The sequence below is a fragment of the Sciurus carolinensis genome, chromosome 7, assembly GCF_902686445.1.
Source record: "Sciurus carolinensis chromosome 7, mSciCar1.2, whole genome shotgun sequence".
Taxonomy (NCBI): Eukaryota; Metazoa; Chordata; class Mammalia; order Rodentia; family Sciuridae; genus Sciurus; species Sciurus carolinensis.
In genome coordinates, this window is record NC_062219.1 from 124,780,844 (window position 1) to 124,852,229 (window position 71,386).

Genomic DNA, 71,386 nt, shown 5'->3' on the forward strand with positions numbered 1-71,386 from the left:
GGAGGTGCACAGATAGGCAGAGATGAATCACAGGGCCTTGGGAACCATGCTGAAGAGTTTGGATTTTATTTCTTAGTGCAGTGGGAAGCAACCAAAGCATAAACAGAGACTTAACAATTCAATTCATATAGCAAGTAGTGTGTACCTATTATGTGCCAGGCACTGTTCTTGGCACTTGGGGCACATCCCTTTCCTCAAGAAGCTTGCATTCTAGAAGGGAGTGACAGAAAACAAAAGTAAGCAAAATTAATACCAGATTTATAGCATGTTATAAAATAGGTGCAGTGGGCAAGGAAAAATCTATTTGAAGAAATCAGTAAATTTGAAGGGAGAGAGGACTTAGGGAATCTAAAGATGAAGCTTTTGTAAGATGGTGGTTTTTGACTTGAGTGATAGAAGAAATGGAGAGGTGAACATGTTTGGAATATGGTTGTAGGGTAAGGTCAAGAGAACTTGCTTGGAAGCGATCAGGAAAAATATGGACCAAGGTTTTGGAGAGGGAGACAGATGGAAGTTAAGTATGTTTAGGAACAGTGGTGATAAAAGTCTACAGTTCTGTTTTGCTTATGTTACATTTGAGATAATCCTCTGGACATCTAAGTGGAGAAGTCAAGCAGTTAATTGACTGTAAGAGGTCAGGGCTGGAGCAACTTAATTGGGAGGGTAGATAGACAGGTGCCACTTAAAATCATGGGGTGAGCGTGAAGATCATAACCAGAATGGGTCCATACTGATCCCTGGGCTTCAATATGTCGATTTGCCAGGCAGAAAAGCTGGTAGAAGGAACAGAAACATCACCAGTTGAGTAGAAAGAGGCCAATAGTAAGGGAGTGACACCCAACAGAATATGTTTAAAGGAGGGTGTGGTCAACTGTGTCTAGTGCTGCTGAGAAGTCATGGAGGTGACAGCAGGGAAGTGATGGCTTTGGAGAAGATGGAAGATGAAGTGGAAAGAACAATTGTAACATTCAAAAAGTTTAGCAGAAAAGGAATGCTAATAATTGGAACCCTAGGTGGAGGGCCTGTGGCCCGTGTCAGATATGGTGCATTTGCCACACCAGGTGCCCTGTCCACCCTGCTCTGTCCCCGGCAAGGATGATCTCTGTGGAATGTATTAACAGAGTCTGTTGCCCTCTGTCTTCTACTTGGGCTTAGCTAATGCATGGTACCTGCAGGAGATCCAAGGGTAGGAGCAGAGAAGCTGGTGTTTGTTCCCCTCCCTGTCCTTTGCCAGGAATTGGCTAATGCCACTCTCCCCTACCGTAGGCCACAGCTCCTGTTGGAACCACAGGTCTCTCCAAGTTCCAGTGCTGTTCCTACTTCACCCATTCAGAGCTGGGATCAGTAAATGCACCTGCCCACCCAGGAATGCTTCACTGTTCCTTGACTTGGAACATGCGTCTTTTTAAATTGTTCCTCCATTAAACTCTCCTTAGTAACTCCTTTTGAGTAGTGGCCATGACAACAAATTAACTTTTGGATTGAGTGTTTGTGGAACTAAGGAGACTGCTTGTGCTATACATTTTTTTTTTTTTTTTTTATTTTAGGAGAATGGGCAAAGAAGGTCTCTTAAAGCCTGGCTTGTGTTTACATTATATTTAAAGGGTATGAGAATAAACATAAGATGTGATTATTCAGGTGATCTTCTCTGGGGTGTGATGAAGAGAATGGAGTAGAAAGCCAGTCTGGAGAGCATGCTTGGTTTGTAGAAGTGTTGGGCTGGTCCCCAATCTAGTTCATGAACTTGAGAGACAGACAGTTCTTGAAGAATCTTCCTGATGGAGTCAGGAACCCTTCTGAATAAAAGAAGATTGAATGATGAAATGATGACAAAAGTTGTGATAAACTTGTTCCTTCATCTCAACATTTATACCTCTTATTTCTCTTTCTTTTGTTTAATTACCTAGGACCTTCAATGCAAGGTTGAACAGAAGTCATGATGTCATCCTCATCTTGGTTTTTAAGGGGATGCTTCTGTTTTTTAGTTGGAATTATTAAGTATGTTCAATTTGATGTTTGATATATAATTTTATAATATATTCTTTATAGTGTAAGAAAGTTTAATTTAAACATTTTCATTAAGAATGAATATTGAGTTATATCAAATGCCTTTCTGTTCAAATGATCATTTTTTCCCTTTATTAATGAATGGCATTAATGAGTATGTTAAATCAATTTTCATTCCTGGGACAACAATCATTTAATTATTTTCTGCTTGATTCTATTTATTAATTTTATTTAGAATTTTTATATTCATAACTAAAATAAGCCTAAAGGTTTCTTTTCTCTACATAATTTTAGCATCACTTATATTAGGTTCATAAAACGATTTGGTAAGTATTTCCTGAGTTTTCTGTAATACTTCATTTCAGGCAGAAGTTATCTTTTTTTCCCCAAAGTTTTCATAAAACTTGCTTACAAATGGACGTACATGGACCTGGTGTTTATTTTTGTTGGGGGTTGGGTTCAGGGAAGGAGGTCTTAAATGTTTTATTTCTAATTTTACTTAATGAATGATTATAGATCTGTTCGGGTTTTCAATGTCATCAGGAGTGAGTTTGGATATGTTATATTTTATATGAAGTTGTCTGTTAAGTCTTTAGGTTCAAAGTCATTAATATAAGTTTCTTAACAGTGTAGTTTAGTCCTGTTTTTTTTTTTTTTTTATTTCTAGTACTGGTTTTTTGTGTCTTTTTACTTTATCTCTGTCAGTTTTGCTAGAGATTTGCTATGTTAGTAATCTTTTCAAAAAACAAGCTTTCATTGTTGTTGAATGTTTGGATCATTTCCTTTATTTCTATTTCACTTGTTTTTGTTCATCTGTCCCTTCCTCACCTTTTTTTAGGCTTATTCTATTCTTTTTAACTTACTGAGCTAGACACAGTTTAATTTCACGATTCCTTTTTTCTCCAACATGTGCATCTAAGACTGAATTCCTATCTAAGTAATGCTGTGGTGGACTTAAAGCTATGTCCACAAAATTCTTTGATTCTCTTTCTTCCTCCTTTGGTATTCCTTCCACCTGTACTCAAGAGGGAGAGGAGCTGGAGGATAAGAATTTTATATTCTTTCTTTTCTCCCTCATACTTCACTCCTACGACTTTTACTTCTTCACTAATATATTTTCCAATTTCCCATTCTATCAATGTAGCTGTATTTTAATTTTTGTATCAATATTAGATGAATACTGTGTAAATTGAGAGATCCATGTACCAAATTTTCCTTTTCTGAATAATTTTCCCTTTTCCTCTGCCCCCTAAATAATTTTTGTCATTTTGTTCATCTTTGTACTCAGTTAATTGAAATAAATGTGTAAAAGTTGTGCAAAACAACAACAAACAAAAAACAAAGAGATAGAGGGGCTGAGGACATAGGCGAGTGGAAGAGCCTGCACTTAGCATGTGCAAGGCCCTGGGTTCAAGCTTCAGCACCAAAACAAACAAACAACAAAGTATAGAGCTTAGTTCTGCCTTCCTTGAGTTTTAGTTGGAGTTAGTGACTTACTCCTGACACATGGAATACTAATAGCAGTGATAGCATGTGAACTTGAAATTGGAAGGTCTAGCTTCAGATCACTTCAGATCAAACTGGTATGTTGACTGCAGCCTTCTGGCAGAACCAGAACGAAGACCACCTAGCTAAGTTGCTTTCTGATTCATGACCCACAGAAACTGTGAGATAATACTTAAATTTTTCTTGACATAGATGCTAAAATTGGGGGTAATTTGTTACTATGTAGTAATAAGTAAATAATGCAACCATTTTATCTACATTAAACTTGGTAAAGTTTCATTGTCTTTCAATTTAATATTTTGAAATTTTCATTAAGATTCTTTGGTCCATGAATAATATAGAAATTTTTAAAGTTTTATAAGTGTGTAAGCTTTTAAATCATCTTTGACTTTTAATTTTATTACATTATGGTCAGAGAATTATCTACATTATTGACAAGATGAAAATCATATAGACATTGTTTTATTTTTAAAAAGAGACCTGTCAGTCATGACTTTATATGATACTTTCCAAAGCTCTAAGCAAGAAGTTTTGCAAGCATTTACATTGTTAGAAAATATGTTTATTCAAATATTATGACAAGAGCAATTATTATCAAACAAGAAAGTTGTTTAATGAAGCAGACATTTTAGATGAAAAATTTTACCTGATTCTATAGACCAAAATTGGTGTGTGGAATTGAGGAATCTGTAAATAATCTTTTGTTACAAATTAACATTTGCAAGAACAGTTTTAAGATAATGGGAAACAGAATTGAGTGGATTATAGTTAACAAATTGCCACACAACTCTCTACCCAGAACTGTGATGCTCTGTTAATACCTTTGGCTGGATACCTTATCAGAACATGCAGGAGGAGAGAACATCACTCCTCATTTCCTTCTGATACTCCTTTCAGCAGCAGCTGCTATTTAGGAGAGTCAACATTCCCAACACTAAGCATAGAAATTCTACTGGGTAATGACTGGAGAAAAAGACAGGCTAGAAGCTTAAAAATGTAATACATGATAGAAAAAAGTGGGGGGAAATTAGACAATATGGAGCATGTAATGTTTTACTTTGACTGTTTTGCTTCTACATCTAGGCATTGATCATTTTCTTCCCTAAATGTTCCACGAGACTCAAAAAGACTGTATTTCCACTATTAAGTTCAGGGTTCTATATATGCCCATTAGATACATCTTTTTATGCAAATATGCCACATCATTATTAGAATTATATTCAAATATTTTAGATCTTTAGTGATTTTTTTGTCTTTAAGTATCAGTTGTCAAGAAAGATTTGTTCAAAATCTGCTACTGTGATTGTTGATGTATCCAGTTCCCTTTGTGGTATTCTCTCAATCATTACATTCATTAGAGCTTAGAAGTGTTAGTTTCCAGATAAGTTGCTTCTTTTATCAGAATGTTGTATCCTCCTTCCTCTAACCTAATAATACTTCTTTCATTTTTTTTCTCTGATACCGATTTTATTACATCAGCTTTCCTTTGATTATTACAGGCTGATGTATCATTTTTAATCTTTCAGTGTCATTTTTTTGTTTACTTAAAAATAACATAACTGGTTTTTGTTTATTTTTTTGCTTTTTGTTTGTCTCTGAAGCTTGGAGTCAGTCTTCTGGCAGATGTGAGTTTATTCTGTTTACATTTACTATGATTACTGACAGAGCAATTGTTTTATGATTTCACATTGTTTTTGATTTCTATTTATTTTCCTCTCCCCACCTCTTTCTCCTACTTGGTGGATTGATTGAGGCTTCTTTATCCCACTATTTCTCTTCTACTGGTCTGGAATTTATATATTCTCTTTCCATTTACCCATAAAATTTTACATGCATACTTGAATTTAAAAAATAAAGTTTATCTGTGTTGCTTCCTCTGAAACAATACACAACCTTGGAACGTTTTAACTTGAACCACCTCCTCATCTGATATGACATTATTACCACAGCAACTTGGTTCCACACTTGTGTTGCTTCCATTTTCTGTGACAACAATGCTGCTAAGACAGGTTTGTCTTTCCTCTGAGTATGCCTGTGCCAGAGTTCCTCTAGGATGAAACTATGGATCACAGGGTGACAACTTTACCAGGTAACACCAAATAATTTTTTAAAGTAGTCACACCAATTCACACTTCCCCTGTGGTGTCGAACCATCTTGTTCTTCATTTTTGGTAATGTCTGTCATGTGAACATCTGCCTGTCTGGTAGATAAGTATTAGAACACTGGTTAAAATTTTCATTGCCTGGGTTGGGGTTTAGCAGCTAGGCAAGTGGTAGAGCGCTTGCCTAGTGCATGTAATGTGCTGGGTTTGATCCTCAGCACCCCATAAAAAATAAATAAAGGTAATGTGTTCATCTACACCTAAAATTTTTTTTTTAAATTTGCATTTTTTGCTAAGGAGAGTTATGTAGGGTCACTTTTTGGGTTGCCTCTCATGGTAATGCCTGTGCAGATGTTTTATCCTTTTTCTCTCAGACTATCTTTTATATACTCATCTGCAGTCCTTGATGTACTCTTGATTCAACCCTTTTGTCAGTTGTGTTTATTACCAGTATCTTCCCCATTTGTGACTTGTCTTTTCACTCTCCTTAGTGTCTTGGTCATCAGAATTTCTTAACTTTAATGCTGGAGACTTTATTAATCTATACCTTTGTGGGAAGTGCTTTTTTATCTTACTTAAGAGATCCTTCTCTACTCCAAATATCCTCCTGTGTTATCTGTTAGAAGAGAATATTTTACAGATTTATGGTTTATGTTACAACATAAAATTTAAACAAAGTTACAGTTAAAGTTACAGTTGCACAGATAAAATTTTATTGGTTTTCCTTCAAATGTTGGTTTAACCTTTCTTAAGATGACCCTAGCACACCAGGTTTTAGTGTTCCAAGACTCCAGTTAGCCACTGCTGCCACTGTTATTCCATAGAGTTAATGCTTCTTCATATCGACTCACATATTTACCAGCTTTTTTGTTCAATAATTAAGGTTCTTGGGGTTGTATTCTCCAGTTTTTGTCTCCTGATGGGAAAGGGGGCCATTTCTTCACGTGCGTGTGTGTGTGTGTGTGTGTGTGTGTGTGTGTGTGTGTTGTATGTGTGTTCTATTGTTTGGTTGCATTTTGGAGGGAGGAAGCTAAGCAAGTGCTCTGCCACAGAGCTACAACCCCAGGCCCACTTGTTTTAAATTAAATTGTGAGCTTATCTTTAGGGGGGCTGTCCTGAGGACATTCCATGTGGTGCTTCTGCCAATCAACCCACATGCAGTACCAGTTAGTACCAATTTTATGTTTATTTTTTGGCTTCGGGGGATCCTGTATCACAAACCAAAAATCTGTCTGTGTACCAGGCCAGGGTTTCTGTTTCTCTCTGCACAGGGTGATCTTTCTTCAACCTGACCTTTCTCTGAATGTGTGGTCTACACAGGGTCTAGGCCCAATGCCAGCCTCAGTTGTGACCCCGTGCTTGTTGCTGAATCAACATTTCATATGCTGGATTGTCCAGGATGAGGCAGAGAGTCTGGTGCAAGGGAGGTGTCACGCCCCTGCCACTTATGCCGTCTGGATTTTCACAGCTACTCAGGACTTTAAGGCTGAAATTCCTTCAGCAAGGCAGTGGTGCTCCCCTATGTTCTTGTAAAACCGAAAAATAATCAACCACTTAACTCTGCCACTGGCAAAACACTTTTAACATTGGCTTCTAATGTGGTGAAGCTCAGGGTAAGTTATGTTCTTCAGCTGTAGAGTTGGTTCAAGATACAAGTTTCAAAATCCCCCAAAGCAAATCCAAAGTGACTCTGAACTTGACCAAGAAAAGCTTAACAAGGAAGATCATGTGATCCTGGTACATGCTATGGTATGAGAGAGTGAGGCCTATGTGGAACAGTAGCTCCTTAAAAAATGAGATTGCCATTTCTCCCTAGGTTTACTGGAAGAAATAACCCATTTTCCTCATTACTTAAACTTTTTTATGTTGGTCGCCTTGTCCCTAAAACAGTCATTAGATGTCTGCCTAAAGGGAGAAACCTGAATCTAAGCATTTTGGGGGAGATTAAGTAAATAACCTAAGGCTACATGACTAAAACGTGAATTAGGATTAGAGCCAGGGTCTTCCTTGCTTCCAAAGCCCATGCTTTTCACCACTGACACTAAGGTATGAAACCATTGCTTTTCCAAGAGGCCCAGAAGAAAATATATGAAATTGTCTCCCAGTCCTATGAGAAACAAAAAGAGGCTTAGAGTATGTATAGGGTACAAGCAGCACTCTCCCTCCTTTGAATGAACCACTCCTTCAGGGAAGAAGTCAAGTCACAGGTTCCCAGAGTTAGAAGGGATCCTAGATGCTCTTTAGGCCCTAGGCAGTTTGATTGATTTTTTCCTAAAGCCAAAATCATTGGCAGAGCCAAGACTAGAAGAGGCCTACACTTCTCCAAGTGAGGCATCTTTGTATTTACTGCTAATTCTGCAAGTTCTTAGGGTTACTTGCCCAGTCTCGAAATTTCTCTTTATTATAACGAGACCCCTGTAAAGGGTTGATACTGGTGGCAATGGTTTATTGTCATCATGAGAATAAATAGCTATTGCATCTTCTAATGAGTATAGGAGGGAGGAAATTTACAGATAAGACTCACTATTCAAAGCCCCATACTCCTAGGTTACAGATATTTTGTCGAACAATCCTCATTAGTTTCAATTTTTCTTTTTCTATGTATTGGAATACTGAACTTCTCTTTGAATTCAGATGACACCAACACTAGAGGTGCAGAAAAAGCTGATGACCAGAGGCCTTCCCTGTCTCCCTTCCTTCCTCTGTATAAGTTCTCCTCAGTTATTATTAGAGTGCTGGACTGGGCTTAATTCCAGATTTAGACTTTGACCATACACTTTTTGATCACACATGAGAAATAATGGATGAGTAAAGATTGTCTTACTCCTAAATAATTTCTTTGGATACACATTCATGTGGTTCACACCACTTTCTTTCTGTGTCTGCAAACCAGTCATGGGAGACATCAATCACTGAGCCTCCTGCCATGATCTCAAGGAAATTTGCCCCAACTCCATCACCTTGGCAAACAACAGCATTAACCTAAAGATCAAGCACCGTGGCAAGCCCATTTCATGTATTAATCCATTTAAGTCTCACAATAATGCCATAGAAAAGGTACTTTTATCTCTTTTTCACACAAGAAGACCAAGATTCAGAGGCATTAAGCAACTTGCATGTGGTAGGACTAGAGGTCAGACTCTGTTACTAAGGAAGTTAAAGGACAACCACCTTTGTGCCAAGTACCACTGGCCTCACTGATTGACCCTGAGGTAGATCTTACAAGGGTCATCCAGGTATAGGCCACACTTGCCCAAGACTTGCAGTCTGGCACACACACACACACACAAAGGAATTGAACCAATAAAAAGCCTTTCCCAGGAAATTGGACTTTGGAGATCTAGAGTAGAAGAAGAGTGTGAGAGCTGTGATACAGAGTCTTACTCAAAGTGTGGTCCAGTCTCAACAGCACCAACATCATCCAAGAGCTTTTTAGAAAAGTAAAATCTCAGGTTCCTCTTTATACCTTCTCAATCAGAAACTGTATTTTAATAACACTCCCAGATGATTTTTAAACACTGAAATTTGAGAAGGACTGATACAATGAAAGCATGGCCAAGAAGGTCCTAGGTAAGTGGAAGGATCTATGTATATTTACACAACACTTCAACAGCGAATTACTAAGAAATACTACCTTATGTATAGCTTATCTCAGAAAGTAATAGTTTAATATCAGAAGATCTGCTAATGGATGACCACATCCATGGACAAATAGAGAAAAATTGCATAACTATCTTAAAACATTAAAAGAAGGTGGAGGGTATTAAAGTCTAAAACCTAGGGGTTATTTGAAATACTCTAAGAAAATTAGGAATAGAAAAACACTACTAGAGACTGATGTTTGTGTCCCTGAAATTCATGTTGAAACCCAATCCCCAAAGTGATGGTATTTGTAGATGGAGCTTTTGAGAAGTGATTAGGTCATGAGTGCAGAGCCTTTGTGGCTAGATTAGTGCTTTTAGAGAGAACCCCTTCCACCATATAAGGTTATAGTGAAAAGACAGTTAAGAACCAAGAAATAGGTCCTTGCCAGGCACAGGATCTGCTTTAATCTTGGACTTCCCTACCTCCAGAAGTGAAGGAACTTTTTGTTGTTTATAAGCCACCCAGTTTATGGTATTCTATTATAGCAGCTCAAAAAGACTTAAGATTCACTTTTTTGCCAGATAAAGGCTTACAAAAATCCACAATTATCAACCCTAATGAACTTACTTTCATGTTCATAAGAGACAGGGTGCCCTCAATCACAGCTACTGCTCAATACAATGTTGGAGGTCTTGGCCCACACTTAAAAAGGATGAGAAAAATTAGAATTATACAAATTTGAAGGAAGAGTCAAAACTATTTTTCAGATGATAAAATAGTAAGTTTTCTATATAAGTGACCTACAGAATGAACAAACTATCAGAATTAATAAGAATATGGTAAAAATCCATAACTATAGAATAACTTAAAAGAATCATTGCTTCTTTATATCAGCTTAATTGACTACAGGTTATAATTTTAAAAGATAATTTTGCATAATGGTACCGTGTGCTTTTGAAATCCTTGTAGATACATGTAGCTGTGATTCATTCAAGTGTTGTAGACACTCCAGCCCTTTTTTATTTTTATTTTCAGACAGGGTCTTACTCAGTTGCTGAGGGCCTCACTAAATTGCTGAGGCTGGCCTTAAACTTGCCAACCTCCTGCCTCAGCCTCCTCAGTCACTGGGATTTCAGGTATGCACCACCACACCAAGCCCAAACTATTTTAAATGCACCTCATTGTACACATGTGTGACTATTTCTCCAGAGGGAGAATTACTAGGTCAAAGGATATGCATATTATCAAATATTGCTAAATTGGTTCATAAGGCAAATTTCAAATTGCCATATTTTCAAAATTTTAAGTTCTTCATAATCAAGTTTCAAAATTAGAGGATACAAAGCACATCTAAACATCCAGAGAAAACATTTTTATGAATAGGATAACAATGTCAAAATTTTCCAAACTAATTTCCTCCAATTCTTCTCAAATTCAACAAAATTTCTATTAATGTCAATGTAACTTCAGTTAAAAGAGCAACATGATTTCTAAAAAAGAAACTGACAAATTGCTTATAAATTTACATGGAAGGATGAAGGCCTATAAATAGCCAAGATATATTTTTTAAAAAAGTAAAAAGAGCATTCTATTAGATATTAAGGTGGACTACAAAGTCACAACAATACAAAACAAGACATCCTCATTCAGTAAGGAAAAATAGATCAATAGAATAGAAAGCTTAGAAATAAATGTATTCATGAGAAATTGTTATATCAGAAGTGATCCCACCTGTCAATAGGAATAAGTTCTATTGTTTAAGGAGATGTAGTTGGAAGAACTAGCTTAATAAAGTTTTCTTCTTCATATCAGATATAGACATTAATGTGGGCAATTGATTTATAAAACTAGTGGGAACACAGAAACATGTATGTGAATATATCATCTTATGGTGAACAGACCCTAAAAACCAAACTACAAAGTGAAAAACTATGAAATTATTTGCCAAAATTTGTGATTTCGGTCTAATGAATAACATCATAGTCAATGTTAATAACTGGGAGGTATTTTCAAGTCTAAAACAATGAAGAGATTAACATCTATAATATGCAAGAAATTCTTGGAAATCAATGAAAGAAAGACAGGAAACTGAAAATGGGTAAAAGATATAAATAGAAAATTCCAAAAGAGATGCTTAATCCCACAGGTAATCTGAAAAAAAGAAGCAAAACTAAAATAACAGCATGATATCACTTGGTTATCAGATTTTTAGAAATCAAGTTTGATAGTATCAATTGGTATGTGTAGGGAAGCAGGAATCTCCATGCCCCTTTCTGGGGAGCAAACTGGTAGAATCTTAGGAAATTCCTGTACAAGTACAGTTACATATTCATGGGATTTATCTTAGGCTTTTACATAAGGGAAAGGTATGAGGTTGTTCATCACTGCATTGCTTACTGTCATTGGCAGATGGTGGCAACCTAAATGTTCTTTACCAAAAGAAGACAATAACTGTGATGGATATGTACAATAGACTCTGTTAAACAACTGGAAGCTATAAACTAACTGTATTTATGGCAACATGACTAGATCTTAAAATCATGGTATAGGGTTTAAAAAAAGCACAAGATACAAAACTAGTACTGTTATATATTCAAGGATCCCTAGATATTCAAGGACATATGAAATGCATTAAAGAAGTAGCTGTCTATGGGGGTGAGAAAAATAGAAATGAAAAATAGGAAAACTATAACTAAAACAAGACCTCACATGGACTAATGATGACTATATACCAAGAAGCGAGTGTAAACTCTCTACACTGGAAGTCCAAGAAAAGAAAAGACTGAAAAAGAGATGGAAAACGAAGGACATGAGTAAAGTCAGTGAGCCTGTTTCTAAACAGAAGACTGGTCCCACATGCAGAGCAAAGCAAGTGGAGCTGAGAGACAACCCATCTGCTGCAACTCTAGTCCTCATTACATCCAACCCATGGTAATTGCTGTTCTTGGGCTCTGCAGAGGTTCCTTTATGGATCTACCTTACATTAACCTTTCTGGTTCTCTGACACAGCTCAAATGTGTGACTGCTCCTCACATAATCTATCATCCTGGCAGTTCTTTTGTGGGATTTCTTTTTGCCTCCTTCCTAGTAGCAGCTAAAACTCAGAGTTCTCTTGTTCTTCAGAAATCAGCTGCTCTTGTAAAAGCACTGGGAGCACCTTATATTGTGCTGAGGATTCTAAAGGGAAGAAAGAGGATGGTTTTATAACAACACAGATATCCTGAGATTCTCCAGCTTAGGGGTAGGAAGGTGGGATATTTGTGCTCAGTTTGAGAAATAGCTAGAACCAGGAAGCCGGGGTGCTGAGGGACTTACCACCCTTACCAGGGTTTTTATCTTGCTATTATGGTTTAGAAATGAGATGTCCCCCAAAAGCTCATGTATGAGAAAATGCAAGAATTTTCAGAAGCAAATGACTGGATTGTGAGGGCATTAACCTAATCAATGAATTAATCCACTGATACGGATTAACTCGGCATAACAATGGGCAGGTAGTTTGTGGCTAGAGGAGGTAGATCACTGGGGGTGTGATTTTGGGGTTTATATTTGTCTCTAGTGAGCAGAGCTTTCATTCTGTTTCCTGTTGACATGTCCTGCATGCTTTCCTCCACCATGACTTTCTGCCATGATGTTCTGCCTCATCTTGGACCCAGAGCTATGGAGTCAGCCATCTGTAGTCTGAGTCCTCTGAAACCATGAGCCCCAAATTGACTTTTCTTCTTCTAAGGTTTTCTTGTGGGTCTTTTAGTCATAGCAACACACAACACTGACTAAAACGCTTGATTTACAAAGTTGTTTTAATGTGTGGTCTGTTTCAATGTCCAAATAATAGTAACAGGAATAATAATAAATATTTGGACGGTTGGTAAGATCTGAACAAAAGCCTCGTTTTATTAGGGTCTGGTGATTGTCCCATTGTCAACAGTAAGGTTTTGAGTAAAAGAAGAGACAGGATACTGTCTTGATCATAGAAGGATCAGGCCCTCTGCACCTTCCCTTCCTCCCTTTATTTGTCAGCTTTTTTGAGATAATTAACTTAGAGAAAAAGTTCATTCAGTTCATGATTCTGAAGTTTCAGTCCATGATTTAGTGACTCCATTTTGACTTCTGGCAAGGCAACACATCACGTGGAAGCATTTGGTGGAGCAAAACCATTCACCTCATGAGCCAAGAAACAAAATGAAAGAGGAAGAGACCAGAGTCCTAAAGTCCCCTTCCAGAGTACAGTTCAAATGACCTAAAGGCATTCCACTAGACCCACCTCCTAAAGGCTCTACCGCCTCCCAACAGTGCCATGCTGAGGATCAAGTCTTTAATACATAGGTCTTTGGGGAACACTCACTATCCAAACTATGACACCCCCCACCTCAGCCCCAAGTCACCATACACAGATTAGACACATGAAATACAAAAGTCTGTGGGCCACATACTTTATTAGAATCTTCTCTACAAGTCTAAAGAAATGATCCTGTCTCCACATAGGTGGAGGCATCTCCTAGTGTGTATCAAAATAAAGTCAATGGTAAAAGCAAGCCCAATGAAATCCTGCCCATGATGATTATTTTGAACCTTTTAAACTTTTGCTTAAGTCTGGCCAGATGCAGGGGTGCACACCTGTAATCCCAGTGACTGGGAAGGCTGAGTCAGGAGGATCCAAGTTTGAGGCCAGCCTCAGCAACTTAGGAAGGCCCTAAGAAACTTAGTGAGACCCTGTCTCAAAATAAAACACAAAAATGGGGGCTGGGGATGTGGTTCAGTCCTTAAGCATCCCTGGATTCAGTCACTGGAAAAGCAAAAAAAAAAAAAAAAAAAAGGCCGTTTCCCCCCTCCCCCAAAACCCACTAGGCTCCCAGCTTCCCCTGGCATGTGCCTCTGGTTCTCTACTCCAAGGAGTACTGTGGGAGTAGGGGCCGGGGGTATCTGGTCAGGACGGGAGGGAGCTGCACGTCATATAAATAAAATAAAAACAATCACTGTTCTAGACTCCAAGATCTCATGTTCACCTGCCTCACTTGAGTACTGGCCAGCCAGGGACAGGGACAGAGCTGGGTCCTAGGACATTCCCGTCTCTGCTACATGGTACATTCTATGCTCCACCTCATCCTTTCAAAGTCAGGCAGGAACCTTTCTTCCAGACGGCAAAGAAAGGAAAGACTCTGCCAGAGAAAGAGGCAGTGAAGGTGAAGATGGGCACCTGGGTGTCTGCGTCTAGGAGGGTCACGCGCCCCGCCTCATAGTCCAGGGTGACGTCCACGCAGTGAGGGATGTCGCTCAGCGGCAGGTCGGTCCCCGGGGAAGTGCTGGCCCAGCACTGCTGGTGCGAGATGATCACGGCCCAGACGCCCTCCTGGGCGCTCAGACCCATCTCCCCTTTTCTTCTCACTTCTTCGGCGGCCACCCCCACTGTGCAGCCGCCTCCGTCGCCCAGCTGCACTTCCACCTGCCAGTGGTGGAGTCCCGAGCAGAAGCCGGGACAGCCCAGCACCACCGGCAAACCATCGAAGCGCAGGGGGCTATCCGGCAGGTTCCGCTTCTTCCGCGTATACCTCACTGACTTTCTGTCCTCTGAGAGGACCAGGCTTGCACTGGCGGTCTGAGGGTCCAGAGTGACGTCCACTAGAGAAAGGAGAGCGCACACATCAACAGAAATGGCAGCAACCAGAAAGGTCCCAAGAGCAGGAAACTGGCCTTGTGCAACGTGACATCGGCCTGCTTCTCTGAATCTCAGTTTCTGCTTCTGTTCCATAAGGACAGACGATTGCAACTTCTCTACCTAAATGGCAAGCAGTGCTGGCTTCTCCAAGAGCAGAGGCTGTACGGGCAGCAGCAGCATAGCCTGGAATTTGTCAGACACAGAATCTTGGGCTTAATTCCAGACCAACTAAGCCAGAATCTGTTTTAACAAGATCCTTACCTGATTTTTCTACACATTAGAAAAACCACTGATATATTTCAGAATGACACAATGTTTGTGGAAATAATTTTTAAATTAAGCACCAACTTAAAAGTAAATGCTATAGCCAGGCATGGCGGTGCATGCCTGTAATCCCAGCAACATGGGAAGCTGGGGCAGAAGGATCACAAATTGGGGGCCAGCCTCAGCATCTCAGGGAGACCCTGTCTCAATAAATAAAACCAGGGGGCTGGGTATGTGACTCAGTAGAAGAGCACCCCTGGATTCAATCCTATTGCTCCCCCCACCCACACCCACACAAAAGGAAGTGCTATCTTTTGAAAATTTGTACAATATTGTTCAAACCTATGGAGAATCTAGCACAATGCCAGGCAAAAATCAAGGACTTGTTAGGAATTTTGAATAAATAATATCCAAACAAGTAACTAACATTAATTGAACACTTATTATGTACCACGGATTATATTTAGCTCTTTGACTGTATTAATTCATTTAATCCTCACAGCTCTTTATGGGGTAGACATTTTATAGAAGAACTGTGGGATGAAGAGGCTTGATAATCTGCCCAGCACCTTACAGCTTGCAAGAGTCAGAATAGAGAACCCAAGCAATCAGGCTCCAGAATGCATGCATTTAATTGTTCTCTTTGCTGCCCAGGATGAAAGGATAAAAGAAGAATGGCTTCCCAACCCCTTAGTTGTTTACCTGAATCTGTCTCCAGATGATGCACCAAGTTTTCTGAGGGAAGCAGAAATAGAAAGATCTGTGACTTAATGTTTCTTAAAGGCACTCCCAGAGCAGGCTGTCCTGGCCACAATGTCAGCATAGGGACCAGAGAAGGCTCTGCTTCTGCTGTGGTCTAATAAAAGAGAAGCAGCCTCACCTTCCTTGACTCCCAGCCCAGTGCCTGTCCTCAAGGAGAGGAGGAGATACTCTAGGGGATGACTCCCATGAATAAAGTGGGGTCACTATGGGAAACTTTGGGAGGGAAAACACTTAAGACAGGTTTTAAAGGTAGGAAAAAATAGAGATGGGTGGAAGGCAGAAGGGTAACTAATAGGAGTGGGGGAAGCTTCCCAATTTCCCTTTACCTGAAAATTTCTTCATCATCTCTGGGAGGGCAAGTATTTTCCTGTGAATGTCACGAATCTTCTTGACAAGATCAGAAGAAATGGCCTCTGGACTCACAAAAGTCTTCATCTCACACCTGCAGACAACTTGGTAACTGATTGGGTCCACATTCCAAAAATTGGATGACACTAACCAAATGGGACTACAATTGGACTAAAAAATGGTCTTAGTGACTGTAGTGGATAATTAGATTGAGTATAATTTCCTCTACTTTGCTACAAAGGTACAGTTACTAATGCAACAGGCCCTTCAGGTAGACTTTAAAGAAACTAATGGTTACTATGCTTTAAGAATTGGAGGGTTGGTCCTCTAGGAGACTATTTGGAACAATCGGCCTCTAGAGGGCAGTGCAGTGCCTCTTGAAAAACAGCCTTCAATTATTCTTTTTTTTTTTTTGGTACTTCGGATTGAACCCAGGCGCACTTAACCACTGAGCGACATCCCCAGCCCTTTTTCTTTTTTTATAATGAGACAGAGTCTCATTAGGTTGTTTAGGGCCTTGCAAAGTTGCTGAATCTGGCTTCAAACGTGATCCTCCTACTTCAGCCTCCCAAGCCACTGGGATTATAGGCATGCACCACCATGCCTGGTGTAAATTATTCTTTCTAGTTTGTATGCTGATCTTTAAAACAGTGAAAGGGACTAGGAAGGAAAAATAAAGGAGATGAGGGCTGGGACTGTAGCTCAGCGGTAGAGCACTATACCTAGTATGCACTGAGGCCCTGGGATCAATTCCTAGTACCTAAAAATAAATAAATAAAAAAGAAAAGAAATAAAGGAAATGAAAGAAACTACATATTGCAGTAGAAAACCCTTGATTCTAGTCCTAGTGCAGCCCTTATTAGTCACTGACTGTGCGACCTTGTTAGTCACTGACTGTGTGACCTTGCACAAACATTTTAACTGCCGTGAGCCTCAGCTTCTGCATCAGACTAGAAGATCAATAGTGACCTTCGAGATCTGACTCTGACATTCTTTGAAAGCATGTTTAGAGACACTTCCAGATTCATGGACATGTGGATTTATCCCTGTCCCCCTGCCTGCCAAAGAATGGGCGCACATCATATGACAAGTGTTCCCTCGTCTTTGAGTCTTAGTGAGGATTGTTGATGCAGCAGCAGACTGGAAAGGAAGGAGCAAGCATTTACAATGCCTTTCAGCACCTGGTGGTCGTCCCATTTTGGTAGCACTGAAACACTGAAGGAAGCAGGAGAAAATGGATCTGGGAAAATTAAGGAATGAACAGGCTAGTCTCCCCAGGTTCCATGCTATCGTAGCCTACAGAAAACACCTTCTCTTTGAGTACTACTAAAAGTGTGGATTAAAGATGATCCCAGATCAATCTAAAAACATGATTAGTATTTATAACTCCACTTCTAGGAGAAAAAATAGGTTCCCAATACTGGCCCATCAGTTCAAAAGTGAACCTTTAGAAAACAATAAAAACTTCAGGGAGTTTGAACTTGGTGTGTGAGTGAGTGGCCCTTCTGTCTGTCAGTGCTTTTGCCTTTCTGGGTGGCTATCCAGAGGGAGGATGTGGGTGGCAGTGTCTCAGGGATGCATATGAAGGAGCTGGGACTGGGGAGTGTACCCTACCTGCTCTGGTTGACTCTGACATCCTACAAAAAAAAAAAAAAAAAAAAAGACAAGAACATGCATTTAGTTTCCACATATCATTCCTGTCGGGGACTCTGTACCTCCTTTCTTCCTTAAACTATCAGCTCAAAACACTTTTCCCCCCATTAGTTGTGTCTACTTATTACCTACTCATTAAACTGTCCTGTTACCTCATGTTCCCTTGCTAATGTGGACTCTGCAGCCAGTTTTTTTGTGCTAATTTCTCTGTTTCAGTCTTACAGGGTAAGTTCTGCCTCCAAAGATAAGAGCTGGTGGAGAGCAGGGACCAGCCTTGAGTTCTCATCTGGACCTGATAGGAGACAGGATCATGATAACCACAACAGGCCCCATTTTTGGAATTCTCCCTGTGTGTCAGGGCCTATGTGGAGTGTTTTACATGAAATTTTTTATAATGTTTGCAACAGTCCTACAAAGGAGGTGCTATTATTATTCCCATGCATAGAGGTTAAGAGACTCCTCTAGTGATACAACTAGAAGAGCCAACATTCAAACCCAGGCCTGTCTGAACCCATAGCTCTTAACAAGACCACAGTATATGCCTTGGGCAAGTTGCTAGACTCTCTGGGCTAGAGGAACTAGATAAGCGTGTGTCCCTACCATTAGAGAAAATCTCCACTTCCCTTTCTGCCTCTCTCCACATGTTCCAGCTCACAACATGGTGCTCCCTTCCTGTGGAATCCCTCTGCTCTCCCAAGAGGTGGTGGGGTGTCTCTCACTTGTAGAAGCTCACTTGCTGGCTGCTGACACTTCTCCTCCAGCTCCTTGACCTGGACTCCAAGCCGGGTGACCTCCTCAGAGACCTTTGTGACGTACTCATCTCTCTCCTTCCAGACCTGCTGCTCTAGCTCCCTCAACCTGGCCAGCAGGAGATGCCGCTGGTCCTCCAGCTCCTGCTGTAGTCTCTTGAAAGTTGTTTCTACTTGTTGTTTCTTGTTTTCAATCTGAGTCTGTCAGGGAGAGAAAGATGGACATGGTTAGGGAGGGGTTCACAGAGCCAGCTTCCAGAAGGATTATTGATGTACTTATTACTGAGAGAAAAAGGGAGTAAGGAGATCTAAGATTCAGTACTCCAAATAAAACTAAGGTAAGTTCATAGGTGTCAGGATAAACTTACCAATGATGAGAGCTATGCTGTCGTCGTAGCTAGAGATTCTAATAATGATGCCACATTGTGCTCTCAGAGCCACATGGAGCTTTTCAAAGGGCCTTCCACATCTACAATGCCATCTTAACTCTACTGCACTTTCTTTAGAATTAGGTGAAGAAGATTATGGTAATTTCTTAGAGAATAATTGAGGCAAAAGGAAGTTGTGATTAGAGTCAACACAGGTTGGTGGAGGAGTATGTGACCCCTGGTTTTAGCCACTGAATTCACCATCTACAGGGCATGCTTTGATGGGAGTCAAGATCTAGAGACATCTTTCTTGGTCCATTTTCCTTGGTCAAGGGACTAGTAATTCCCACACGGTGGATTTTCTCCTTACTAACTTTGTAGCATGGATGAAGAGGTATGAGGAAGCCAGATAGAGCCCCACCATTAGCTGACGGTCATCAGGGTCATTCTTGTGTCAGAACTAGAATCCAGACACTTACATACATCTTTGGATCCCAAGTCTCCCATCTGAGGTTAGTGTTTTCAACCAGACACACTTCAGTCAAAGAGTAAAGGACTAAGAGTTAAGAGACCCAGGTTTTTGTCATTTCATCATGAACCTGGGCTTTGCCATGTAGCCTTGTGAGCATCACTTTTCTGGAACTTAGTTTTTCACTCTGAAAGCAATGGATAAAAATGGATCTTGGAGCTGGGTGCTGCCACATGCCTGGAATCCCAGCAATTCATGAGGCAGGAGGATTGCAAGTTCAAGATCAGCCCTGGCAACTTAGTTCTCACTAAGTCAAAATAAAAAATATTCATATTTAAAAAATATTTTTATATGTATATAATATATATATTCTATATACATATTATATTTATATATATATTCACCTGTTTCAAAATAAAATGGTCTGGGGATGTAGCTGAGTGGTAGAGCACCTCTGGGTTCAATTCCAGTACCACACATATACATATAAAAAGGACTGTAAAGTTAGAGGATATGGGAACCACATCCAGCTCTGATGTTCTGAGATGTTCTGAGATCCCAAGTGCCTTTGTGTATAGCAGCAGAAATGTAAATAAGAACAGTTTACCAGGTTCTTTCCGGCCAGGCAACAGATACCAGACAACAAACTTCCCAAGTCAGTTAAGAAAAGTCCCAGATGAAAAGGTGGCAAGTGGCTTAGGCTTTACCAGAAGCATGTGGAGCTTCTGATCTTCTCTACACTTTATGTCTTCAATCTTGTCCCTTTCTGTGCTCAGAGATTCCAGACGACTTTTGAGACGATCCTGTGGGAAGAAGAAAGGGCAGAGAGAGGTGGTTCCATTAATAATTCAACTCACAAATATTAATTGTCTATCACATTCTGGGCACAATGCAGAGTGCTGAGGGATATGAAGGTGATAAAGGTCCAGTTTTGTCTCTGAAAGGATCACCACCTAAGGCAGGATTTGGTTGCAAGTAATATGTAGATAGACAAATGTAGTAGTCAGGCGTACACACGGTGGGATGGGAACACAGAGGACAAGCTCTGCCTGTAGGGCTAAGGAAGGCTTTAGAAAGCAGACCCCCACCCCATTCCCTTCACCCACAACAGGACACCCTCCTACCCAAACTGGCCAAGGCGAAGCCAGGCTTCTTACCCTGTAGGGCTGAATGGCCTCCTCGAGGACCCCCACAGTGTGGGCCTGGTGGGAGGGACCCTCCCGGCAGAACACACAGAGGAACTCTGAATCGTTCTTGCAGAAGAAGTAGATCTTCTCACCATGCTCCTGGCAGTATGTCTCCCCCACAGGGCCCAGAGGCACAGGGTCCATGAAGGTCTCTGTCTGCTCCTCCTCCTCCTGGCACAGCGGGCAGAGCAGGACTCTGCCGGAGGGCTGGGCCCCCATTTGGGCACACGCAGAGAGGCAGAGGCTGCAGAAGGTGTGTCCACAGGCGGCGGTCACTGCATCCTGAAGGGGCCCGGCACAGGCGGGACAGGTAGCCCCCTCATGGACCACCTGCAGGGAGGGGTTGGAAGGCATCACGGTGCCTTCCCCAGCCCGTCCACACTGGCCTCTGTCTCGATTCACATAAATTTCCTTTACCTGAAATTGAGTCACTTTTAAATGCGTCACCAAAGGAAAGGAACACAAAGCTGACCAAGAAAGGCAGGAATGTCAGCACCGAGAAACCACCTGACCCCGCCTCTGTGCTCCTCAAAACCCTTGGCCACCAGCCATCAGCTAAATGGGTCCAAACTCCAGGGCATCTTGAACTACCGAGAGGTGGCCAGGTGAGTTGGAGAGTTCTCCACACCTCTGTCACGTTCTAGTTCCTAACTGGGGAGAAGATCTCCCCATGGTGTCAGATCTGGGGTTTCCTGGAATCCCTTGATCACAGTGGGGTGGAACCCACAGTGGGGTGGAGAGAACTGGGGAGGAGCCACTTCCTGTCTGATTGGCAGGTGGAAGCCATAAACTTCTGACTTCGAGGTGTGTCTGCAGCATCAAAGTCCAGGTTGGAGTGGGAGATGACTGACTTCTGGAGACTCTGGGGGACTCTGTTTAGAGGTTCTCCTCCTCTGCTCTTCTTTCTTCACCTCACCTCATTTGCCATGCTGGTTTTTCCTATACTTATAAATCACCCACTGCTGTGGACCACCATCTCCATTGGAGTTTGGTTAACCCTGGATTTTATATTATGTTTTAACTGCAGGTAGAAAAAGACAAGAAACCATAAAGCAAATGATTTGTTGATAAAAAAAGAAAACATAGAAAACTCAATTAAGTCAAAGAGATAAACAGATTCAACTCTATTTATCTAGGGTTTACTATTTTCACATTATTAGACCCAATTCTAATAACCGCCCTTTGGGGCAGGTGTCATTACTTTCATTTTCAGAGAAGATGTTAACAGAAAGGTAAACTCACCTCTGAAGCTCACAGAACTTGACAGCCACTGGCTGGGGATAATCTAAGTCTCCAGGCCTCAAGTCCTGTGCTTTTCCTGCACTTTAAGCCAAGACAAAGATCAAGAAGCCAGGAGTCTTTTTCTGCTCACCTGCATCTACAGATTAACCAGGCCCCCTTCCATTCTCACCTGAATGAGCAGCCCAGCACCTCGTTTCCCCCTTCTCCCTCCAGCTATTTTGTATATCACCCCAACCCTCCACCCCTATTAAGAGTGCAGTCCTGGAGCTACATTGTCAAATATGTGAGCTACAGGCCACACATAGCCACTGAGCATTGAAATGTGTGCATAAAATGCATGCTGAATTTAAAAGACTTAGCATAAATAAAAGAAAATTAAAATATCTCATTAATAATGTTTTATGTAGCTGAGCATGGTGGTGCACACCTGTAATCCAGTAGCTCAGGGAGCTGAGGTAGGAAGATCAAAGCCAGCTTCAGCAACTTGATGAGACCGTAAGCAATTTAGAGAGACCCTGTCTCTAAATAAAACATTTAAAAAAGGGTTAGGGATGTGGCTCAGTGGTTAAGTGCCCTGGGTTCAATCCCTAGAACTACTATTACTACTACTGCTACTACTACTAATCATCATCATCATCATCATGTTTCATACAGATTACAAGTTGAAGTCATAATATTTTGGAAATATTGGGTCAAATAAAATATATCATTAAAATTATTTTTTTTCTGTTTACCCTTTAAAAGGCTACTAGAACATTTTAAGTTGCATACGTGAACAAATTTAAAAAATCATCTTTCATTATAGTAAATAAATAAATAAATAAATTGCATATGTGGCTTGTACTGTATTTTTATTGGATAATATTGCTCAGAAGACACACAGCTCTGCCTTCAAATCTTGGTCACTTCCTACTTGTTGACCTATGGCAAGCTGAGGGAACCTGGCTAAGCCTTGGTTTTCTGATTTACAAAAAGGAAAGCCTAATGGCACCAGCGTTATAGAGCAGATAGGTGGACTAAATAAATGATGTGTTTAAAGTCCTTTTATCAGTGTAAGGTGTGTAGTCATGGTAAAGAAATGCTGGTCATGACTATTTTTCTTTCTCCTCTCCCATGCAGGATGTATTTTGAACTCATTTGAAACCTCTGGAAACCAGTTGGGACACCACCAAGTACACCCCCGCACAGGCCCTTATCTGAGTCCGCACACTTCCCTCCCTGCTGACTGTCAAGCCCTGGGATGGCCGATACCGCCAATCTCCCTGGAGACAGTCGGTCATATTGCAGGGAGGCAGGGGTGGCATCATCACTCTGGTACCCAGTCTCCCTCTTGTCCCCAAAAGAAGACTGATTTCTTTCCGTAACTGACAGCTGAGATGCCAACATGCTCCTTCTACTGCGAGGGTCTCTGGATGGACAGAAAGCAACGGCAAGCCCCAGGTCATGATCATTGGTCCAGACAGTAACTGAGGCCATCTCTGGAATGCTGTGAGCCCCTCTTCCTCCCCTCCTCTGCCATTTCTCCATTTCTTCTATTGGCAGGTGTGTGTCTTTTCCCAAGCAGGGAAAGGAACCCTGGCACCAGAGCTGCAAGTGGGTGCCTTGTCTGAGTGTGCATGACTATGTGTGTCTGCTGTGTGCACATGTGACTGTGTGAGTGTGCACCCTGTGACCTTGCTGCTCTCCCAGTCCCTCCAACCTAAACCAAGCAGAGAGAGTGACCTTGAGGAGTGCACAGGGCCAGCAGCACCAGCATGGCCTCAGCTGCCTCTGTGACCAGCCTGGTAGATGAGGTCAACTGCCCCATCTGCCAAGGCACTCTGAGGGAGCCTGTCACCATCGACTGTGGCCACAACTTCTGCCGGGGCTGCCTCACTCGCTACTGTGAGATCCCAGGCTCAGAATCCGAGGAGTCCCTCACCTGCCCACTCTGCAAAGAGCCTTTCCGTCCGGGGAGCTTCCGGCCTAACTGGCAGCTGGCCAATGTGGTGGAGAACATCGAGCGCCTCAAGCTGGTGGCCACGCTGGGCCCAGAGGAGGAGGACGTCTGCCAGGAGCACGGAGAGAAGGTCTACTTCTTCTGCGAGGATGATGAGGCGCAGTTGTGCGTGGTGTGCCGTGAAGCCGGGGAGCACGGGGCCCACACTGTACGCTTCTTGGAGGACGCTGCTGGTCCTTACCGGGTAGGAAAGGGGACCCAGAGTGGGCTCAAGTTGGACTGGATCACGAGAAGCAGAGCAGAGTTGTAGATTATTTGGACCAAATTCTTTCTCCCTTCTTATATGGTCACCCAGGCAGTAAAACCAGGCACAGAACATCACAGGTGTATCATTTAGAGAGTATCTTATATTGTTTATTTGTGGTCCACAGACCATAGGACCTCAGTAAGTTCTTATTGAATGAATGAGTGACCAAAATGTGAGTGTATGTGTCTCATGCTTGTATTTGAGGAAATGATCACACAGTGTGTGTGTGTGTACTAATGTTCACAAGGGGGAACAGTGTGTTTGGGTGTGGGTCTGAGTATGTATTTGAGTATGTAAGTGTAACTTTTTGTGTTTGTGAATAAATTAGTTTGTATATGTAGTTTGGATAGATATATGTGGTATATGATTTTATCTCTTAAATGAGTGTATGCCGGTTTTCGTTGTTTATATAGTGTCTTAGTACAAGCGAGTATATGTGTGGCTACCTTAATTAGTTAATTAGCACTTGATGGTGAGAAATATGTATGTATTTTTGAACATACATTATGGGCATTTATGTGTGTGTACCTGTTCTTAAGTCCATCCTAGAATAAGCAGTTTTAAAACAATTCATCAGATACTTCTGCATTTACACGTTTCTTCTCCCTTCTGAAATCATACCTAGATAATTGATTCTAGTAAAAGAGAGTGTTGTTATTTGCACATGTTCCCTTTGGGATACGTCAGAAAGTTGGGACAATTTCAGTAAATATCAGGCTTCAAGTATATCAGAACAGATCCTAGAAACCACTTACCAAGCTAAGCATGGTGGCACATGTCTGTAATCCCAGTGACTGGGGCGACTGTAGCAGGAAAATTACAAGTTTGAGGCCAGTGTGGGCAACTTAGCAAGACCCTATCTCAAGTAAAAAATAAAAAGGGCTTGGAATGGCTGGGAGTATAGCTCAGTGGTAGACTGCCCCAGGGTTCAATCTTCAGTACAGAGGAAGGGGGAGAAAGAAAGAAAGGGAGAAAGAGAGAGAGAGAGAGACCACTTACCAGATGCAAAAGAAAGTGGATGTTTAACCAGAAGAAAAGGGATAACCAAGTCATAGCCTTTAATGGCACAGGAGGAAAGGGAAAAGCCCAAATCAAAATTCTTGGAACACAAAGCAAGAGGAACAAGACCCAAAGAGTCTAAGCTGTCAAGGTGATGAAGACTCAGGCATTGTCAACCAAGAGACACACTCCTGGTGCACTTCATTCCCAGAGGCAGAGGATTGGATGAGATGACACCCTTTAATAAATCATTTTTTCCATATTAGCATTTTATGCTCCTTCTCCCCCAGGAACAAATACAAAAGTGTCTTATGAATCTAAGAAAAGAGAGAGAGGAGATTCAAGAAATACAATCAAGAGAAAATAAAAGGATACAAGTCCTCCTGGTAAGTGATCACCCTTTCCCAGGTCCCTCCCCTTCCTCAGTGTCCAGTGTTTCCCTGAAATCAAGTATAGGGCTTTAAGGTCATTCTGAGTCTGAATCCTGGCACTGACAATTAACTGTATGAGTTCAAGCAACTCTCTAACTTCAGTTCACTTACCTGTAAAATAGAGATTTAAAATACCACCTCATTGAATTGCTGCAAGGATAAGTGAGATCATGACTGTAAAATAGCTTGATGCTATGCACATAGTGTGTGCTTCCTACAAGACAGGAGGTCAGGTGTCCCCTCCACCTCCTCTGAGCCCCATCCCTTTTAGAAGCTCCTACAGATGGTGCTGAGGCAGTGCTGGACTGTCCAGCTCCCAGAAATGGAACGGCAGGTGGAAAGGAAACCATGCTGCAGCTCTCTCCAGATCTGTCTAGGGATCAGGGAGATGGCAGGGATGCTGAGGGCTATGATTTTACCACCAAACCTTGGAGGGCATGGATCTGGGCCAAGAGGGAGGTAGGACCAAGTAAGAAAAAGAAGAAAACAGATGAGGAGGAAAGGGAGGAGATGATGGAAGAGGTGATGTGAAGAAGAAAATGTCCAGTTTGGCTCTTGTCCTGCCTCCTCAGACTCAGGTGGCCACCAAGAGACAACAGGTGATTTCTGAGTTTGCACATCTGAGCCAGTTCCTGGAGGAACAGCGGAGCATCCTCTTAGAGCAACTGGAGAGGCTAGATGGGGACATCTTGAAGCAACAGGAAGAGTTTGATTCTCTGGTTGCTGGAGAGATCTGCCGGTTTAGTGCCCTGATTGAAGAGCTGGAGGAGAAGAGCGAGAGACCTGCAAGGGAGCTCCTGACGGTGAGGCCTGGGCCCCACCCACTGTGCTCTCTGTGACCCTGGTTTGCCTTGTCTCAGCCAGACTTCCTTCACTCAGGCATCTCTGCATCCCAGGTGGGAAATGAGTCACAGGACTAGAGGTTCTAATTATAGACTGTGCTTCACCAAATGCTCCCTGGTCTCTGTGCTCTCTGGTCTCTATCTCTCCATCCCATCATTCCTCAAATAGCAAAGATACTACCTTTACCATATCACAGGGCTTCTGTGAGGATCCAACAGTAAAATGGAAGTGGAAATGGCACTTCAAAAAGTTCCAAATACTATGCAAACAAATGTCTGTTGTTATTTCTTTAAAACTTGAATGCCCCTTCCACCTGCCAGAAAATTCTTACTGGTTATTTCACCGTCTCAAACTGGAGGACAGATATTGGGGACCCAACAAGGAATCATAAAGGTAGCATGATTTAGGGGGTTGCACTGAGAAACAGAAGACCTGGGAACGGAATTTATTCACCTTTGCCTCTAAATATCAGGGACAGGTTCCCTCACCATCTGAGTCTATATAATACAGGGGTTGGGCTCTGAGCCTCAAAGCCTGGTGAATCCTAAAGTTCTGGAACTCTTTGGATCTGGTGTTCTTTTTCCTAATAGGTCTAGAAAAGGGTATTTTGTCTTTTGTAGTCATCAGAAAAGTATTAGAGAAAAGCTGGAAACTAAATCCTTCTCCCCAACCCCCACCTTTCTCTTTCCCCTAGGATATCAGAAGTACTCTAATAAGGTAAGCAATAGTTTCTCTTTTCTTTTTCCACATAAATACATACATATAACTGGGTGTAGTGGTGCACACCTGTAATCCCGGCAACTCAGGAGCCTGAGGCAAGAGGATGGAAAATTCGAGGTCAGTCTGGGCAACTTTGCAACACCTTGTCTCAAAATAATAGAGCACTTGCCTGGCAGGTATGTGGCCCTCTGTTCAACACCCAGCACTGCAAATTAATTAATTAATTAAAGGACTGGAAATGTAACTCAGTGGTCAGGCAACCCTGGGTTAAATCCTCAGTGCCATAAATAAATAAATACACACACATACACCACACACCAGTTGTTGCCATACAAAGATACAAAATTCTCACATTAAGGGTGTACATTCACATGTAGGCTTCCACATGTCAAAATACGTTCACATTTACAGTTGTAGAGGCACACCCTTGGATAGCAGTGCTGTCTGTCCTAGAGAATGTCTGTGGGAACTGGTGTCTCCAAGCCATGTTAGAAGATGCCCATCTGACTCTGGAGGCATCATTAAGGAAGATAATTCCCAGACCCTGTCATTTCTGTGTCCTAGATGTGAAACCAGAAAGTGCCGGAAACCAGAGGCTGTGTCTCCTGAGCTAGGCCAGAGGATTCGGAACTTCCCTCAGCAGGCCCTCCCACTGCAGAAGGAGATGAAGATGTTCCTGGGTAAGAGGGCCCCAGGCCCCCATACAGGTGGGCATGAAGCCTGGGTTTGGAATTGGTCTTCATGTTCCAGTGCCAAATGGTTGTGAATTTTGGTGAGGTTTATTCCCTTTCAGTGCCTTTATTTCCTTATTTGCAGATTTTTGATAAAATCTGCCTCTTGGGATGATGTAACAAGAAAGAGAGATAACAAAGGTGAAGATTTCTGGGAAAAAGCTTCAACTGATTTGAAAAATACTTTAACGAAACGAATCAGTTGGCATCAAGTAACATAAAAGAGAATGACAATCATCTATCATTCCCAATCATTTAAAAATTCACAGCAGCATTTGTAATAACATAAGTGTTGGATGATGAACATTGTTAATTTTTCATAACCTGTGACAGTGGTTATCTTTATTCTGTAGTTGCTGACTCACCCCTCCCTCCCTTTCACTTTCCTTCTGTTAATATAGTTCTCAGAGCTGGGCTGCCCCTAGGGCAACTGTGCCCCACCCTTTTCTGGAACAGGGAGTGGTGGTGAGAAAGGGTGAGGAGAGTTTGAGAGTCGGAAGGAAATGTAGCTATCTGCACCACCCCCCATTATGACATCATAAATGATGACCCATCCACAAAAATGTCATCCTGGAAGAACTTTCCCTATAAATCTACTTCCTACAAGCATTCCCAGTGACCTGGCAGTAAAGGAAATTTTACTCTAACCAAGGCGGACCTTTCACTATTCCCAAAATTATTTCTAAACAGGACAGAAAATAAATCTACCTACTTATCTAGCAGATGTTTTTTGAGCATTTTTTATGTGCTAGGCTCTGTGGATAAAAAGTGAGCAAAGCAGATATAGCCCTTGCCCACTCAGACCTAGGGCAGTGGGTCTCAAAGTGGGGCTCCTGGTCAACAGCCACAGTATCATTATCCCCTTGGGAACTTGTTAGAAATACAATTTTGTAGCCTACACCAGAGCATGGGAATCTGAATCAGGTGTGTGTTAGCAAGTGCTCCAGGTAATTCCAATGCAAGCTCAAATTTAGAACCACTGGCCTCGAGGATTCTAAATTCTATTCTTCTCTTTGTCCCTTCCCCCTTTTGGACCTGTTTCCTCATCACTGGGTGTTCTGTGGTTTCAAAAATAATGAAATCTCATTTTGTTTTATTTCTTCTTTACAGAAAAACTCTGCTTTGAGTTGGATTATGAGCCAGGTAAGCAGTCTGCATCAGGCTGGAGATCCTGAAAAGGATGAAAAATCTTGCAGGGTTCTATACTGAGCACTACAATAATCATATATGTAATCACACACATCATATATATACACATGCTTATGTATTCCTTATACATATTTGTGTGTACACATACACAGGGTCAGCCCTGCATATCCATGGGTTCTATATCCATTGATTCAACCAACCTCAGATGGAAATATTCAGAAAAAAATTACATTTGTACTAAATTTGGCCAGATTTTTCTTGTCATTATTCCCTAAAAATACAGTATAACATATTTACATAGCATTTACATCTTTTTGTGTATTATAAGTAATCTAGAGATGATTTAAAGCATGTAGGAAGATATGTGTATGTAAACACTATACCATTCTATATAAGGAACTTAAGCATCTGAAGATTGGGGTCCCCATGGGGAGTTCTAGAACCAATATGTATATATATAATGGAAAGGATAGGGGCACATGTATTATTCATGAAGCTCACATTCCGATCTGCATATGTTGAGTGGATATAAAGATTAAATTGGAATGGGATAGGCCTATTAGGGAAGCCTTTTTGCATGAGGAGAACTTTGGTCTGGGTTTATAATCACGTTCTCAGAGAGCTGCTCCCTCTCAGGTGTCATTTCATTGATGACAGTTTGAAGGAGGGCAGGGTTGTTCCCCATCTATCAGCTAAAGACACTGTAGAGGAGGAGTCATGGAGTTGTTGGGATAGCTCCCTAACCCGTGGATAGATCTGAATCTATGGGATTTCCTCAATGTATGGATACTAAAAATAAAATTTGAAGGGTTCTGCCAAAGTTTTTGATGTTAAAAAGTGGCCATCAGAGTCTGGCAGTTTGGAACAACTGAGGCAGGTGAATAACCCAAGGCTGACTCAGAGAGCCTGCTGGCAGCAAAAGCATGCAAAGGAGTCACCATGCCCTGGAGAGAGAGCAGGGGAGAAATCATGAAGCTGGGACCCAGGGGAGAAAAGTCTCTGCCTCTGAGATGGAGACAGGAGGAGGGGCAGCTGTGTGTATCAGCAGCAAAAGGTCCAGCAGCAGGCCCTTCTTGCAGCCCAGCAGGGCAGGAACCAAACAAGGCCTATAGCACCCTCTGAGGCTCCTCAGAGGAATCCCCTGGGCATGGTGTTAAGATGCAGACTCCCAGAGTCTATTTTTAACAAGTTCCCAGGTGATGTGCATGCTGCTGGTCCCTGGAGGTGTTATAACACTATAAGGTGGGTGCAAAGAGGAGTTTTCAGGCTGTCCTTGAAGGTCATAGCATGTTTTCTGATACCTTTTTCTTTTTTGGTTTTCCCCATAGCTCATATCTCTCTAGACCCCCAGACTTCCCACCCTAAGCTCCTCTTATCTGAAGACTACAAACGGGCTCGGTTCTCCTACAAATGGCAGAATTCACCAGAAAGCCCCCAGTGTTTTGACCGGGCCACCTGTGTCCTGGCCCACAGTGGCTTCACAGGTGGGAGACACACGTGGGTGGTGAACGTGGACTTGGCCCATGGGGGCAGCTGCACCGTGGGTGTGGTGAGTGAGGACGTTCGGCGAAAGGGGGAGCTGCGGCTGCGTCCAGAAGAAGGTGTGTGGGCTCTGAGGCTGGCCTGGGGCTTTGTCTCTGCTCTGGCCTCCTTCCCCACAAGACTGGCCCTGGAGGAGCAGCTCCGGCAGGTGCGGGTATCTCTTGACTATGAGGTGGGCTGGGTGACCTTTGCCAATGCTGTCACCCATGAGCACATCTACACATTCACTGCCTCCTTCACTGGGAAGGTCTTTCCCTTCTTTGGGCTCTGGGGCCGAGGGTCCAGTTTCTCTCTGAGCTACTGAGAGAGTGAAGTTACCTTCCTCCAAAGACAAGACTCAAATCAAGCACCATGTGAACTCGATCCCTGACTGGGACATCTGGAAGAATTAGAATAGAAATGGCTTCTTTAGATGTGATGGAAAGAGACAAGGTGAGATGAACTTTAATCCAGTGATCAAGGTTTTCCCCAAATGCCCAGCAGATGGTCTGGGTGTCTGGGAACTCCATTGCTACCAGCTCTCCTCACCACCATCAATCACAGAAATAGAGAAACAGCACTGGATTTGGAGTCAGAAGACCTCGATTCATGACCAAGCCTAGTAACCAACCAATTGTATAATTTCAAGCAGGACCCTCACCTCTCTCCATCTTGTCTTCTTAACAAAAAATGTTAGAGTTCATTTATTCATATTCTCAAGGAACATTTATTGTGTGCTATCTATGAACCAAACAGTGTAGGTAGCCCTGGCTATTCGAAGATAAAAATTAAAAACAACAAAAACAAACAAACAAAAAAACCTCATCCTGGATCTGAAGGATCTCTGGGAAGACACAGAGACATAAAGAGTATATTTTGGCACAGTGTGGTGGCTTCTGTGACAGGGGTCCAATTTGGACATTATGGAAGCTCAAAGGAGAATCAGGGATAGCTTTCTGAAAGGAGTGGGTGTAAAGGAGGCGTGTGTTGAGTGAGGAACAAAGGGGAAGGAGCACCTTAGGAAATGGGGACAGCAGAGAACTGGGCGGGTGGGATGTGACCCAGGGGGTGCTGGTCATCTCCATGTCCTCATGAGCAGACGTGCACAACCCCGACCCAACACCACTCACCACCCCCTTCCCCTGGTAGTGTCACTTTGAGATGAAGGTACAGGGCCTTAGGGAAAAGATGACAGGGAGGCTTCACCATAAGCCGTAACCCGAAGACCACACTCATCCCCTGGGAGAAACCATGTTCCTAATCAAGGTGAGGTCAAGAAATGAGATGATGGAAGAGAAAGAGTCACAAAGAGCTCAGCTGTGGGAGCAGAAATGGCACCATCTGCAAGCCCGTGCTAGGTAAAAGAATCCCAGGCGAAGGTCAGGGGATGAGCTGAGGATCTAAGCCCCTTATCCAAGAGAGCTGAGGCTGCTCTAGGGATAGACAAAAAGTTACATATGAAGGATGGAGTGAAAGAGGGGAGATCAGGGATGTGAAGATGAGCCGATTTGGAGTAGAGAGTTCTGTGGGAGACAGGAAGACAGGTGGAGGGGCTGTGATCATGCTGGGTCTGGTAAGTCCAAATTGCCCCTTTCTAGTACAGATATGGGCACCAACAAATGTCTGCCTAGAATTTGGAAAGTGATATCTGTCATCCCAAGGTGGGATTGATCCTATGCATCGTGAAAATATTTTCTTAACTGCACTGAGCAATGGTCATTTATTTTCTGATTCTTGGTGTGGCATTTTATTCTGCTCACACATGCCCTGTACTGACAGTCTCTTTAACATTATGTCTGTTTACTCTGCCCTTACATAAACTTTAGTTCCTTTCATCTTCCGATTTGGTCCTCCATGAGAAGGTGAACCACCAGGGTGCCACTGCAAAGGAAGAGGGCACCACGGAGTTAGGCCCAGTCTTAAAATTCCCCTGAGAAGTTCCATTGTTCATCCTCAGAGGAGCAGGTAGAAAAGTCATGGTGGTCAGGAGGCAGGGGTCTGAGGGGATCAAATGACTTTTTCTGAGAGTGTTCAGTATTTCACACCAAATGTTGTATATTCCCAAAATAACGACGTACCTATATAATGATAAAACATATCCACACCCCCAAGCCTGGCATTCCACTAGAAAGTGGATTGTATTTTTTTGTTTGTTTCTATTGGTTATTGCTGGGTCTTTAAAAATGATAATGAAGCTGGGCGAAGTGGTACACGCCTGTAATCCCAGAGGCTTGGGAGGCTGAGGCAGGAGGATCACCTCAAAGCCAGCCTCAGCAACTCAGCAAGACCCTGTCTCTAAACAAAATATAAAAAAGGTCTGGGGATGTGACTCAATGGTTAAGAGTGCCCCTGGGTTCAATCCCTGTTACCAAAAATAAATAAATAAATAAAAATAAGATGAGCCTACTTTAGTATGTGTAAATGAAGATCCAAGCCTGCCAGAGGGCTTCACAACTATGTCACTTAATCTTGGTAACTCGGTGAGTTACCCCTTTTGAAGTTAAGAAACCAAGGCCTAGTGAGTTTTGGTTATTTGCTCGGCCAACATCATACAGCCAGGATTTTAACCCATATCTGATTCAAGAGCTCTTAACTACTAGGCTGCACTGCCTCATTCAAAAATAGATGCCTGGGGATCCTGGTGAATATTTTAAAGTTGGTTATGCTCCTGGGTAACTTGGATGCAGGGGGGGGAAAAAGGTTTTTATTTCTTAAACTGGGGAATAAAACTGCTGGTAAGTGCTAATACTCATGCTGACCTGTCAGTACCTGCTCCTCCTCTAGGGTAATTATTTACTTGAAATGTACTTGCTTTTGGAGGAAGTAGATATATCCTAAAACACAATAACCTCACAATAAAGCAGTTCAATGAACTTCCATGCTCTTCTTGCTGGATTCAGATGCTGGGTTCCCTCCCCAGGACTCCAGTGTCGAACACTTGACATTCACAGGTTTATCCCTGATTTTTTTTCACATTTTGCAACACAGAAGATCTTTCTATTGCAAAGAAAGAAGACCCACTCCAATTAGTTCAGATAACAGGAAAGTTTATTATAAGAACAGACATCAAAATAAGGAAAATGAGATTTTCCACCATTACTCAGGCCTCAAGAGAAACTACGGCAGGGGTCCGGGTATGGAGGACACTGCCAATTCTCATAGGAAAAAATAGAAATGTGAAAAATACTGATAAATAACAACAAACACAGCTCATTTTGGCCAGACGCCATAATAAATATTTTATATATTAACTCGTTTAATCCTCACATCAACTCTATGAGGTAGGTATTATTAGTAAGATCCTATTTTGTACAAGAGAGAACTGAGAGGTGGAGGCTGAGTATGGTCCCAAATCAACTGACAGTGAGCAGCAACCCAAGCACTAGAAATCAGGGGGTTTGGCTCCCAGGCCTGTGCTCCTGGCCATCATGTGATTATGTGTTATATGCCCAAGAAATGGTAGGAAAGAGGGTTCAGGTCCAAGGAAGTATAGAGACAGGACCATCCTGTGGTCACTCAGCAACATGGGTTGTGCTCTCAGTATCTGCTGTGTGGTAGCTCTGCTGCTGTCTGCAGTGGTCTCCCTGCCAACTAACAATGCTGTTATCACAGATCCCTTTTGAATTTCCAGGAGAACCTGATGGTTTCAGTTAATCACCTTGGTCCCTCTTTGACAAATTTTTTCTCAACAGGCCACCCCATAGACTCAATTGGTCAACCACCTGCTGGACAGATACCCTTTCCCGGCCCAATCATCTGTGGTCCCATTGGAACAGGGCAGAGGTCCTGGCAGGCATCTGCACATGCCGACCTCTCTCTCTAGTTTCAGTCTCCTCCCACTCCTGGTGGGATACTTCTAGACAGGTTCTCTCTGTGACGTTAACCCAATGGAGGATTCAGGGATTGTTAGCTATCCCTTCAGGGGTCTTCTTTCCTTGACTGACATCTTGTTCTTAGATGTGGGGTTTCATGCTTCTCGAGGTCTACACCTTCCTGCCAAGTAACTACAATCTGGTTTTCCTGAACACCTACGCTAGGCTCTTCCTCTCCACTCCCTGTAACCCCCAACTCGCTACCCAATTTATCTTGCACGAAGGATCCAGACTAGTTACTGCAAACACCACTTTCCTTTTCACTCCCAACTCAAAAACCATTGATGGCCCACTATGTCTTGCTCTCATCCATCTCACACCTGTTTGACTTCCGGCCTCCCCAATTCCTGAACATTCCAGATGAACAGTCAGTTTCCTCCTGTGTCTACAGTTGTGTTATGGCTTTTTTCTACCTCCATACTTTCATTCAAGCAGTATCCTGACCTGGAATATTTTCACCTTTCTCTCCAACCTGTCCAGTCCCCATCTCCTCCATGAAACACCCTGACTTGCCCAGCCTCACTTGTTTCTCTCTTCCAATTCTCAAAGCATTTAACATCTGTGACACTTAACCCAGTTACACACTCTCTTGAAGCTTCTGGAGGAGGAAGTAGAATTTTTAAAAAGAGGTGGAATTAATATACTTGATACTTTACAATGTGTGAGGCACTACAGCAGACACTGAGCATGTACAATGACATTTAATTCTTACAACCATTGCAGGCCACGGGTACCATTACCCACATTTTAAATGGGGTACTCTTGATGTTCAGAGAGGCTAAGTGACAAGTCCATGATTACAGAGGTATTAGGTGTCAGCGTTGGGATTTAAACTCAAGTCTGATACCTGAGGCTTCACTCTCGGCAGGACAACATGGCACCCCTTGGTGGCCATGACTTTTTCTCTATCCCACAGGGCCTAGTACAGCATTTACTATCACAGCAAGGGCTTAATAATACTAGTGAAAGGGCAATTGATGTCGGGTTGGTAGTGCACACTTGTAATCCCAGCAATTTGGGAGTCTGAGGCAGAAAGAGCACAAGTTCCAGGCCAGCCTCAGCAACTAGTGAGATCCTGCCTCTGAAAAAAAATAAAAAGGGCTGGGGAAATAGCTCAGTGGTAGAGAGTTATTGGGTTCAATCCCCAATACAAATAAAGAAGCAATTGATGACTCCCTTCATATATGGAGGATCAAGTTATACTTTCTATTAATTCACTCATACCTCCATTTAAAGTTTTATTACATACCAACTATGAGCCAGGTACCAACTATTGAAGGCATAGAGTATTTTTGCTCACCCTAAGAAGGGAGATACATGAACAAGTAATTAATATGCAATTATATTAGTTATCCATTTTCCATTAATATTACCATAAGTTTACTGCCTTAAACAACTCATATTTATTTTCTTAGTTTTTTGTAGGTCAAAAATTTGGGCATAACTTAACAGGATGTTCTGCTTAGGGTCTCACAAGGCTGTCATCAAGGTGTCAACTGAATCAGGTTCTTATCTGGGGGCTCAACTGGAAAAGAATCTACTTCCGATCTTACTCAGGTATTGGCAGAATTCACATTCTTATAACTGGGAGACTAAGGGTCCTTGATTCCTAATGACTAGAAGGTGGAGGCTGCTCTCAGATCCTCCCACTTCACAAGCCAGCAAGCAGAGTCTCTAGAGTGAGTCTGCTAGGAAGGAGGAGTCCTATGCAAAGTAACACAGTCACTAGAGTGACACTCCATCTGCCTTGCCATTTTTCATTGTTAAGAGTCACGATTCCCAATCATACTCAGGGGAAGGAAGTCACACAAGGGCATGAGCCCCACAAGATGAGGATTATGGGGCCCAACCTGGAGTCTGTCTACCATGACAATAATGAATAAGTGCCAGCTGGAGAGAGCAGGTCCTACTGAAGCTCAGAAGAAATATTCTTCCCACAGACCTGATGGGGTTCATGTACTGAAGTAGAATCATCAACTATAAGCTCGTGCCACCCAGAGGCCTGGGTACTTATTTTAATACCACTGGGTTTGCAGGTAAAATTGTGGTCATTCAAGTTGTCCTGGATCTGACCTCCACAGTGGGAGCCATAGCATAAGCCTAATTCAGGAAGGAGTCCAAGTGTCAGAGATCCAGGCATCAGATCATGGCTTTAGGGATGACAGAATAGGACATGTTCAAGAGGTGGCAGACCTGACGAGGCACCAGGCAGATTAACCGGGCACTGGGCCAGCTGGAACAAGGAGAGAGAGGAGTCTAGGAGTATTCTTCTTTGGAGTACTCCTAGAAACAAAGAAATTCTTGATAAATTCATATATTCTGTAGAATCTTCCACTGACCATGTAGCATGAAAGTAAAAATGTTAACAGAGCAGTGAGTCTCCTTGAACTTGATGAAGTCCATGTGCACTTCTATGTCATGGGTCTGCCCATGTGGGGAGAGAGAGAGGATGGCTCATGCCTTTCCAGCAAGTCACTGGCATTCTAAGAGAGAGAGAAAGAGAGTGAGAATCTCAATCAGTTCTCGGGTTCCTGTCACCTTCAAATTCCCTTCCAAATTTGCTCATGAAGGTCACTCTGGGGGCCACCTTGGGAACCTGTAGGGGATCACACCTTCCTTCCACACCTCACTGTGCTGCAGCAGCATGGTGAGACCTTGGACAAGTACCATCACTACTTGTCCCTATGTATCACATGAGTACCTTGTTTACAGTTCCCAGAGGGGTGCTGCAGGTGGGTTGCATGCTATTCAAAGAGAATCCCAGTGTTGGGGAGGTGCCTCAGGGTACACACCACCAGTGTGTTGGCGTCCAGCTCCTTGGCTGTACTCTCCAGATCAGCGACCAGGAGGCTGATCTGTGTTATTGCCTTGGAGAGGTCAAGGATTCTAGCCTCCTCTGCTGATGTGTCCTCCAGCTGGTCCAGATGCTGCTGAGGGAGAACATCCAGGTGTCCCTTGTCTTGATGCTGACTCACCAGCTCAGCCTCCAATTTGTGGTTTCCACAGTTTACCTGAAACTACAGAAAAGGGACTCCCTGAACCTTAATGTCAGATGGCTCCCTCCTGGCCCTCCACCATCCGAATACCTGACTAGGAATGCTGATTACTCAGTCCTCTTCCCCTGGTGGGAATGCCTCCCTATGTCACAGGAATCACAGAGGCAGCTGTGTTTCTCATAAAGGAAGACTAAACTTCCCTTCCCACCTAACACTCTTGGGAACATCTACAGATGTCAAGTCACAGCCAAGGAGAGAGGTCACCAAAATGAGCAAGAGAAATAAAGAGGTGAACTGTCAGGGACAGAAATGCAGCCCTCTGGTTTGTGTAGTAATTTTCATTTGCTGTAACTCAGGTCTCCTTTGATTGTCACCATGATCTAGAGAGAGTAGGGTTGGTTTTCAGTTAATATGTCACATGAAGGTCAGTGGGCTAACATGCCCCAGGTCACTCCACTAGCCAGCCCTGAAGTCAAGCCCAACACCCAAGCATTCAGCCTCAGCGACCTTCCCACCCCATCAGGCTGCTCTGGGAACAGACAGAATCCAGAACAGGAAGAAACCCACCTGCAGAGCCTGCAGCTTCTCCTCCTCCTGAGCCTTGAGCCGCTGGAGTTCTCCAATGTCCTTTCTGAGCCTCCTGCATCTGCGGTTGAGTCGTTCCTGAAGAGACAGGCACAGCTGCTGATCAGACCAGTGGTGAGGGCGGCACCCACTGGGGGAACCCCGCAGAGCAAGGTGAGGTCCTGATCCCAGCATGAGGCTAATGTAAAATTCTGCCCCCCAAAAGTAGGTACCTTTAAAGTAAGGAACTTGAGAGTTTAATTAATAGAAAATGATGGGAGAAAAATAATTAGTAATTTTTTTAGTCTTAGATCCACACAGAAAGATAGTGACAGAACCATTTCCACTTGACTTTAGGGTGCTCCTCTCTCCACATATAAAAGTCATACTATATATATATATATATATATATATATATATGTATATATATATATATATACACACACACTATATATATATGTATATAGTATATGTTTACATATACACATATATTCACTTTAAATTGATGCCTAAAATTATATATATTTATGGGATGCCATGCAATATTTCAATAAATATATTCATTGTGTAATGTTTAAATCTGGATAAGTATATTATATACTTAGAGATTTATCATTTTTGTGTGATAATAACACTAAAAATCCTTTCTTCTAGTTTTTTTTTTTTTTTTTTTTTTTAGTACTGGGGATTGAACCCAGAGGCACTTAACCACTGAGCCATATCCCCCATCCTTTTTATTTTTTATTTGAGACAGGGTCTCACTAAGTTACTGAGGCTGGTCTTGAACTTGCAATTCTCCTGTTTAGCTTCCCCAGTTGCTGGGATTACAGGCATATGCCACCCCACCTGACTACTTCTAGCATTTTTTTGGAAGCATACTGTATATTATCACTATCTACAGTCACCCTACAGTATAACACCAGAACTTCTATCTCCTCCCTAACTCTAACTTAGTACTCATTGACCAACTTTTCCCATAGTGGGTCTTCCAGTGCTTCTTACCACTTCACAGTAACAAGGGAACCAGCCTGGAGAGAACTACCTTAAAGAGAAGATGGAGAGCTCTGGTGCCACTTCTTATTCCCACCACATCCTGTCCCAGGATGGACAGTAGAAGTCCTTTATTAGGTGCAAACCCATACCCTAGGCAGGCATGTGCTTCCTCTCTCAATCTTAAATCAGAATCTAGATGGGTCACTGCATCCCTGAAATTATGGATATAATAAATGATTTGAATTTTCTTTCCCTTTATTTCTTTCTTTCTTTCTTTTTTTTTTTTTTTTTTTTTAATTTTCAGTACTGGGGATTGAACCCAAGGGCACTCTACTGCTGAGCTACATCCTCAGTCCTTTAATTTTTTATTTTGAGACTGTGTCTCTCTAAATTGCCCAGGCAAGCCTTGAACTTGAGATCTTCCAGCCTCAATCTCCTGAGTTGCCAGGATGATGTACCACCACACCCAGATATGTTTTAGGTCTCTACAAAAAAAAAAAAAAAAAAAAAAATGCTTTTAGGTTTTTCATAACCCATGGGGGGGGGAACAAAAAACAAAACTGGTTCAGATATCAATAGAGGCTGGTATTGAATTAAACAGAAGAAAGCAGGGGATTGTCAACTGAAGATTCTGGAAACATTCTTCTTGTAATCCCTTGTTCAAGTAGTATAGAATGCATTTGCCCTACCAAATTAAAAAAATATTCACAACCATAGTAATAAAAACAGTACTGGTGCAAAAAGAAATTTAAAAATGAAAGAGAAGAGAGAGCTCAGGGACAGCCTAGTCATAGAGAAATTTTAAAAGAAAAAGCAGTGCACATATCAACAGGAGTAGATATGTGCACTGCTTTAGAAGCTATAGAAGATGGTCCAGGGAAAACTGGCTTATGATAATGGAGAAATAAAACCAAGTCCCTATCTAAAAGACCTCAGTATGAAAAGTGAAAGTATAAAGTTAATAGAAAATAATATTATATATAAAGTGGTGACCTGAGGGATAGGGAAATAATGCCATCAACAAACACCCCAAAGCATAAGCCATCCGGAAAATGCTTGATTTGATCACATCAAAATTAATTATTTCTCTTTAATAACAGCACATGGACAAAATTAATAGAGAAATGACAGATTAGAGCAAGGTTTGGTGGCACACACCTGTAATCACATTGACTCAGGAGGTTTGGGCAGGAGGATTGCAAGTTCAAGACCAGCCTCAGCAATTTAGCAAGGCACTGTCTCAAAAAGGACTGGGCTGTAGTTTAGTGATAAAGCACTCCTGGGTTCAATCCCTAGTACTGAGAAAATGAAATGAAATACGATACGATACAATAGACACGATATGATACAATACAGACTATTCTAGCAACATTTACAAGTGCACACAGGGCCCACCATCATATTTGTTAACTTGACCTAGACTGGCCTAGTTTCTCTCTCTGCCATCCTTCAAGACTAAAAGACATTTACCAGCCTCCAGGACTGGAAACTCCAAACAATCCGAAGAGTGAAATGAAGTGGCACAGAGAACCAGGAAGATCTCCACCTATCGCCAGAAAACACATGACTAGTCCTCTCCTTTACTAGCCTATCCCGCTCCCTCATTATTCCTGTCCTATATCTGTAACTCCTCAGCTTCCTGCAGTTGAGCAACTGATTCAGCTAAGCTCCCTCTTGGCCATTCTTTGATCAGTGAACAAAGCCTTCCTTTCTCCCCAACACCGTCTCTTAGACATTAGTTTTTCTGTGAGATAAGCCTCTGAACCTGGGTTCTGTAACCCAGGGACAGTTGCCTGGTGAGAGGTCAGCTAGGGTATTCAGGCAAATCTGTCACTGGGTACTTCCTGTAGGCATTTCCCAACAGAGACAAAATTTTAAAACTTAAAGTAATAACTGAGTGGCACTGTCACTCACTGGCCTTGCAGGGGAAGGTGACAAGATGAGAAGGGCTGTGGAATTTTCAGTGTGAGCACAAACGTTCAGGTCTTAAAATTCGCAAACAGCCTTTGCCCTTCAATCTGCTCACTTTTGCCCCACAGTCAAATGTCTATGAGCAGTCTATCCTCGCCACTGTCCATCCTGATGGCCCTACACTCCTTGGCCATCTGCCTTGGTTTCTCATCCCACTCTTGAAACTCCTCTCTCCAGGGTGACCTGTGGTCTCCAGTGATGAAGTGAGGGGCCTTCTTCTCAGCCCTTCTCTTCCTGGATGCAGTTCTCCCCTCATGTCCCACCCTGTCCTTCCCAGCCTTGTCCTTCCAACGGCTGCTTCTCTGTTTCTATGTTTCAAAATCCTGTAAAAAGAACCCCGATGAGAGGTTGGTTCCTTAACCCTTCCCATCTTAGACTATGTCCTTAATTTTCCCTTCCAGAGGCTTCAGATATTATCATAACTCTGAAACTAAATCTTTTTCCTAAAAGTTCATCTCATGTTTCCAATTGAGGTAAGTATCTCCTGTCCTGCTAATTACTCAAAAAATCATTTGGAGAAATCAAGACTCCTCACCGGCTTCCCTGACCTCTTCCACAACCCATTCCTCTTCACCTTCGTATTTCTGTCATTGTACCCACTGTTCTGGCTGCCATTCTGTCATATTTCACTTTTTATCTGTGCTTCTCTTTCCTTCAAACTGGCTTCTCTTTGACAAAAACAAGCCCAAACTCCATCTGTCACCTGAGGCTCTTCTTTCTGTGACTTGAGTCCAGTTTACATTTCCAGGGCTCTCCCTCAGCTCCCTGCACACACTCTGCACTGGCCAACAGGATTGCTTGGGGTTTCCTGAACACACCCGTGAAGCCACACCTCCTTATGGCTTATCTTTTACTTCCTCTTGACAGAAATACTGTCTTTTTCTGTGGGTCAGAACCCATTTTTCAAATCCAGTTTAAAAATTCAGAGTCTTATCTTCTGGCAGTTTAAAATTTAATAAAGGGTTTAAAGTCAACTTACTGACACTGTGTAAATGAGAAAAGAAAGCAGAGATAACAGCAATAAAGATAAATGCATGAAATGATGTAAGATTGCAGGTTATACAGATGTATCATTTACAATATTCAAAATGGGCAAGGTAGAGTTCTCTAAAAAAATGTTTTCATCCACTTTTGCATTAAAATAATATCGTGTGGGAGTATGTCATGTAAATCAGTCACTTGTTTGAGTTTAAAAAGTAAAATTCTACGAACATTTACCTACCAAAAATACTCTTTAGGGAGGAAAAAGACAAATTGGAATATAGTGAATAGTTTAATGCCTGTCTTGTCTTAAATGAATACTTTTCAAAGTTGGTGATTCTATAAGCTATCAGATAAAATGATTTCACAGTTAAAATTGGCAAACAAGGGTGTTAAGCAGTGATGGAACATGAAAAACTAGCAACACTGAAATTTGTTCTCAAATAACTCACTAATAACATGTATAAAAGAAAATGCAGTTAACAGACAAAAAGCACCTGATATGCTAAAAAAAAAAAACTATCTTTCAAAATGCATGTTTATACAGAATGATATCATCCACATGATCATGCTTTAGAAAAGTTCAGGAGATTAACATGAAAGGTTTATGAGTAAATATAGGAGCTCGACAAAGGCTCTCATTTGAATCTGCAAGTATCAATGCCAAAAAATAAACCAACAACCAACATTATAAAATATAGATATAGCTAACTTCAATAGAGTCAGGGCACCTCAAGTTAAAGACAATTTAACTTCCAATTCAGAAACAGATAAAAACACATGGTGATACTTCCTGCTACTTGTCAAGACAACTAAATACACCCTCAAAAGTCATGATTCTTGAAGTAATCAAGAAATTTAATGCAATGACCTTTAAAATTCCAGGGCACACTCTAAAAAGATTAGACACTGCCAGATATGGTGGCAAGCACCTGTAGTCTCAGCTACTGAGGAGGTGAAGCAGAAGGAATACTTGAGTGCCAAGTTCAAGATCAGCCTGGACAGCATAGTGAGACCCCATCTCAAACAAAACAAAAGCAAAAACTGAGAAAAAACATTCTTCTGACAGGACAGTCAAGTCACAAAAAATTTTCAATAGCAAAGATACTGCTAGATTTAAAAGTATACCATGAGACCAAAAGTATCAAAACTATGTAATAACATTAGAACTGAAACAATAATCAATGGAAAAGAGTGAAAGAAAAATCCATTCCATCATTATAAGAACTTATGTCAAATCAGAAATAACACATAAATGTGGAAAGGATTCCCTATTATAGAAATGTTTGCAGATGACTGGATACCAGAATAAAAAAAATTAACATGGATTTATCCTTCACAGCACACAATATATTAAATAAGCCTGAAATTAATAAATCTTTAAAAAAAGAGCAGCATAATCATATTAGACAAATTTCCCAGTATTTGAGACAAGCAGATTTTATTTCTATAAGGAATATAAATGATTTTAAATATAAAATTTCTTAAGTTTTTGACCACAAAATACAAGAAAAAAGAAAGGCAACAACAAAGTGAAAAATATAGGCTAAACATAACTAATATAGTTTACTGTCCAAAAGTACTGTGAGGTGATGATATAGATCTTAAGTTCTGATTCTGTGGGGAAATATAGGCAGTGACTCTTCATAGACAAAATAATCTCACCACCTGCTACATGAAGAATCAAAGTAAAACAACTGAAGTGACTGTGACACACTTATTAAACCAACAAAATACATGAAAGTGCTGTACACCATCATTGGTCGGTAAGGAAACAGGTATACAAAGAAGACTTGGTGGCATTACAAACCCTTCAGTCTTTCTGGAATACTGCATGATTCTTTTTCAAAGGATATAATTTATGTCAGGCAAGGTGATACATACCTGTAGTTCCAGAGAGTCTGGAGGAGGATGAGGCAGGAGGATGGCAAGTTTAAGGCCAGCCTCAGCAACTTAGTGAGACACTGTCTCAAAAATTAAAAATGGACTGGGATGTAGCTCAGTGGTAAGCTGCTGCTGAGTTCAATCCCTAGTACTGACAAAACAAAACAAAACCTGTTCTTTCAACGTTAACAGGTGCACACAGGGCCCACCATCATAATCTTCTACAGAAATAGCCTTAACTCTCTTGCCTCTTTCTCTACTTTTCAAGCAACTCCTTATCCTTTGGTAAACAGTTGTTTGTCCTCAAGCAGCCTCTTGGAACATCTCAGATCCCTGGTTTCAATCTGCAGATGGGTGCTCCCTCCTGCCTGCCAACTCTGTACAGGTTCTCTCATAGTTCACTTGCCTGAATCATATCACACAAATGGTCTTCTCTTTCCACATCTTTTGCATCCCCACCTCTGCTTCATGTGTTATTGAGGAAATAAAAACTAGAACACCCAAGCCATCTCTAAAACTGCAAACTACTTATACTTATAGATAACTTCTTTTGTCCCCTGTGGTATCATGGAAGAAGTGCAACTTCCCCCAGTCCAGGTTTCGCTTCTCCACCACTTATCTGAAGGGCCCCTAGGCCTCATTCAATGCAACTTACCATCATGTCTTATAAAAGGCTCTTCCCTCAGTGTTGGAACACCATTTTCTTTGTCTTTCTCTGCCCTTCCGTGACACATTCTGTCTCCTTTTCTGGGTCCTTCTCTACCCTACACCCTAATGATCACCTTTCCCATGACCTTCCCTGAAACTGATTTTGTCTCAAGACTCCCTCCTAAGGATATTGCATCAATTCCCTCGGATGTAAATATCATCTTCAAGCCAGGTGCAGTGGTGCGCACCTGTAATCGCAGCAACTTGCAAGCCTGAGGCAAGTGAATTGCAAGTTCAAGGTCAGCCTCAGCAACTTAGTGAAACCCTGTCTCAAAATACAAAATAAAAAGAACTGGGGATGTAGCTCAGTGGTAGCAGGCCCCTGGGTTCAAGTTCCAGTACCATAACAAACAAACATCATCTTCATTCCTGCTCTAGATTCTGAGAATATGACCCCAGACTCTCTTTGGAGGTACAGAGTTGATATCCAACTGCATATCTAAGATCCCTACCATGATGTGTCTCAACTTGGACTCAACTTGTCCCAAGTGAAACTCTTAATGTTTCATTCAAACCTGTTCTCCCCAGTCCTTATCTGTCACATCATCCCTTCAGTTTCTCAAACCAGAAACTCATGAGGTCATCTTTGATTCTTTGATTTCCCTCACCCCACTTCTAACCTATCAGTAAATCCTGACAATTCCAACTCTGATTATAAATTCTTCAAATATAATGAGAACTTCCAGACTTGAGCCTGTGCATATGATCTTTCCCTCAGACTTTTCACTGGACCCTTTTTCTTTTACTAGGTCTTACCTTCAATGTCACCTCCTCTGTGAGGCCCTGACTGACCACACTAACATAGTCACTCATTATTCTCCATCTCAGGGTCTTGTTTGTTTTCTTCCTAGTTTATGAAATCACGTAGTTTGTTGATTTCTTATTTGTCTGTTTTCTGAAGTGCATTCTCATACTTCATCATACATACATTCAGAAAGAACTCACTATGTTTTCCTTAAGTGAACAAATATTGTTGACCTTGGTTTGTTCTACATTTCCTATCACTGTTTAAACATGAATTTGAAGACAACGATCATGAATCATCTTTGTACTTCCTATAACAGCTAGCATGACATTCTACACAAAGTGCAGACCTGGGTAAATCATTTAGTAGGTGAGTAGATCTCTTCCTCTCATGCCTGTGGCTCATCAGTCAGTGGGAATCTCCTCCCTGTGCTCCTGAGGACACCAAACCTGGAGGGTGCAGAGCTCAAGAGCCCTCTGCCTCTTCAACTTTCTGAACTATTTCTCTACTTTTCTGTAGTCACCCCCAAGCTAGAATATCTTCCTCCTCATTCATAACAATTGTCTCCAAAAATCAAGTGTCTAAAAGAAGACTTTGAAAACAGCCTTCGTTGTTTGGATAGAAAGACATTCATGGTATACAAATACTGCTTGGATTGGGGCAAGGGAAGAGGTTGGTGAAAATAATTCTAGAGTAATTGACAAAATCAACATATATGAATATCCACAAAAATTCTGAAAAATAAGAGTATTGTGAGGATTTGAAGACCTATCTGACATTTAAACATATTATAAGGTGGAACTGGGGAGGGGAAGCTCTTGATGCCCATGATGGCCATCATGCAGTTTCAGTTACTTAAAGTTTATACCTTGCCTACTATCCCAGTGACTTGGGAGGTGAGATAAAAGGATCTCAAGTTCCAGGACAGCCTCAGCAACATAGAGAGACCCTGTCTCAATAAAAAATTAAATGGGCTGGGGATGCAATTCAATGGTTAAGCTCCCCAGATTCAATCCCTGGTACCAAAAATAAAGTTTAAGTATTTAAAAATAAAGTTTGTATCTGACTAGCAATAGTATACTTAGTCTTAAAGATTAATTAATATGCAGATCTGGCAGAGGACAGAAATTAGAGAACACATAACTTTGTCAACCACAGATGATTATTTATTGGTTCCTAAGCAGACAGGAGTTGAAGGATGGACTTCCCAGATTGAAGATGCACCTTAGGTGTAAAGATTGAAGGAGAGAATGGGAATGTGGCAACAACAGAATGCCTTGGAACAACAGAACCTGTTTTAAGGATGTGACACCAACTATAAGCAAAACTCAGAAAATCATTAAGAAAAGAGAATTGTTCAATTTTGGTATTCCAGATGGTAACACAGATTTCTCTAGTAAATTAGCACCTACACCGAATATGCTTTTGCTTCATCAATATTCTGAATTAGGTGACTTAAATACCTAGCAAGAAAATACCATTACATGGTTAGGGGGCATAATTCAGTGGTAGAATGCTTGCCTAGCATGCTTGAGGCCCTGGGTTCCATCCCTAGCACTGAAAAAAAGAGAGAAAGGAGAAAGGAAGGGAGTGAGGGAGAGACCAATGCATGGGAAGAAGATGGAGCCTGGAAAGAAGTTCTGAGGCAGCAGAGAAAAGAGAGGAGCCAGACAACGAAGGGAGAAAATGGAAAAGGAAGCACAGTGGCTAACAAAGAAGGAACAAGACAAAATTGGCAGGAAACTTTTATAACACGTGTTCTTCAAATGTCATGATACCTGTAGGAGAAATCTGAGCTCCACAAGTCAAGCAATGTTTTATGGATTTAAGAGCATTTTCAGAATGTAAACACATTGCTTGATTTTAATTCACTCATCAAGCCATCCAGGACACCAGCATTCCCCTCAAATACCTTGAACTCTTAGTGATTAAGACTCAAAAGAATGACAAAAATGAAACTTAGGAGACAATGTTTTTTTAATGTGCTCTAGAGGTAAGACAATTATTTGCTATAGATAAATTATTATGAATGAAATATACTAGCACCTTTCAAGTTAGTTTTTGAGCTGAATAAGTGGGCATACATAATTTTATGGTATAAAAGAACTCCACTGTTTATTATTCTTTCTTTAATGACCTAAATATAAAGTAAATGATTTTAATATTCTTTTGTTTCTACAAATACCTGACCTGAATTGAATAAATAGTAGTTGTCAGAAACTGATACTGGCATATACTTCTTTAATTTGAATTGGTATTGTTCATGTTTGGTATGATAATCGAGTTGTTGATTTTGATTTTCCAGAAAATGACTTTAAGCACAGTTATTTCGTTATCATGAAAATTTTCTATATCACTATTTATTTTGGATGATGTTGTAATGTTATACATATTTATAATTTATAATGCATGCATAAACATTGAAAAGTAAAGAACAAATTTACAATATGTAAAATGGTTTGGCACACAAGCAGGAATACACATAATAAAACTATAGAATCAAGAACATATGTAAGGGCTGGGGAGATAGCTCAGTCGGTACAGTGCTTGCCTTGCAAGCACAAGGCCCTGGGTTCGATCCCCAGCACCAAAAAAAAGAACATATGTAGGTAAATATATATTTATGGCATATTACAAAGTTGGCATTCAAATCATGATAGGAATGAGAAAGGAAGGGGGAAGAAAAGAGAGAATCATATACTAATATCCAGGTTTCAATATACTTGCAGGATAATTGCCAGCATAGGTAAAACCTGATTTCACTTCTAGCCAAGTCTCTAGTACTATCAACCAGGGAGGTGTATTATCTGAGTACTGAAAAGGCAGGCTTTACATCATCTGGTCCAACTTCATTCTACAGATGAGCAAACTGAGAGACTCAAGCTTCCAGGAAATCTGCCATCACAATGACAGCATCACCTTTAAGACAGCCTCATATTAAAGTTTGGAAGTCCAACATCAGTAGCAAAATATACACAGAAAAGCAAAGACAAAAATCCAAAATAGAATGAAGCAGAGGAAACAAAGGTATCAGTAATTGAGCCTCTCTGTGAGGTGCCAGGCACAAAAGGGAATAGCTCAGGGAGCCATGGTGGGGGTGGTCAGCCTTACCTTGTAGTGACTGATCGCATTTTCAATGGTCGGCTCAGAATGAGACTGGTGTTCAGGGGACTCCAGGCATTCCACGCACAGGAGACATTTGCTCTTCTCACAGAACCTCTGAAACCTCTTCTGGTGCTTGTGGCAGATGTAAGGGTCCCCCAGTACTCCCTCAGAATAGGGCTTCCGGCAGAGGGGACAGCAGAGAGCCTCAGAGGCCAAGGCCTTGTCTATGTGCTGGGCCAGGCACACTTGACAGAAGAGGTGTTTGCAATCCGTGCGCACAGCCTCCTTTGGATGTTCTTGGCAGATGGGGCAGACATCTTCCTCCTGGCTGTCCTCTTGTAAGGAGACCATGGTCTCCACCCTGTCCCACCAGCCTCCTCAGTGGGTCTTCTGAAGAATCCTGTCACACTTGACAGCCCTAAATGAGAGGACTCAGCTGGAAAGAAGCAGCCCTGGACAGGCCTTGAGAAAATGCTCCAACTCAGGCTCCAACTTCAGGCAATAGCCCCCTCTCCATCAAGAAAGACGGCACAGACCACCTAAACCATGATTCTGCATGAGTTTCAGAGATACCTCATCAGCTTTGCCATGCGCCCTCTGGGTTCCCTATATTTGCTAAACTTGAAATCAGTATTTTCCATACAACTATAAGAAGCAGGTGATTCAAAAACTATTTTTCCCTGCTTTTCTCTTGAGAGTTTGCTGTGAATATTTATGCAGTTCTAAGTTAAATGGACTGGGTGTCATTGTCATGGCCAGAAGCAAAACCATCATAATTTACAAGTTGAAAGTCCTCTCTGATTTGCTTTTGGTTGCCGGAGTTTGGCAGGAGTTTGGATTGTTCTCACCCACAGTAACACAATACTATTGATGGTTACAGCCAACCATGTATAGCAGCACCTTGTCGGGAAGTCATTTTCCTAACCAGCATCTTTTCCAGGGTTGTAGATGCCACAATGACAGAGAAACAGAAAGGAAACAGAACAGAAAGCAAAACAGAAACTTGTGTAATGTTTGAAGCTACCTTTTTCTTTCCTTTCAAACCATCTCCAAAGATGACCCAAAGGAAGTCCCGACTACACCACTTCCCTTAAATGCAGTGTGTTCACTCTCATTGCCTCATCCTGCATTTCTTGGTTAACCTCCTTCCCCCCAAAAGCTCTTTTATAATCCTACCTCAATTTCTCCTTTTCGATTTCAGGTCATTTTCTCAGGCTCCAGATCTGAGGAGAAGGCTGGCAGGCGAATGGTTCTTTCTTAAATGATGCCAATTATATATGCTCGTGTGTCAGTAAAACTGGGGGAGAGGTGGAGCAACTCACCCTATCTTAGAAACACTGAATTACCAGGAAAATGAAAGTCCCCGTGACCTAGGGTAACTGGAAGAAGAGGTGAACTTTGGTTGTTGCAGGGTGTGGCTTGATTGCTCATGGGAAAGAGAAAAGTCTTGGTGCTTTTAATGCAAATGTTACAGAAACTGACAGTCAGCTCAGAATGGAGGCTACCAGAAGACCAGCTTGTGAACTGTAGGATCCAGTTATCATGAAGCCTTGACACCTGTTGCTGGATGATGCTGAAACATCAGCTGCCTACCCCACTGTCCTCCAATAACCTTTCAGTCAGGCTGGTCTCAGCATTGACAGTGGGAGAGACCCCAGAGGGTACCAGTAACAAGGACTATCACTTAAGGCTTTTAAGGATCTGAGATTCTTATTTGAAAACCTCACTTCATAGTCTCCTCCCTCAATCCTATTTTGGCACTGATTGCTGTGGAGTTGTGTGATATTATATTGTTGAGGGCCGTCTTGGACAAGATGGCGCCTGGCAGTGAGCCAAAGGGCACTGGATACCAAAATAAGGAAGTACCCAAAAAGGTTGCTTGCCTACTAGTTCCTTGGAGACTTATGACGTGTTGACGCCAGGCTCTAGGATTGGCTATCTAATATCATGCCGCACATGGACAGCTCATGATTCATATAGTGCTATGCTGACTTTCCTCTGCATGCTCTCCTATGTGAGAGAAAGCTTTGCTATAATTGGCTGATAAGCTAGGAGAGAGGGAGAGGGTAGAAGAAGGGAGATAGAGCAGAACAAAGGAGGCAGAAAAACAGGGAGGATGCAATAAATCTGGTCAACTAAAGATTGGTGGTGTCTCCTTTCTCCACGCCGGTTCCGCTGGACAGAACATTATATAAGTATACTTTTGGTCTTCATCCCTGGTGCTGGCAGAGAACTCCTAAAACAATTGTAGTTTCCTGAGTGATAGAGGTGACTGGTGTGTCTTTTGCTATTCAGAATAGGACTCTTTCAACCACACCTGAGTGTGTCAGTTTATGCTAACTAGGTGGCTCTTAAAAGATGGGGCCAGTTGCTGGAAGAGCCAATCATGATTAGAGAGTTGGAACTTACAGTCCCATTCCCTACCTCGAGGAAGGAGAGAGGGGCCTGGGAACTGAGTAATCACCAATGGCCAATGATTTGATCAATTATACCTATATATTGAAATATTCCAGGATGGTAAACGTATTCACATGCTGGGAGGGTAGTGTACCCCAAACTTGGTGGGGACAGAAGCTCCTGTGCTCACTTCTCTTCCAGAGCTTACCCTATGTACCTCTTCACCTGGTTGTTGTTTGTACCTTCTTTGCACCAAATCAGCAATAGTAATTAAGGTGTGTTTCTGAGTTCTGTGCAACATTATAGCAAATTGTTAAAGGAAGGCATGGGAAATTCCAACTAAGAGCCAAATCAGCCACAATTGTGGGTAACCTGGGGACCCACCTCACAGGTGATGTGGGCAACTTCCTCATTCCATACATCCACATCCTGACCATTATTTCCCAGACTCAAAGTAAGAATACCTGTCTTCTGGATCTCTGGTTGTCTACTCTGGCTCTACCCTTCACACACCTGTCTCCCTTCATTGAGGACTTGGGTACAAGGATCGCAAGCTTTTCCCTACCCCATCTGGTGCCATTATCCTAGGTGGGAGACTGTGTAAATGGTTGTCCAACACTGAAGTCCCTCAGTTTCCTGCCCACATCTAATGACCTCCCTTTTTGCCACCTACCCTGTGACCACTCTGTACTTCATCAGAATTTATATTTCACTACCTGAAATCACAAATCTATGCATCAACCTCATCCTACCGTTCTCTCTGTAAGCTGCTCACTGCACACCTGTTCTTTAACCCCTAGTCCTTGACCCTCCCACTTTGGACATTTCTGCCCTATTTTGTGGGATAATGTAATAAACAAAATGTAGAAAAATTAAATAAACTGTCCAAGGCCACAGTGGGGTAAATCTAGATCTTGGATTCAGATTTGGATGTCTGTCATCCCAGACCCAGGGCTTCCTTCCCACAAAATGCTATCTCTCTCCATGCCTTTCCTTGCCCTTGATAAATAAGTGGGTGAATGGACAGATGGATAGAAAGACTGATAAGAGGATAAGTGATCAGACAGATGAAGAAAAATAGCATTTTATGCCAATGTGGAATACTAATCATATAGTAACTTTTACTATAATTATTTAGGTACTTGTCATGATTTTCCTACAGGTTTATTGAACAACTTAAAAGCAGGATCCCACTATTTAAGTAATACTAGCATGTGTGTGTGTTGGGGACTGAACCTATGGCTTTATGCATATGCTTTACCAACTGAGCTAAATTCCCAACCCCCTGAGTAATATTAGCTTAGGAAAAAAAAAGTAAATAAGGTTGGAAATTTATGAAGTAAGTGTTTTTACACACAATTGCCTGGTAATAACTCACAAAATATTCTGCAGACAACAAACTTACACAAAAAGTACTTCTATAAGGACATCTATTAAGCAATTATCTGTTTAAACTTGGACTGATGTTACTCAAGTTATTTACCATCGTGGCCAAGAAATAACATTTCAAAATATCTGATGTAATCCTAGTCTTTGAAAACTTAAAAAACTTCCCCTTGTCTCCACCTCCTGGAATACACCCATAGTTTGCTATGGCATGCGTAACAATCCCTTTGCGGTGCTAGTGCAAATAAATATCAGTATTCTTGGGAACACATGGTTTTTAAAGTTTAGATTGACAATCCTAAACTTGAATCTCAGTGAAATTTCCTCAATGTACATACAAACTGATGACTCTGAAACCTTAGTTCAGCAGTCCCCTTCTTGAAATTCTCTTTCCCTCGGCTATTGGTTCCCTCTCGCCTCATCTCTGTAATCATCCATAAAAGGTGGTCTGCTCCATCCTGGTGCCATGAGGTGTAGCTGCATGAACTTCCAAGGCAGAGGGCCAGGTCCACACCACCACTCTGCCTTCGCACCTGAGCGTCAGTGCCACTCAAATTCTTTTTATCCTGGTCTTGATCTCCTTGAGTTTAAATTCCTACACATCCTTGGATGTCCCATCACTGCTTCAATGGGCCTTCTAAATCATTCCTACCTGGATTTTACCTGCCGCTCTGGCCAGAAGAGGATTAGAGTGGGTGCTTCAGCTGAATCTTTTGGCAGTTGACTCTGGGTGGACAGTCAGTGGCACTGTCTCTCAAGACAGGATATGTCTTCTTCCTTTTACCTCTGGAAGGCAGACTGCTGCTGCCTTGAGTCCAGAGCACTGGGATATTTCTTTTAAAGATGGTGGCTTAAAATTTAGCAGTATAAATTACTCAGAGCAAAAAATACTTAGCCACACATCAAGAATACAAATAACAATAAATGCTGGAGATTCCCCACCAGGAAATGCCGTGGTGCCATGTTGGGCCTAACTCGAGTCTTGCTGCCTCCTGGGAGTGCCGTGTGCTGCAGACCGGGCCCAAGCCCTGGCAGCGCCTGGGACAAGGTCTCCAGAACTACTGGCAGATAATTTTGGAGGACTTCATATTCAGAGGAATAAAGGATTCCTCTTGTCCGTAACCTGTTGGCTGAGGCTCTGCAGCTCACCCCTACTCTCAGTGTGGTCAGTCTCCATTAATTGGATCCTGTGATTCCCATTCTCTGCTGTGTTGGATGTCAGGAGCATTGCAATCCCTCTGGGAGTCACCACACCAGATACATCCTACTCAGATGTGACTGCTGGATCAGAAAAGGAGGTGGAAGTTCCCTACCTTTCAAGATGAAGTGGCACTAGGTGTGAGAGTCCAGTGAAAGAGACCCAGGGGGCCGAGGGGGCAGCACATCCCCAGAAGCCAAGTCTATTCCAGGTAGTACCAGGGGTTCTGGGCTGGAAAAATCCTGGTGTTTTGAATATGTGCAGGTCCAGTTCAGACTCTTTTTATTATTATTATTATTATTATTATTATTATTATTATTATTATTTGATTCATTGTACACGAATGGGGTACAACTTTTCATTTCTCTGGATGTACACAAAGTAGAGTCACACAGTTTGAGTAATCATACATGTACACAGGGTGATGATTTTGTCCCATTCTATTATCTTCCCTTCCGTGGCCCCCTCCCCACCCCTCATTTCCCTCTACACAATCCATCCTTCCTCCATTCTTCCCTTTCCCCCTCCCCCACCCTATTATGTGTCATCATCCAATTATCAAAGAAATCATTTGGTCTTTGGTTTTTTGGGATTGACTTATTTCACTTTACATGATATTCTCCAACTCCATTCATTTACCTTCAAATACCATAATTTTATTCTTCTTTATGGATGAATCAGTTCACACTCTTGATCCCACAGCCACTTCTTTTTTTATATGAATTTTTATTTTTACAGACTGCATTTTGATTCATTGTACACAAATGGGGTACAACTTTTCATTTCTATGGTTATACATAATGTAGATTCACACCATTCATGTAATCATAAATATACATAGGGTAATACTGTCTCATTCTACTATCTTTCCTTCCCCCACCCCCTCCCACCCCATTTTCCTCTACACCATCCAAAGTTCCTTCATTCTTCTCTCCCTCTGCCCCCACCCCATTATGTATCATCATCCACTTATCAGAGAAAACATTCAGCCTTTGATTTTGGGGGGCTTGGCCTATTTCACTTAGCTTGGTATTCTCCAACTTCATCCATTTACCAGCAAATGCCAAAATTTTATTCTTCTTTATGGCTGAGTAATATTTCATTGTGTATATATACCACAGTTTCTTTATCCATTCATCAATTGAAGGACATCAAGGTTGGTTCCACAATGTAGCTATTGTGAATTGAGCAGTTGTGAACATTGATGTGGCTGTGTCACTGTAGTATGCTGATTTAAAGTCCTTTGAGTATAAACCGAGGAGTGGGATAGCTGGGTCAAATGGTGGGTCCATTCCAAGCTTTCTGAGGAATCTCAAAGTGGCTGCACCAATTTGCAACTCCACCAGCAATGCATGAGCATGCCTTTTTCCCCACATCCTCTCTGACACTTATTATTGCTTGTGTTCTTGATAATAGGCATTCTAATTGGAGTTAGATGAAATCTTAGGGTGCTCTTAATTTGCATTTCTCTAATTACTAGAGATGATGAGCACTTTTTCATATATTTGTTGATCACCTGTACATCTTCTTCTGTGAAGTGTCTGTCCATTTCCTTAGCCCATTTATTGATTGGGTTCTTTGCATTTTGGGCATAAAGTTTTTTAAGTTCTTTATAAACTTTGGAGATGAGTGCTCTGTCTGAAGTGTGTGTAGAAAAGATTTTCTCCCACTCTGTAGGCTCTCTTTTCACATTATTGATTGTTTCCTGTGCTGAGAAAAAAACTTTTAGTGTGAATCTATTCCATTTATTGATTCTTGCTTTTATTTCTTGCATATGAGGGTCTTGTTAAGAAGTCTGGTCCTAAGCCAACATGATGGAAATTCGGGCCTACTTTTTCTTCTATTTGGTGAAGGGTCTTAGGTCTAATTCCTAGATCCTTGATCCATTTTGGAGATGAGTGCTCTGTCTGAAGTGCCACAGCCACTTCTTGAGTGAGGGTCCCTGTCTTGGTAGTGAATGGAAGAGGGCCTGGTCCCAGCGCCAGTGCAGAAGGCACTTTCATCATCTCACTCGCTGCAAATGTCATGTGAGGCTTCAAGGAAGTATTGAGAGATCCAATTAAGAAGAATAGTTCTGAGTCTAAACCAGCCCAGAGTGGTTTCTTTAGGGGGAACTTCCTGCTCAGCTGTCCTGAATCTTTGGAGGCTAGTCCAGCAGTTAATGAGAAGTACGTGTATTCCACTCATAATTATGGGACCACTCAGAGGCATGGGTGTCCAGGACTGCCTTATGCTAGGATCATCCCTCGTTCTGGCCTGAATGACCTGCCATCACCCATAGAGAAATGCTGTGGAGACAGTGCGAGCTCTGAAGGAGAGTGTTCCTACCTAGTGTCCTTGTGGTCTTTCTCAGGATGGCTTCCTTCTCAACTGTGACAAGTGCGGGGGAATGAGCAGGGGGAAGGTTATTAGACTTCATCAGCGGAAGCAGGACAACATATCAGGTGAGGATAGCAGTGCAACAGAAAGTTGCAATGAGGAGCTTTCTCCTTCCACGGTGTTGTATACAGCAACACTGCACACACCTACAAGCATCACCTTAACTGTTAGAAGAACCAAATCCAAGAAGCAGGAAAAGAATCCAGAAAGGGTCGTGCAGCACCAAAGACGAAGAAAACCAAGAATTCTTCCTCTGAAGCACAGAATTTAGATGAGAATATAACTGAGGACGGGGAAAATCAAATAAGACTATGGACTGCTCAGTATGAAGAAGCTTTCACTAATCAGTACAGTGCAGATGTACAGAATGCTCTTGAACAGCATCTACAGTCTAGCAAGGAATTTGTGGGCAAACCTGCTATTTTAGACACTATTAATAAGACTGGATTGGCCTGTAATAATACACCTATTGGTTCTCAAATGCAGTTACAGCTGGGAAGAGTGAGTTGGGTTCAAAAGCACCATAAAATCCTGAGGACTGCAAGGGATTTGACTTTGGATACTCTTTAAATAGAGTACCGCAGGAAAGTCATGTGTGGTCAGCAACAATTTGAGGTCAATGGGCATTTCTTCAAAAAAATCATATCCCTTTGTGCTCTTCTACTCAGAATTCAATGGTGTAGAGATGTGCGTGGATGGCCATACTTTCAGTAATGATGCTCGCTTCATCAGAAGATCGTGTACATCAAATGCAGAGGTGTGACACACGATTGCAGATGGGATGATTCACTTGTGTATCTATGCTGTTTCTGCCATCACCAAGGATGCTGAAGTCACCATTGCATTTGATTATGAGTATAGTAACTGTAATTATAAAGGGGACTGTGCATGTCACAAAGGGAACCGGAATTGCCCTATACAGAAAAGGAATTCAAATGCTGCAGAACTGCCACTCCCACCTCCTCCAACCCTACCTACCCTCAGGGCAGAGACTAGACATAGAAAAGCACAAAGGAAAAGCTAGAGATGGAGCAGCCGAATGAGGCTCCAGAAGAGAATAATGACCAGCAACCACAAGAAGCTCCAGAAAAAATAACTTCATCCAGTGATCATGAGGAAGTAGACAATCCAGAAGGGAAAAAAAAAAAAAAAAAAAAAAAAAAAAAAAAAAAAAAACAGGAGAAAGAGGAGGTTATAGATGACCAGGAGAATGCAGCTCAGAGCAGAAGGTCCCAGGAGGATAGGAAGGTTGAAGCCATTATGCATGCTTTCAACAACTTAGAGAAAAGAAAGAAATGGTAAGATCAGCCCTTGGAATACAGCCCTTATGTAAAGATTACTATCACCACCTCAAAGACTCCTGCTGGAGAAGAGGCAAAAATAGAAGCGTCTGAATCTGAAGTTAGGAACCCTGCTTCAAATGTTTCCATCCCAAGCATTCCACAGAGTATTGGTGTGAACACCTGGAGGTCTTCCCAAACAGTGGATGTTGCTGCCGAAAAACCAGTCCCAAAACCACTTCCAGCAAAGTCTTCCAGACCCTGACCAAAGAGTCGAATTTCTCGGTACCAGACCAATTAAACCCAAAAACTAAAATGTCAGAAGCAGGCCAGTGCACAACAGGCAGAGTTGTCACAAGTTGCCTTGGAAGAGGGAGGAAATAACAGCTTAGGAACTCCCACTGAAGCTGGAAGTACAGACAGTTCAGGAGAAAACAGGCAGTTAACAGGACCCGACCCGACTGTGGTATCACCTACTCTGGATCTCATGTCAACCGTGATACATCTAAGTACCCCAAACCCAGAAAGTATCTAGTTACACAATGATTGAATGACAAGGTAGAGAAGCAAGAGTGCCCTGTTGAGTGTCTTTTACATATCACCATGGACCCAACTGTACTGGCAACACTACTGAACATGTTACTGGGACTTATTCATTCCCTGTTAATTTGCACGATCCCCAAACACTACATTCACTTTGGCTTACCCTTTGTGCTTGAGAGGTGTCCGAGGTCCCTTCTGTCTGATGTCACATTTGGCTCCTATAAGAAGCGCTGGATAAAGCAAGCCTTGGAAGAAGGGATGACTCAAACATCTATACCCCAAGAGACTATACCAAAGTAATGCGAATAGTAATTCTAGTGTCTGCAAAGACAAGGCAGACTTGTTAAGCCCATTAAAGAAACAGAAGTCTCACTATCTGATAGAGCAGAATGTCACCAAGTAACTTCAGCCTCTGTCTCCAGTCACACCACCCGCTTCCAGTTCAGGCTCAAAGAGCTCCCAGCTGAGCACACCTGGCTAGACTCACCCAGGAGAAAAGGAGTGTCAAAATGGATATAGCCTCATGTTCTTGCCAATCATGTCTCTTACTACTGCTAGTTGCTGAAACACTCCTCTGCAGTTTGAACTTTGTCACCGAAAAGACCTGGATTTGACAAAAGTAATAGGTTACCTTGATTTCAACACTAACAACTGTACTGACAAACCTTCCCTGCTCAACTCAGGGCATTCTGACCTGGTTCCTCATCCCGCCATTGGGCCCACCTCAGAGTCTGGCTTCCCAAGCAGAAATGGAGATGGACTGACCCTCCTGAGAAACTCAGACCAGGCACTTCAGATAGAGTTCAATCTGATCTATGCCTACTCCCCTTTGAATGCTATGCCTCGAGCAGATGGATTATATAGAGGGTCTCCCCTAGTGGGAGATAGGAAGCCTTTACATTTGGGTGGGGAATATTGTTCCCCAGCAGAAGGGTTCCCCAGCCGATGGGTTCCCCAGCAGATATGAACATGGCTTTATGAAAGACCTCTCTCGAGCATCCACATTGCCTGGTGGTGAAAGGACCTGTGAAGGGGTCCCATCTGCTCCCAGAACCCACCAAAGAGGAAAAGGTATCCCTGCTGGAGTACTGTAAATGGAAACAAGAAGCCAAGAAAAATTCTGCTGATGGGGGAGGAGATTTTGCCCAGAGCAAAAGCAAGTCTGCAGGAACTGGGCAAAGCAACAGTAATTCTGTTTCTGACACTGGTGCCCATGGTGTGCAGGGAACCTCAGCCCCAACCCCATCATCCCCTCATAAAAAATTCTCCCGATCTCATTCCTCGACGTCACATTTGGAGGCGGTAAGCCCATCCAATTCCAGAGGCACTTCATCTCACTGCAGACCTCAAGAGAATATCAGTAGTAGGTGGATGGTTCCCATGTCAGTAGAAAGACTTGGAGGAGGAAGCATCCCTAAGGTCCTCCAAAGCAGTGTGAGTGTGGCCCTGTGGGAGAGTTACATCATGGAGAAAGATTCAGAGTCTGCAGATGGAGAAGGCTCAGAGACATTGAGTTCAGCGCTCTCTAAAGGAGCAACTGTTTACAGCCCTTCCTGATACAGCTACCAGCTCCTGCAGTGTGATAGTCCACGGACAGAATCACAAAGCCTTCAACAGAGTTCCCCTCCCTTTAAAGGACATCCCTTCCAATCTCTAGGATACAGTTATCAAATTACTGCACTGAGACCTGGAAACCTCACTTCTCACAGTTCTTCTGAATCATCCCTCTTTTCTGTGTCCTATTACAGTCCCAGCCACCCTGGGTCCACAGAATCGTTGGCCCCATTCACAGGGACACCAGTGTATTATAGCAGCCAGCCACATTCTAGAAACAGCACTGGCAGCAGTCTTCCCAGGAGGAGCTGTCCTTCTAGTGCTGCTAGCCCTACCCTACAGGGCCTCTCAGACTCGCCAACCTCAGACTCGGCTTCTTAGTCCAGCACAGGAACTCTGAGTTCCGCCTCCTTTCCTCAGAACTCTAGGTCATCACTGCCATCAGACTTATAGACTATCAGTCTGCCCAGTGCTGGGCAGTCCACTGCCCACCAGGCCTCCAAGGCATCTGCAGTTTCCAATTCACAGCACCACCCACACTGTGGGAGTGGGAGAGTACCGACTCCAGCCACTGCAGGGGTCAGGAGTCAAGACTCAGACAGGACTTTCCTAGGGCTTCTGGACATGGGCAAACAGAACTGAACAAGCCCACAGCTGCTTCCTTCCAACTGCCTCTGGGACCTGGACTGAGCATATTGCCAGAGGAGGGGTTACCGGATGCCAGAGGATTGGGTCTGGTCGACAAGAAACAAGACTTGTGGTTGCAACTGGCCTCTGGACTTGGAAAAAGATGTAAGTCTTATCTGAAGCAGACATTATAAAGAAGTTTCTCCCCGCTGTTGAGTACATTATTGACAAGCAAATGGTGTTTCGGTTAGTAACGGTTCTAAGTGCTGTGAGTTGTGTTGAAGCCACTGTCTCCCATCCTTGCCTGTTGCCTGTAGTCACTTGTGCAGTGAGGACATCTTTTTAAATTAAAAAAAAAAAAAAAGTTTTTGTTTCACAGGAAAAAAAGTGAAAAGAGCCCCAAACCATCTGAATAATGTTAGGGTTTTATGAACTTAAGAATAAAGGTAGGTACGTTACTATTCACCCTAAGACAATGACTCCAAAGCAGATATCTGATCAAGATGTGTCCACCAAGTGTACTCCCTACCTTTGTCTTAAAATCACCAGGAAATAGGCAGGGATAGTAAAGCTTGGATCTTGCTCTGACTGAGGGACGCTTGGCTCTCTGGAGACAAGCTGTGGTCAGCTCTTGATTATTTGGGAGCAGACAATCTCCTACTCCTCCTTCCCAAGCTGTTACACAGTTTAGGAACTCATGGAGTAACTAGACAGAAGCGGAAGGAGGAGTGAGATGGGCCAATTACATTGCTACTTAACAGCTTTGGGCAAGAGATTTGATTAGGAAGGATCCCAAGTGGTCTGGAATTTCTTTGAATTTTATTTTTTTCTACTCCCAACTAATCAGGAGTTGATGATCCCATGAGCAGCACCACCTCCATGATTGGAGAGCTCGCACTTGTGACTTGCAGGGTAAAAATGGGAAGAGGGTTTGTGGAGTGGCACCGACAAGACTGTGGCTGTGTGTGGGCCTGCCCCATGTCTCCTTGGGGGATACTTATGTGAGAGTGGGCCAGTGTGGGAGTTAGCAAGCCACCCACACCCCTAACACTGTTCTGGATGAGAGAAGAGAACAGATTGGCTTCTCCCCGTCGGTGCACTGTGCCTGTTACACACCTCTGGAGGAGCCCTGGAGCCAGCCCAGGTGGGGTACACAATCTTAAAATTCCACACGGTGGCCAGCTTATTTCTTTCACCATTTAATATTCGGAGTGTTTTTATTTATCTAATTTTGGGTTCAGTTGTAACCATGGTAGGGGTAGGGCGTATATGACAGTGGTGATTCCTGGTGCTACAGTGGACCTTACCTCTTTTCTTTTGGACCAGGTAATACCGTGAGTCCCCCTCCTTCCCTCTAATTTGTTCCCTCCTTTTTTTTAACCAGCCTCTTGCATTCCTTTCTTTTCTGTCCTGTCCTACAACTATCATATGCACAGTCTTCTCTGTGTGTGACTGTTACAAAGTTTCACTTTTCAAAATTGAAATCAGGTGTTTGCTCAAATGAGGGAACATCTTTATTTCAATGCTGAAACCTCAGCAGAGTGCTTTTCCTTCTGTTGTTTCCCCCACAAACCCATCAGTCTGGGAGAGCGTTCACAGTGGAAATCATGTTGCCTGGGAGGCTGGTTTCTTTGTATAGTATATAAAAGTATGTAGAGTCTCTCCATTTGGGCTGGGGTTTGCATTCTCCCCTTGGCTATTTTTTTTTTATTTTTTTTTTTATTTTTTGGGTGCTGGGGATCGAACCCAGGGCCTTGTGCTTACAAGGCAAGCACTCTGCGGACTGAGCTATCTCCCCAGACCCTCCCCTTGCCTATTAATCAAGGGGAGAGACCAGCCGGCTCGCAGCCCTCACCCTGCTTGGTATGTTCAGAGACCCTGGCCACTCTGTGTGGGGTGTGGGCTATGTGCAGTCAAGACCAGACCTCTGGGGTAATGGGGGTGTGGGGTGAGGGGAACTCTTGGAAGGGAAGAAGTTTCACTTCTTTTTCAAGTGGAATGTTTACACCTTGCTGTAACATTTGAACTTTCACAAGAGATATAATAATTTTGATAATAAAATTCTTAACCATAAAAAAATAAAGAAATGCTGGAAATCAGTATGGAAGTTCCTCAAAAGACTAAGAAGAGGATCACCATACAACTCAGCTATATCACTCCTTGGTATTTACCCAAAATAATTAAAGTCAGCACATTATAGTGACACATGCATACCCATGTTTGTAGCAGCACAATTAATAATAGCCAAATTATGGGACCAGTCCAGTTATCCATCAATAGATGATGGATAAAGGATGTGGGATATATACACAATGGAGTTTTACTCAGCCATAAAGAAGAATGAATATATGGCATTTGCAGGAAAATGGATGGAACTTGAGAGCATTATCTTAAGCAAAATTAGCCAAACTCAGAAAGTCAAGCGTTTTATGTTTTCTCTCATATGTGGAAGCTAGAGAAGAAAACATGGTGGGGGGAATCTCAGAGAGACCAGTAGAATAGAAAAAGGGGACCGGGGGAGGGAGAAGAAGAAGGTAATGGGAGGTATTGAGAAATGAAATTCAACAAATTATATTGTTATATTATGTGCATATTCAGATATATAACAACAGATTCCACTATTATGTATAATTGCAATGCACAAACAAAAAAGAAAAAGAAAAAACATCTGGATATGTAAAATTAGTCATGAAATATGTAGACTGAGGGTGGAAGTAGGGGAGAAAAAATGAAAAATTGTGTGAGAGGAAGAGGGAGCCCAGGAGAGAGGCAGAGCCTGCAGGGCAGCAGAAGGCAGGGGGACTGCGGATGGTTTGCCAATGAGAAATGTCATGTGGGAGAAATGTCCAAAGTATGGAGAAGAATCCAAATGCCTAATACAAAATCTTACGTTATCTGCTCTGCAATTTTGTCCTTTGATGAAAACCATTATCTAAGCTGGAACTCAACACCATCTATCCTTGAATCTCCAGAAAACTGTAAGTTGACATGTTATACACAACTATTTGAGCAAGAAGCAAATTACAGAAATCACAGAAAAGGTGAAATGCTCTGTTCGATGATGTTCCCAGAAAAATGAAGTGAGGTTGAGGACACATGCAGAACTCAGCAGAGACCTTGGGAACTGCTAGTAAAATCCTGAATTCCACCCAATAGTATGGAGGAAACAGCCCAAAATACCCCCACGATCTCATTCACTTATGAAGTATAAAAAATTGAATTCACAGAAGCAGAGAGTAAAATGGTGGTTACCAACTGTTGGGAGAGGAGCAGGTCAGGGAGGTATTGATCAAAGGATACAAAATTTCATACAAGAGGAAAAGTTGAAGAGATCTATCCTACATCATGTTAACCACAGTTAGCAAAATTATGGTTTATTCTTGGAAATTGCTGAACGAAGACTTCAAATATTTTTGCCAAGAAACAAAATCAAGTAAACAAACCCCAATTAGCCTGAAATGTATTGAGGCAGTTAATCAACCATAGGTTGAGAAAAAAAATCTGCTCCTAAGACCAGTCTGATGAACCATTGTGGACATTTTGCTTATAGAAGTTGTAGAGAGGGATGACTCTACCCCGAGTGGAATGTATATAAGTGGTTGACTTACTGTAGTCATTAAGTTAGACACACCTATTTCAACAAAAGGATAGGCCCACACAATTAGACACTTCCTTATAATATGGGAATTTATTAGCTTCAAATTCTAAACTTACTGAGGCATGGAGAAAAATCAAAAGGAGTAAGCAAATGCAGAGTGTGATAGTCGGTAAGTTTGAGAGTGAGAGTCAGTCATAAGTGGGACCTCAGCAGAGGAAACTTCAGATATAATCCTGATTCAAGTACTCAGGTGTGCAGAGAAATATGTACTGTCAAGTTAATCATTTGCATTGGATTTTCCCAGGGTCCTGGGATGGGCTGTAGCAATGTGTTCACATGGTCACACTATTTTGTAAATTTGCAAGAGTTATGTATTTTAACTGCAGTTGGTGTTGCTCTGTTTCCTCTGTCACAGTTTCCCTATTGTTAGTTGGCATTTGGGGATCCAGCTAAAGGGAAATTGAGTTGGGATTATGTGGTTTGAGTTTACTAAGATATGTTGTTCATAAATACTTCCGTGTTTCATCAGGTTATTACTAAGTTTAGAAAAGGCTTCCAGGAACACCTCTGCCACCTGCTGAGACAACTCATATGACAGCAAAGACTAAAGTGCAAGGTCAGAGGAACTGTCACAGTAATACGTGTCCTATGACATGAGGCACCAGAAGTCTGTGGACAGCAGAGCCAATAAATCCTTCCAATGCCAGAAAATTATAAGTGGAGAATTCCGTCTCATCAATGTCTAGTCAAAATGGAAGCTCTCGTCTTCAGGAATATATTTACAATGCAACACATACAATTGTACATTAGTCATGAGATAAAATTGTTTTTTACATATTTCTACATAAATTTAATTTTTTTGCAGTGTTGAGAATTGAGCCCAGGGTCTTGAGCACAGCAGGATAATGTAGTGCCACTGAGCTACATCCCAGTCCTCAATATAAATTCAATAAAGTTATTCTGACATCAAAAAGTGAATTATAGCCAGGCACAGTGGTGCACACCTATAATCCCAGTGTCTTGGGAGGCTGAGGCAGGAGGATGGTAAGTTAAAAGACAGCCTCAGCAAAAGCGAGGCACTAAGCAACTGAGTGAGACCCTGTCTCTAAATAAAATACAAAATATGGCTGCGGATGTGACTCAGTGAGCTCTATTCCCAGCACCCACTCCCCGCAAAAAAAAGTGAATTGTAAGAGCTGAGAACACTGGCACATGCCTGTAATCCCAGCAACTTGGGATACTGAGGAAGGAGGATGGTGGGTTCAAAGTCAACCTCAGAAACTTAGCAAGGCCCTAAGCAATTTAATGAGACCCTGCTTCAAAATGAAAAATATAAAAGGCTGGGAGTAATTGATAAAGCATCCCAGGTGGAATTCCGAGAAAAAAAAAATAAGTGAATTGTAAGAATTCTTTTTCAGGTCCAACCCAAACCAGTAATTTACTGGAGAGAAAAGATCAATTTTAAGTAGAATTGGTGTCTAGATTTTTTTTATAATATATTGATGAAGAATGAACTGTATAAACATAGAAATAATAATTTTTTTGTTGATTTGGCATAAAATATCTACACAGGCATTTTACCAGAAGGACTTGATCCGAAGGACTTAGCAATGAACAAGTCAATAACTGCTAGCAAAATCTTAGGATCACATAAGAACCACAGCATCGACAGCCTTCCAAATGAACACGTTAAAAATTGAAATGCTGTTACCAAAAATGATCGTGAAATGGATATCAACTTTTCTATATTTTCAAAAGTAACAAATTTTTTTTAAATTAACCACGCTAGAAGAGATACCAAATTATTTTCAACCAAGAAAATACATTTCAAAATGTTATCAAATGAAGAGTGAATCAAACTGTATAAAACTAAAAATATAGGGAAAATATAGCAGAGGTTCAGGCAGCTGAACCTGAAATATTTATCTGGATTTTTTGTGGTATTCGTCAGCTTTTTAAATTGTGTAATTTATTGTCACTGCTTTTCTCATGCTAAGTTAATATTTACTTTGGTTCCTAACTTATTTTGGTTCCTTCTTGAAAAGGTCCTACACTGTGAGCCTCAAGCTGGGCGAACCTGGATGGTACCCCGCCCTGAGTTTTCAAGCTGTGAGGCTGTGCTGGAAGGCTTCCAGACCCGGCAGTCTTCCATCAGGAAGCCCTTGAAAAAGAGTCGAAACAGAGAAAGACTGATTGCTTGGCAGGTGATGCCTGGATAGGTGAGAAGAAGAGTTGCCGCCCATGGATCTCTCTGTTAAGTCCCTGCTAAAAGCTCTAAACGTCGCCAGGGGCTGCAACTCCCTGAGCTCAAACTGCTTTTGGTTTCTGTCTTTGCAGCGGCTTCTGAATTCCAGCGTCAAGGGCTTGAAAAGATAGAAAAAGCCTGCACTTGTGTAAATATGAGGTTTTTCCCAAACTGCCCTCAACCCCTCAGAAAAGCCGCAAAATATTTTCGTCCCTTATTTTGTCTGTAAAGGCCAGGTGGCCGATCACCCTTCCCCTATCGGTCAGGCTGACCCAAAAGCAAACTTTGCTGATACAAAAGCGAACTTAAAAATAACGACCACCCTCCTCTCGGTGGTCAGAGTGACCCAGAACTTAAGATAACATACTTTGTATGCAATTTTATATGTTAACCAATCAAAAAGAGCACTGTAAAACTGCTTGCCTTTCATTATAAAAATCCTGCTAAACATAGGCTCAGGGCCTCTTAGTGGCACCGGTTACCGAGTGCGCGGAGGACCAGGCTCCAGCTTGCTAATAAATGACTCTTTGTTGCTTGCATTGATCGTGGTCTCCGGTGGTCTTTGTGGGGTCTCGAGACACTGGGCACAGCATCTTGGGGGCTCATCCGGGATGCCCCAAGCCCATCCAGACACCTGATCATAGAGTCATAAGTGACACCTTTGGCCGGTGAGTAAGGCATTGCCGCATTTTTTCTTGTGTGGATTGCCTGCAGATTCTGGTTCTGGGCTGGCAAAGTCTGGCGGACACGCTATATGACTCCAGCAGGGTCTCAGGAGACGTCCCCTCGACCCATCGGGGTGACTCTTTGTCGCAATCGGAAATTGTTTGTTTTTGTCGACAAAATACCAACTAGCCAATTTTGATTTGGCACGCTGTCTGTTTGTTTGTGTGTGTCTCGAGACCCCACAAAGACCACCAGAGACCACGATCAATGCAAGCAACAAAGAGTCATTTATTAGCAAGCTCGAGCCTGGTCCTCGGCGCACTCGGTCTTTACTCATCTCATATTAAATTCTTCATTGTGTTAGTCCATTACTATTTTCACTGTTTCTCACTCTTAAATTTCTCATCTCCAACCTGGAGGAAATCGGGTCTATAAATCTCCTGACAGAAGGGAGAAATACTAATCAATGGTCAAATTCATTTCATCCTTTTGGAATTATACAGGGAACAGGTTTTCAACCAGTTAGACAACCGGCAGTGGCTTTTTGCTGTAACACTGTACCCTTGGAGTACCCATGGCAGTAAGGAATATGATATAGCAGCTCCATTCCTCAAAAGTAGTGGGAAATAATGTTTCATGATTTTCTGCAGTCAAACCTAACCCGATTTCTCAACCAGGAAAAAAAGGGTTAAAAAGTCCTGGGCAATCCCCCCCCTTCCCCCGCCTGGCCTTGCTGAAGCCTGCATTGAAATATGAACTGCAGCAGTGTCAGCGGGAGAGGGGGGATAACCTAAAAAAAAAAAAAAAAAAAAAAAGGTGTCCGTTTTAAACTCCTGGGCTGCTACACAGAACTAACTCATTTTCTAGAATTTTTGTTTTGTTTTGTTTTTCTTTAATGCTGTATTTTTGAGCTCATAATTTTGATCCTACATACCTAGGTTAATGATTTTTTTTGGATCAGTTCTAGCTTTTGTGTTATGTGTATGTGTTATTGTTTAAGGTTGTATTGTCTATGTATGTACCTGACAAAATTGACATAGATAATAAGCGCAAATAAAGTTAAAATTTAAAAAATGGATCCAAATACTTTTATTCACGTGATTTAAAAGGGTTCAATTTAAATTGGGTAAACTAATAAAAGTGAAATGTCTTTAGAAATAACTCGCAAGTCTCTAGGTGGTCAAACTAATGAAATGTTGATGTTAAACAATGTTTAATATCAATTGTTTCTAGGACTTTTCTTCAACAGGAAAGAGATGGCAAATACTGTTCAGGACACTTGTCTGATATCTTGTTTTTTTTCAAAATAAGTGAATTAAATTGAACATGTATGGGACTACTCAAATGTGTTTGTTAGTGACATCTGATTAATTTGCAAAGTTAAAATGCTAATTGTTAAATAACATTAAGTACTCTTAAGTCCTTAAATTCCATGGAGTAACATACTTAAACATTATTGGTGTTTTCATAGGTTGGTAAATTAAAAAGTGTTTAAAATTGCTTCATGTCATTACTAAAAACATGGTTATTAAGAGTTATGTCCTAACAGGTAAAACCCCAAACCAGAGGGTGAACGTTCCATCTGCTCCCTTACCACTTCCCCCTGCTCCCCCTCCAGTTCTGCAAAGCTCCAGGGAGGTCTTAGATTTGGATTTAGAGTTACCATCTCCCCTCTCACTGTTTCATTAGAGTACGATAAACAACAAAGTATTTTATCTTGTTAAAATACAGTGATTTATCTAAATTCAGAAATTTCATAAGAGTTGTTTCAGAATGTGAACAAAAAGGAGTCAACAAATAGGAAAGAAAAAATAAAAGGTTCTGGGTATGGAAATATATTTAGTAAAAGGGAAAAGGAAATGTTTCTGGGTAAGAAAGTGTTTTTATGATGAAATACATGAGGGTCTAAGTAAGTGCTAAGAAAGTCTGTGTAAGCAAAAGGCAAGTTTCAACAAGTTTGTGTGAAACTAAGTTGGTTGTATGTATATGAGACAGTTAAAGCTATTTAAGGTTTTCCCTAAGGTGAAATACTAATGTTCTGATAAAAACCAAAGTTTAATCTATATGGTAAAATGACATGGTAAAATGGCAAGGATTTCTTAGAAACACTAATTTACTCTTAACTTTGTGTCTATTAAGTTTTATTCTTTAGGACAATTAGTCTTCAAAATTGAGGTTTATGCAATTGTGGTTAAACAACTGTTAAAGTATTGTACTACATTAGAGTCTAAATTTTTCTTTCAAAACTAAATTTGGTTAATATAAAGGTATCAAGGTAATTGTAAAATGGTCACTCTTTATTAAATGTGTTCATGTTTTCCAGATCTTTAAAGCAGGAAATTTATCAAGCTGCTATTCTCCAGAATAAACTTGTCTGTAATGGTCATTTTAAACTTAAGGCGTACATTTTATTGGGGATTTATTTCTACCATTTAATGTTCTATTATGGGACCTATTATCAATGGGGTATGTGTAAAATTTGTTACTTTTTACACTGAGATAAAGAATTTTAAATGTAAATGTATTTCTAAGAGTTAGTGACAGCCTGATTTGTTTAAAGGTTCATATCATAGAAGGTGAAACCATTTTGCTACAAAAAAGAAAAGTTAAAAGCTCTCTCAGCCTTTCTTTGATTGATTCCTGTTTTGGATATAATGTTAGACTGTGTTAACTAATGTTCATATGGACTCAGGAATCAATATATGTAAACTTCTTAAAATGACATTTAAGAAAAAGTGTAATGCGCAATAGCAAAAATGGGACAACAGTGACTGAGATTGGGGTCTCTGACCTCATGACTGTAGCATGCCTGGTGCCTGGGAGTGTTCCTGTGTAGGAGCACAAGATGTCTAACTGCCATGACAGTACCCTCCCTGGGGAGGCTCTGTACAGGAGTCCTATCAGCTCTTACATTGATCTGCTCTTGGGCAGAAAGAAATTGTTTTGCTAGATAACCAGTATTTCATCAGTTCCCTTCTCCAGTTCCTGCCCACCTTACAGTAACTTTGGACAGTGGACTTCTTTGAGAGCAACACAGAGCTCCTAACATTGCGCTTTGCAGTTGTGGAAAAAAAAAAAGTTACGTAGGTGTTCTAGTCTCTGCAGCTTTCCTGAAAACAAAGAATAATGCTTACATGGTCTTTAACCTAATAATAAGACAGGAATAAAGATTGCTAACATAACTCTTTAGATCTGCATTTCCATCAGAGAACAGAGCTCCATCTGATCTCAGCTTAATCTTCAAAATCCGTGTTTATGAACCTTTATTTTCTAATACTCCTTTGCCCCTCACTGAACTTGAAAATTGGTCATGCTGGTCATGGCAAAAGGGGTAAAAATTAGCTTCAGGATTAGAACATTTTACTTAAGATTTGTGAAAAGCCCCGTCTTACCTGAGATAAGGCTCTGCCTCACTCTGCTGCATTTTAGAATGGCTCCAAAGTAAGCCAGACTTTAACTCATTTAAAGTTGTGCTCAAAAGTTTGATGTTTGTTGTAAAGATAACTGTGATCTCAAACAGGGTATATAATGTAGAACTCAGCCAAAATTCAAGATAGCTATTATACAAGCTAAATATGTTTTTACTCTTGCTAATTTCATTTTGTAAAACTGTTGCCTGTTACTGTTTTGCAGAAGTAGCTGCTTCCAGAACATACAACCTAGGTAACTCGTGATAATAGGACATCAGCTACAAAACAGATAGTATATGGTAGTATTTTAATAAAAGGGTAAATGACTGTAAAGTTATAAACATTGAAGCTAAAGCCCAGTACTCTTATATTATGACTGGTGACACTGACTTGCTGGATGGTTAAGATCAAACTTAGAGTTGAGATTAAATACGGAGGCCAAGAAAAGCCAGTATTCGAGTCTTGCCCTCAGTCAGCCTGAATCCAGGGACCAAGAGAACTTCTCTAAGGAGCTTTGCAACTCTGGGTCACACAACCTCCTGATCAGGGAGATTCATGAGACCACTGGAGGATAAAAAGCCAATCAGTGCACCTGCTGCAGAGGAGGGTCATTGGAAAAGGGAGACATCCCTAATGCTTCCAAGGGAAGCCACCTCATCAAGGAGACCCTGACTAATGAATGGCATTAACTGAGCTAAGAAGCTGCTCTTAAGTTCTCTATGAGTGATCCCTGTGGCAACTCAGCTGACTCTTTAACAGACAGGAACAGGTCACATTGACCAGATTGATCTTAGACACCTAGCAAAACAGTTAAAACCAAAATATAGCCATTCTTGGGCATTTAAAAGAAATAATAGTTAAAAGTAACTTAAGATGTACACTTGTGTTAGCCCACTAAAATTAAGAGTGGAAGCTACAAAAGAAAGATTCGTAGGCAAATGTGCCTGGTAACTATCAAGAGAAACTGCCAGAGTCAGAAGATTTTAGTCAGTTTAAGGCCTGCAGACCTTCCTAAGCTACACAGGTAGGCTTAATCTATGTTTGCTAGTATGATTATCTAGCCCTAAGTAACAGAAATATAGAGATCTCTATTTAACACAGGGTATACCAATAAAGGGAGATTGTACAAAATCAGATGACATTAAGTAGCTTAACTATATTTTCTGGGGACATCAATGACATTAAGAGTTAAATGTTGTGTTTACATTCCTGATAACCTGGACAATATTAAAGTCCCCAAATAAAGGCCTTGTCCTCTCCAGCCTTTGCTAGGCCTTATTATGGGAAAAACTTCTCAGTTCTTCCACCCCCTGGTGAGGAATTATTGACTTCTGTCATCTTTATGATATGTATTGGCATGTTCCAGATGCTGCAACATTTACTTTGTACCAATCTCATTTCAGTACTCATGTCTTTTTGTTCTTCTCTCATAGAAGCACTCATCCTCAGATGACTTTACAACCTGCTCTTCCCCAACCAGACTTCTACCTTAGATCCCTCGATTGACCTGATTTTCAAAAGGGAACTCCAAACTCCTTGCCCCACGCAGCCCCCTTCCAGCTTGAAGCAGCCAGAACGATTGTCACCCCCTTTCCCTACAGCACCAAGGAGTTCCTAAAATTAGATGGGGGGAATGAAGCCCGAACTGGGAACAGACAGTTAGTGTAGAAATGGGGGATCAGGTCAAATTGAGGAAATGAAGGCCATGAAAGTCATCTGCCTTTGGAAGTTGGAGACTGCCCCTGGGAG

The 71,386-nt window shown here is 41.8% G+C and overlaps 3 protein-coding genes and 2 pseudogenes across 3 annotated transcripts; 3 read left to right on the forward strand and 2 right to left on the reverse strand.

The window, feature by feature from the left end:
- Window positions 1-14,298: 14,298 nt before the first annotated feature.
- Trim15 (tripartite motif containing 15) lies at window positions 14,299-21,007 on the reverse strand. The gene is made up of 7 exons (XM_047559493.1): window positions 20,624-21,007; window positions 20,174-20,269; window positions 18,600-18,830; window positions 17,842-17,864; window positions 16,206-16,321; window positions 15,820-15,852; window positions 14,299-14,816 (listed from the first exon to the last, which is right to left on the reverse strand). The coding sequence occupies exons 1-7, from the start codon at window positions 21,005-21,007 to the stop codon at window positions 14,299-14,301; spliced, it is 1,401 nt and encodes a 466-aa protein (XP_047415449.1).
- Window positions 21,008-23,649: 2,642 nt separating this feature from the next.
- On the forward strand, window positions 23,650-30,860 carry Trim10 (tripartite motif containing 10). Its single transcript, XM_047559231.1, has 7 exons — window positions 23,650-24,078; window positions 25,431-25,526; window positions 26,144-26,374; window positions 27,109-27,131; window positions 27,699-27,814; window positions 28,976-29,008; window positions 30,343-30,860. The coding sequence occupies exons 1-7, from the start codon at window positions 23,650-23,652 to the stop codon at window positions 30,858-30,860; spliced, it is 1,446 nt and encodes a 481-aa protein (XP_047415187.1).
- A 5,913-nt stretch (window positions 30,861-36,773) lies between these two features.
- Window positions 36,774-49,566, reverse strand: Trim40 (tripartite motif containing 40). The gene is made up of 5 exons (XM_047559425.1): window positions 49,531-49,566; window positions 48,361-48,772; window positions 37,971-38,066; window positions 37,200-37,418; window positions 36,774-36,890 (listed from the first exon to the last, which is right to left on the reverse strand). The coding sequence occupies exons 2-5, from the start codon at window positions 48,703-48,705 to the stop codon at window positions 36,819-36,821; spliced, it is 732 nt and encodes a 243-aa protein (XP_047415381.1). The 5' UTR covers window positions 48,706-48,772; window positions 49,531-49,566; the 3' UTR covers window positions 36,774-36,818.
- LOC124988452 (receptor-binding cancer antigen expressed on SiSo cells-like) lies at window positions 46,354-47,001 on the forward strand (annotated as a pseudogene).
- A 6,143-nt stretch (window positions 49,567-55,709) lies between the features above and the next one.
- Window positions 55,710-65,979, forward strand: LOC124989576 (histone-lysine N-methyltransferase SETD5-like; annotated as a pseudogene).
- Window positions 65,980-71,386: the final 5,407 nt, after the last annotated feature.

Bases quoted from the DNA above. Each gene is read 5' to 3' on its own strand.
- Trim15 (XM_047559493.1), bottom strand. From the start codon at position 21,007: ATGCCTTCCAACCCCTCCCTGCAGGTGGTCCATGAGGGGGCTACCTGT. The intron at 17,865-18,599 runs GTGAGAGACACC...TTTTTTTTGTAG, and splicing joins CAGCAAGTGAGCTTCTACAA to GATGTCAGAGTCAACCAGAG. The intron at 14,817-15,819 runs GTAAACAACTAA...TCCTTTCTCTAG, and splicing joins TCATCTGGAGACAGATTCAG to TGGACGTCACTCTGGACCCT.
- Trim40 (XM_047559425.1), bottom strand. From the start codon at position 48,705: ATGGTCTCCTTACAAGAGGACAGCCAGGAGGAAGATGTCTGCCCCATC. The intron at 38,067-48,360 runs GTAAGGCTGACC...CTGTCTCTTCAG, and splicing joins ATGCGATCAGTCACTACAAG to GAACGACTCAACCGCAGATG. The intron at 37,419-37,970 runs GTGGGTTTCTTC...CTGTAGTTTCAG, and splicing joins AGAAGCTGCAGGCTCTGCAG to GTAAACTGTGGAAACCACAA.
- Trim10 (XM_047559231.1), top strand. From the start codon at position 23,650: ATGGCCTCAGCTGCCTCTGTGACCAGCCTGGTAGATGAGGTCAACTGC. The intron at 26,375-27,108 runs GTGAGGCCTGGG...TCTTTCCCCTAG, and splicing joins CTGCAAGGGAGCTCCTGACG to GATATCAGAAGTACTCTAAT. The intron at 27,815-28,975 runs GTAAGAGGGCCC...TCTTCTTTACAG, and splicing joins GGAGATGAAGATGTTCCTGG to AAAAACTCTGCTTTGAGTTG.